Here is a 72,089-nt window from a genome sequence, read left to right on the forward strand (position 1 = left end):
AATAAATAAAAGTCTTAAAAAAATAAGATAAAGCACTAAAATGTGATGAAATATTACATGTAGTGAACGTAAAAGATTTTTTCTTTTCATAGATGTTCTAATTAATATTAAATATTTAAAAGCAAAATGTAGTTTTTAGATAACTAGATGTTTTCCACTTTGCACCTCACTTATATAGTCCTTAGCTGTCTAGAGAGAAACCTGTTCAGATCCAATTCAGGAAGTAAAGTTAGCAACCAGAATTAGTAAAAGTAGTACATACTACTGCTTTTAAGCATCATCCAATAGACAAGATTTCAACCTATTTAACATGGAGATGTTTCTGAGTATACTGTGAATTAGATGGTGGAAAAGCAAGGATGTACAAACTGGCCCCAAATGAGCAGCACACTAGCATCAAAAACACTTGCCCCACAGTGAGGGTGGGCAGGAGACAACAGAACTCTGAATTCCGTGCTTGTGAATGACACTTCCCTTACCATTCTTGGATACAGATCATATAGTTATAGAAAATTAATGCGCTTTATCTAAGTTTTGAGAAATAAAAGGTCTCTCTTTTTTGGTTTATTGAGACAGGGTTTCTCTGTGTAATGGCCCTCCTAGCTGTCTGGAACTTGCTGTGTAGACCAGACTGGCCTCGAACTAGCAGAGATCCGCCTGTCTCTGCCTCTCAAGTAATAGGATTAAAGGTGTGTGCGCTACCACCCCGCCGAGAAATAAAAGGTACAATTCAGAGTTCAGAGGTAAAAATATTCTCAGGTTGGTAAAGATGCTAATGATTAATATGTGAGACAAATAGGCAACATTAAAGGTTCACTAACAGTAGTTAAATATTTTTTTAATTTTGCAGATACGTAGCATTTTTAAAGTAACCAGAAAGTGTAAAATAAATGTGCTTATCTGTATTCTGTTTTTAATCAACTTTTCCCCTTCCTGTCCAGCTGTAGTGACCCCGTGCAGCGGATTGAGCAGTGTACACGAGGCTCTCTCTTCATGTGTAGCATTGTTCAAGGTTGCAAGAGAACGTATCTGTCTCAGAGAGACTTACAAGCTCATATCAACCATCGCCATATGAGAGCTGGGAAGCCTGTTACCCGTGCTTCACTTGAGAATGTTCATCCTCCTATTGCCCCTCCTCCAGCCGAGATCCCCGATCGTTTCATAATGCCGCCGGACAAGCACCATATGAGCCATATTCCTCCCAAGCAGCACATCATGATGCCGCCACCTCCTCTGCAGCATGTGCCGCATGAGCACTACAGTCAGCCACACGAGGATATCCGTGCTCCTCCAGCGGAATTGTCCATGGCTCCACCTCCACCTCGTTCGGTCAGTCAGGAAACCTTTCGTATTTCAACAAGAAAACACAGCAATTTAATAACTGTCCCTATTCAGGATGACTCAAGTTCAGGTGCTAGAGAACCACCACCTCCTGCCCCAGCGCCTGCTCACCATCATCCTGAATATCAGGGCCAACCAGTGGTATCGCACCCTCATCATATTATGCCTCCACAGCAACATTATGCACCACCCCCACCTCCTCCACCACCAATAAGCCATCCAATGCCACATCCTCCCCAGGCTGCAGGTACTCCTCACTTGGTGTATAGCCAAGCTCCACCTCCACCAATGACCTCTGCTCCACCACCAATAACCCCTCCCCCTGGACATATTATTGCCCAGATGCCACCTTATATGAATCATCCTCCTCCAGGACCCCCCCCACCTCAGCATGGTGGTCCACCTGTAACTGCACCCCCTCCTCACCATTATAACCCTAACTCTTTACCCCAGTTTACTGAAGATCAAGGAACTCTGAGCCCTCCATTTACACAACCAGGAGGAATGAGTCCTGGTATATGGCCTGCACCAAGAGGTCCACCACCACCTCCACGAATGCAGGGCCCGCCTTCTCAAACCCCACTACCTGGACCACATCATCCAGATCAAACAAGATACAGACCATATTACCAGTGATAATAGTGTTTTGAACTGAAGATATGACAAGGAAAAAGATTAAATTAGTCAATCTTATAATTAAGCTTTGTTGGGGGAAGGAAAAATACCTCTTGAGGTGGCTATAAACACAAAGTCTTGTCCCATAAAATGGTTTTAAATCTTGACCTTAGGATTGCTTTCAGATACTATACTGTAGTGCAGAGCAGTGGCTTGTTGAGCACAACTGTATCTTAGCAACTGTTATTTTGGTGTGGTGAATTGACCCTGAAGTGACCATTTGTAAAAAAAATTGAAAAATTTTCACTGTTCCATTTTCAAAATACTGCTTTTATTAATAAACCCAGTGTTTAGTTTTTCTTGTGATGCATTTTGTTAACCTATATAAAGGATTAAATTTCAAGATGGTTGTAAAAATGCTGTTTTATGTGAATTTAAGTACAGCCATATAATTTTTCTTAAACCATATGTTCTACCACTAATTTTCCAAAGTTAAAATAAAGTTCTAAAAGTAAAACTCTACTAAATTATAACCAGGCAGACTGTTACATGATAGGGAATTACTTCACATTTTAGGCATTGAAACTTCAAGGGGTCTTAATTATGAAGTGCACTTGGATTTCCTTTTGTCTTTGGACTGCCCACGGAGCGCCAAGCTACATGAGAATTCCGATGACAGTGTAGTTGTGTGACATGTCCCAAGGCCTTCTGATCATTTGGAAAATGACTGGCTTTGCAGGCTCTAAGCTGCTGATGAGAAGCTGTTCTCATCGATGCTTAAGTTATATCACTTTATAGGATTGTTGGAATGGTGTTTTTTGGATGAAATGTGTTCTGTGTTCACCATCTTAACCTACGTTTTAGGGCTGATGAAGTTTTATTTAAATCTGCATTTCTTCCTAGTACTTTGATTCTGTGTTTTCGTGTGTTCTTGTTTATGGAACTATAAACTGCAGCTTGAGTGCTGTGGAGGAATTTGACTAATGTATTCGCAAAGGGTGTTTCTTGAAAAACCACAAACTAGCATTTACTCAGGTTTCATTGCTGTGGTTTTTCCTCCAGTTTGAAATTGTAAAACTATCATTTCTTTTGTTGTTGTTGTTTGTTTGTTTGTTATAAAGCATTCTAACATTGTAGTGTGGAATCAATAGTGAAGACAACCAGATAATTTTGAATTGGACAGAAAAAAAGTAATACTTAGATTGTGAAGTTCAGTGCCATGAAAGGTGCCTTTGGAGTCAGTGTTTGCATTATCAGGACTTGTTACAGTTCATTGAAGATGACCACTCAGTTTATACAGCTTTCTTACGTATAAGTCATCATTCTTAGGATATTATTATATATCCTTTGAATTGACTAAACCCTTGTGAAGCTTTTCTTCCCCCTTAAAATGGTGCATAATATAAACATGGTGTGTAGAATGCAGATATCTTTTATTAGGGAGTTTGTAGTATAAAAATGTAGGCATTTGTTTTTGACAAAGGGTATACTGATTGGTAATTCACCATTTTTTTCTGTCAGGTACAGGAACATTCTTGTGTTAGGTAATCAGATACAAAATCATTTCTGAACTTAGCACAGGAGTAAATATGAATGGCCATTTCATCCTTGGCTGGCCAAGAAAAACCAAAAAACGAATGCAGTTTTTCTTTCTTTTTTTTTTTTTTTTTTTGGTTTTTCGAAGCAGGGTTTCTCTGTAGCTTTGGTGCCTGTCCTGGAACTAGCTCTTGTAGACCAGGCTGGCCTCGAACTCCCAGAGATCCGCCTGCCTCTGCCTCCCGAGTGCTGGGATTAAAGGCGTGCGCCACCACCGCCCGCCCTGCAGTTTTTCTCCCCACATGTAGCAGTTTGAGAGTCAGGTTTGCTCACGCACTATTTCTAGTGAGAAGTTTTTGTTATTAGAAGTTTTTGTTATTAGAGAGTGAAATAGTGTGACGTGGTGAGTGTTCCATCATATTACTGTAGGTATGTGGATTGGTGCAAACTTGATTCCTTCTCATACCCCTGTTTAGGAGCTTTTTACATATTACTGTTAAAAATCCAAATAACTTTTTGTTTCATGTAACTAGAAAATAGCCAGATTCATGTAAGAGCTTCTTAACTGTTTATGAGAAGCTCTTGTAATTGAGATTTACTAGGGTTGGGTGTGGTAAGAAATCACTTTGCCTATATTTTGGACCAAAAAATCAATATCATGAAAAAAAAATCCTGCATTATGAGAATTCTTGTAGGCATTTAACAACAATTTTCAGTTATGTTAATAAACATTATACTGGGAGGCAGGTCAGATGAATGTCTTGTAATAGACAAAATTTAAAATGTTAGGCTTGAATTTATCAGTTAATTGTTTGATGAGGGTGGGTGGGTAGACAGATAACAGGATTGCTGTGAAGTGTCTGTTCTTGAGGAAAAGGTTGTGAATCCCAGTGCATTTCAGGGAAGCCTTTGAATCTGTCTGTGGTGGACGTAAGTCTAAATGTATGTGTGTCTCATTAATTTCTCTTAAAACTACTGAGGTGGCAGTCAATTCTTAAAAACAATAAAATGGAAGCATAAATACTGTTTTGCTGAGATGAGTTTTTACCCAATGGTGACATGTTTGGGAGACCGCAGAGCTTTCCACAGCTTCATGGTAAAATTAGATTCACGTTTTAAATGCTTATAACCAAAAAGTTGGCTGGTGTTATTTCTTTGGGGTATTTGTTCAGAGTTTGTGAGTACTTTAGTATTTGGGAAAAGATCCATTTCTAAGATTTGTAAAGAGTTGTTCTCATTTTCCCTGTAAAAGCTACTTGTTTAAAATTGTGTGCATACTAGTCAGATACGTTGGAAATATAAATAGAAAAAATTGGAGCATTTCTATAATTCTTAAGTAGCGGCTGTGTGAGGCACGCAGAACTGCTCAAAGAGAGTCATATAGGTTTAGATATAGGCCTACATTTCTGTTTTAGATAATACCAAGAGTATGTAATAATTGTAAATCCCTAAAACAGAAACAATTGGCCGTCAAATTATCCGATTGATATTAAAGGAAGTTTGACACAGTCATACTCAATCATACTCTATTCTGATTGAAGTGAATTTATTTTTATTCACTGGTTTATAATGTTATAAACCTAGAAACCAAGCAGAGTGTGCTTATTAGGGTAGTTGTACAATCTAATAAAGCAATGCAGGCTGTACTAAGCCTAGAGAGGAGGGGCTAGATAAGCCTGCAGGTAACTATTCTGAAGCACTTCTAGTAAAAACTGACTAGACTTTTAACACCCCTTCAATTTCCCCTCAGTGAAGAGAGCACTTTTTGGAGAACCTTAAAGTACATACTAATTCTCAAGTTTCACTGTCATTCCCTTCGTTTTCAGGCATCAGAATGACAGGATTGTAACAAACATGTCGGGTTGAGTTCTCACATGTGGGCAGAACCTTTTGGAGAAGGTCAAGGTCCCGTGTCATCCTGCTGTCCCCCACTCCCCACAGCAACCATTGTTGTCACACCCCTGATGAGTTGTTAACTTGGACCTGCATCTAATTTTATTTACAAATCTGACAACTAAGTAGGCTCTATGGCCTAGTCAACATCCTAATCCTCGCCTAATGTATTTCATAAACTATATTCACTAATTTTATACTGAGCTATTGTGGGATAGAGCCATTCATTGAAATACTAGACAGTATTCAGCACTTAGGATGCAGTCTTTAGAGACTGCCAATCACAAGTATAAATTATGTACCATATTAGATGTTTGTCAGAATCCTATGGGGAAACCAGTTAGCATAATTGGGTAGTTTTGTAGCTTTAGTGGGAATGGCATTGAAAAGATGGCATCTAAGTTAAGGTGAAAGTCACATTGAGTGGGAGTAGAGCTTTACAAACTGCAGTTAAGTGAAAGACTTGCCTAACATTTTAGTAGTAGATGAGTAGAATAAATTGTCTCAGGTAGAACACGGCTAGCATTCACAAATCCATAGGTTTTGCCCCCAAGATTTGACATATTCAAGACAAAGTTATTAGCAATAAGGACCTAATTCTGATTACACGAAAAGCCTTTGTGGCATCCCAAATGGGGTGTCAAAAGTGGAACAACCCGGCTCTTTGTAAAAGGATTGATTATTCTGTCTGTATGTTAGGGAAAGACCAGTGAGGCAAAGGTGGAAGCAGAGACCCGTCAGAGTGTTTTAATTATACTAGGGATGATGGTAGCCTTGCAGTTATTACTTGGGTAACTTGAGGACTGGGTGTTTGTGTGTGTGTACAGTACATGCATACAGGAAAGCAAACACCTGTAACATTAGAGGAGGCTGCATAAAGAATTTACAAAGTAGATATGGTCCCTGCTCTTCAGCAGCTTAGATCCTTTTTTTCTTTTTTAACTTTAATGTACATTTGTGTTTTGCCTGCATGTATGTCTGTTGTGAGGGTGTTGGGTCCCTTGAAACTGGAGTTACAGTTGCGACCTGCCATGTGGGTGCTGGGAATTGAACCTGGATCCTTTGGAAGGGCAGCCAGTGCTCTTAACTACTGAACCATGTCTCCAGTCCACAGTAACTTACATTCTAATTCAAAAGATTTTGTAAGTATTTGCTTTCAAGGTATAGTGGTCAGAAAAAAAAATTTCACCCTTAAAAATTAATTACCAAGACTGAAGAAACTGCTCAGTTAAAGATCACTGGCTGCTCTTCCAGAGGACTCAGGTTTGATTCCATAATTCTAGTCCCAAAGAATCTGATACCTTCTCATGGCACAGATGTACATGCAGCCAAAACACCCCTACATAAAAATGTTTTTTAAAGTTGAATTACTAGATTAAAAAGACAAAAATTATAAATAACCTAAAATTATAAAAAACAGTACAATTCATAATCGCTGTGTAAGTTGTACTTAACTTTACAATGTTAAATTAGTAACTTTGGGAGAAACAGCATGTACCTATACTATTTCTGAGTTAAGCCCTACCTGTAATCAGTTTTTAGGCATTTTAATTTCTTTTGGGAGTAAATGTTTCTTAGAACCTAAACTAAAAACTGCATGGTGTAGACTACACAGAATTCCTGACAATTCCTGCAGCTATATCACCTGTCCTCTTTGGATCTTGTTTTAATTTGCTTTCCTAAAATGAGAAGCTGAGCTGGAGTGAGGGAAAGGAAGTGTGCTCCTTTAGTCCCAGCGCTTGGGAGATTTAAGAGAATCAGGAGATGGAGGTTACCCCCGGCCACACAGTTCCAGACTAGCCTAGAATTCATGCATCCTCATCTCAAAAACCGGGAAGTAAACAAACCCTAACAATAACAGCAGCAGCGTGTGTGAGGCCATGAACTCATCTGACACCAAGAATCTTCACTATGTAAGGGCTATTTTGAGAATTAATTATTTTATGTGGGTTCTAATCAGGATTTCCTGACAGATTTTTTCCCCCTTTCGAGCTTGAATAGAGGCATCATTCACAGAGGAGAAAAGATGAACAATGGAATCTTGAGGGCAGTTTCAACATGATGAAATTCATGGAGATGCTACAAAAAAGAATTCTCCCCTTTTCTGTTCATGCATTGTAGCGAGTCAGGCATTTGTAAGTGATGTACAACTGTCAGGCAACAACATTTATCAAAGCTAAATCTTTAGATAATTTTGGCAGGTATTAGCTTCAGTTAATTTCTTAATTTGAGTAGTGCATCTGTCGCTAGCTCTTTATTTTCCTTTTCAACGTTACTCTGCTTTCTTGAAGTTTGATTTTCATCTCTGCCAGCACAATACTTTATGCTCTCTGACCAGGGGTTGGATTTCTGTACTAGTTTCAGTATTGGCTATGAAGCAGACAAGATGAGGCAGAGGACCACAAATTTCCATTCCTCCAAACCACTCTGAAGAGAAAAACAATTGAGAATGAAGTCATTGAGCCTGTTAAGATGTTAAGGTTAACTGTGTTGTGATAAGGGCACCAAAGACACCAGGACTGCCGGGAGTGTCATTGCCTGGGATAATACAACTACAATATGAATTTGAATCTTTTGCCCATCTCCACTTAAATCAGCTCCTGGGAAGGAACGCTCTTATCCTGAGATTTACAGAGGTTTTTTGTTGTTGTTGTTGTTTTGTGTGTGTGTGTGTGTGTGTGTGTTCATCCTAGAACTGCACAAAGTCCAGTTAGATAGTCATGATTCAGGAAGCTGAAAGAACACGGAAAGAACACTGAAAGTGCCATTTCTCTTGTTTTTAGCTAAGGTCACTATTTAAATAACTTTATGCTGCTTTTCTGTACTTTAAGTCTAATAGACGAGCCTTTCTGGGTGGTCTCAGGTAAGGATGAGCTTGAATTTGACAATAGGTGTTGAAAACAATGGGACCAGCTTTCCCTTTCATAGGGCAGTTTGGTGTTTGGTTGGGGGCACTGAGTTGTGTGCTGCTGCTGCTGCTGTTTAATTTCCAAGTGTCATGTGAGTAAGTGCACATTTGCCACAAGAACAAGGCCACAAGGGCACTGAATCTCACCAGCAAAAAGCTCAACAACTCCTCCCCTGCCCTTGAGTTACAAACAAAACTTTTCCTATTGGCTTCTTTCCCAGTGAGGCCAGGAAGCAATGACTCTGCTCACTTCTCTTTACTCTACCTTCTTGCTTTGTCATTTTATAGCCCCCGTTATCTTATATGGTTTTCATACCAGGAAGGGAAGTAAGGAATTGCCTTGAAAGACATTTACATAATACTTTCTTCTATAGTATGAGAATGAGTGTGTCTGTATCTAGATAGGTTAGAAGCCTTAAAAACTGGGGTGATAATAAAAATCTGGTCAAAAAAAGTCCTTTTACCAAGTTCTGTTGAAAGGTTCTCGCAGCAGTGTTGCCACAGCACTCAAGAAGGGACCCACAGCAAACATGCTTCAGAAGGCCAACAAATTTAGTAAAATAGCACACACCTGTACAGTTTAATTGTTTAAAATAGAGATATATTAGTATGACCTGTATAAATTAGAGTCAAAGCAGTGGTGTAAATACACCATAAAACATTGTGCATGAAGATAATGACTGGGATAGGAATCTGTTAATGCTACAAAAATACATATAAACAAAATATTTTTCTACCTTTGTTAAATCTACAAGGCAGAAAATTAGGAATATATACATAATTTCTTACTAGATATGTGAAAAATATACCATGCTAGAACAATCTCGTTCCAAAGTTTGAAACATAATTCTGTCAAATAAAAATATCCTTCATACAATGTATGAACTTAGCAATAACTTTCTAGGTATAAAGTTGTTAATATGACAGATGAGAATCCTTCTGAGTTGTATCTTGATTAGAATCTCGTTTCAACTGGTACCTGGAAGAAAGCATAGTTTTTGTTTTAAATATTTGTTAAGTTCCCTTTTCAGCAATTCTTACTTTGGATCTAGAACCTAACAGTTGCCAATATTTTTTTTATCTTTTAAAATAATTTATTTTATGTATTGGGTGTTTTGCCTGAACGTATGTGTATAAATCATATGCATGCCCGATGCCTGCAGAAGCCAGAGGAGAACATTGAGTCCTCTTGGACTTGGGATACAGATGACTGTGGGCTTCCATGTCACTGTTGGAAATTGAACCCGTCCTGGAAGAGCTGCCAGTGTTCTTACTGAGTCATCTTCAATGACCTTCTGTTGCTGCTTGGTTAGCATGGATCCATTGCATTGATTGACATGCTTAATTTGCGTCTGTTTCAAAGACCTATATGTAGCTTAAGCAAAATAACAATACAATATGTTGCAACAGTGTATGTCCTTATATTTGTTTTGGGTCACCCAAGCTCCAAGAAGACTTGGATACCAGTCAGTCATCTTGCTTTAAAGTTCTTTTTCATTTATTTATTCATTCACTTATTTAATTGATGAGGAGAGAGGCATGCCATCGTGTATATGTGGAGGTCAGAGGACAAGTTGACAGGGTTGGTTCTCCCACCATGTGGGTTCTGGGAATCGAACTTAGGTCATCAGGCTTGACAGCAAGTGCCTTTTGTCTCTCTGCCTTCACATTCTGCTTTTACCCCACAGCTGGTGGCCTATCCACAGCTGTTGTTTTATTTTCCTCTAAGCAAATCCAGGAGCTGGTGTTAAATTTTATTTTATTTTTCAGTATGGGAAGCCAAGGTACGTATCATGTGCTGACTCTGTTCTGATTTAAGTACTATTTTTAGACTTTATCCCTTAGTGCTTGATGACAGTTCTGAAGCTAACCTGGGTGTGGCCTGCTCTGTTCTGCTCTCAGGTCTCTCTAACGCCCTTCCTCTTCACCTTTGCTATTTGCTATCACTCGTTGGTCAGGGGTTATCGGACCCTATACCCTGATTTGTGTCTAATCTGCATTCCTGCTTGCTGTTCTTAGGAAATAGCACCAGCTCCCTCCTGTACTTGATGACAGTCATTAGATTCTTCTTCAGAGACCTCGGTCAGCCTCTAACTGAAGTGTAGGAGTGGTCTGCTGTGGTGGCGCAGGACTCAGGACTTGCCAGCATCAGTTCTTAGGTCAAGTTCCGTTGCTGCATTCAGTGTGTGACCATACACAATGTAGCAAGTTCTCTGAGTCCGTTTACCAACACTCTCCTTTGTATGCTGCCCTAAGGATTTAAAATAATGTAGTAACCTACCATGTCCTGGGCCTACAATAGAAATCACTTTGCCTATACTATAGACATTGCCTTAACAGACTGAATTTATTAGAAATGAATGTTCTAGAATAATTGGTGCTATCCAGTTAAATAATTGGCAACTCATTCTAGTAAGAAAGGAAAGGAACTTAGCTTTTATGTTGCGCTAACCACTGTTCTAGGGACTTCCATGTTCCTGTATGTCTGAGGGTGCTCTACTATTTCCCGGCTTTGATGGACAGACAGAGCAGTGGCTCTCCTGCCTGATGGGACCAGAAGGATAGAATAAGACCCGGTTTGAGAATTCTATTTCATCTTTGAAACCTGAAGGAGATGTGCTCAAGGCGACAGCAACTCGTTATTTCCCTCTCTTTTTTTCTTTTTCTCTCCCTTCTTTCTTTCCTTCCTTCCTTTCTTCTCATCTGAGTTTGTATTTCATCAAACTTCCCCATGAAATTAGGCAGCATTGCTTCAGTTTCCAAGGTTGATATACAGAGGCTTAAGTAGGTATTAGATTTTCCACAGATGGTGGGAGAAATACTGCTACTTAAAACTGTATGTGTGTGCATGCAAAACGTGTGCATGCAAAACGTGTGCATGCAAGGTCTGGTCAGTGAAAGTTGGTTCTTTCCTTCCATCACGAGGAGATTTGGGTTGTCAGGTTTGGCAACAAGCACCTTACATGATGAACTATTCACAAACCCATATAAACATATATACATACACATGTATATATGTGTGTGTATATATTTGCTCTGAAGTTTGGATGAAGATAAAGCTGTTGAAGAACCATACCTGACATTCTCGATTACGTAATCCTCCATTTGTATTTACGGTAAAGTCATATTTTATTTCTTTCTCCTAAGAAAAAGAGTGAAAATGGGGATCAGGGATCAATGTTTGTATTTAGAGGGCACACTTGAGTATTGGTGATTATCTACAACTGTGAATGTCATCAAAGCACCTGTACCTGGCTGGGATTAAACTTTGAAGTGCTGTAGTCCTTCTTCATCAAAATATGTAAAACAGCGTCATGGATTGTTAAGAAAAATATTGAATCTGTGACTTCATCATCAAAAAATGCACACCGAACAAGTTTGTCAATGAAATCATCTGAAGAAAAAAAAAGACACTGTATTACTTAAAAAAGAGACATGTTTCCTCATGAAACTGCCAATTTAAAAGTCCATTTGAAAGTGTATATTTCATTGACCCAGGTTGACAAGTTCCATGGCTGTAACTTGTGTATCTTCCACACATTTGATGCCCTCATGTGGAAGGGATGAGGAAAGGGTTCGGCAAGAAACCTCAAGTGGCTCCCAGAAGAAATGGCTGCACTTTTAATTCTGCAGGGGCTTACTGAGTTAGTTTCCTTCCTTAGTGTTTGCAGCACGTGTGGCTGTTACCAAAAACTTGCGTTCAAATTAGAAAAAAAAAAAACGAAATAGACTTGTGTGTTGTGCTGAGGTTTTGCCCGTCAGATCGATTATCTACCAGTGACTTAACTCTAGCCCGTTTTCTCAAGCTGCTGGGTTTTCTAAAAATATCTTCCTTAGCTTCTCACATTACTTTCCTTATTTTCTTTGAGAAATCCCACACTGATAGGCACTAGCCAACATTTGTTTGCACAGATCACTAAAGCAAATATGACCTTATATCTATTATGTGCAAAGTTCCTGATAAGCAATAAAAAGGTAAATTGGACTTGAATCTCACAAAGAATATTTATACATAACTGTACTACTGACAGGAAAGGTAAGACGGGGGGGGGGCAAGGAACAGTCTAGTTTCCCCCGTTTTGAAATTTTCTTAGTTTTAAATACAGCAACCAGCACACAGTAGGTCCTCACATTGTTCTGGTAAGTTAACAACAATATAGAATATGGACTATAGAATTTCTGGTAGCAGGAGAAGGCTATTTCCTCTTGGCGAGCACCACGGTAAACTGTGCAGAGCTACGGTGTGTTATAGTGCTTAGGATTTAGACAGAGGTGGAGAAAAAGAAAGAAAAAGGATGGGTGATGGTGTGGAAGTTCATAGAAAGCTTTTAACAGACAGGGTTCCTGAAAGAGCAAGGGAAAAGAGGAAGGAAGGTGATGTCAGCATCACCAGGCAGCAGAGGCCAATGGGAATAAAGTCCTCCAGTAAATTAACAGGTTACTGAGATTGCAATGATTCAATAATGCTACAATGGAGATTGGAAAGGGCAGGGAGAGATCATATATACCGAACATGTATATCAGGTGGCTGAGACATCCAGACAGTCTATATATTGGTCTCGGCTATGATTTGGGCTGGAGATACAGTGTGGGGATTCCTTAACACATGGATACTTTTGACGTGAGTATGGAGGAGATTAGTTAGCAGTGGTAGAAGCATGGGGAAAGACATACTACACCTCAGAGAGTCGCTGTAAGAGGAAACTGTGTTGTTATGAGAAAGGAGAGAGACATTAAAAGAATGGGCTCAGAAGTCAAGTAGGAAGGTTTTAAGGTCACATACTCAAGTAGGCTTTAGAACAGGCATTAGTCTTGGTAAATTGAATATCAACCTTGGATACCTTTGGCAAGAATGGTCTTACCAGCAAAGGGAAGCCAAAGCCAGGTTGTTTTAGCTGAAGAATGCAAGGGAGAGAGGAGACAGCGATGTTTCCAGCAAGTTCAGAGTGAAAAGTAGTTCACACACTCGCTCATTTGCTACACCCATGAAATGAGGACCCAAATCATAAAATTCATTTAATTACACATTGACAGCAAAACATAAGCCTGTGATTTCTATGGGGATTTTTATTGACTTAACTGGAAATTCAGTTTACTTCTTCTTCTTCTTTTTTTTTTTCCGAGACAGGGTTTCTCTGTAGCTTTGGAGCCTGTACTGGAACTAGCTCTTGTAGACCAGGCTGGCCTCAAATTTACAGAGATCCTCCTGCCTCTGCCTACCGAGTGCTGGGATTAAAGGCATGCACCACCACCGCCCGGCTCCAGTTTCCTTCTTTGTGGATCACATGTCATACCTGTTCTTTAGATGGCCTGCCTACATTGTCTGTGAGCCTTAGGTGACTGATCATTAAATACAGTCAAAAGAATCTGAGCTGGGGCTGTTGTATGAGGCCCTAGTTCCATTTCCAGCACTGACAGAAAAGAAAACATTGCTATGTCTTTTACCAGGCACTTGGGAGGCTGAGGCCAACCTGAACTACATAGCAAGATATTGTCTTCAAATAATAAATAAATAGACTTACCGTCTGTTCCCACAATGTATACATCTACCTTGATCCTAATAAATTCTTGCAAAATCTGTTAAAACAGAAGATATAACTATTTTGGGGAAAAGTTTTCACTTGTTACAAACAAACTATTACAGTAGCTTATGAGTGATTATTTTCAAAACCATTTATAGTTTGGAAATAGACAATAAGGACACACTAAAGTTAAAAACAAGGCTGCATGATAAAAAATAAACAAAACCACAAAGGGAAAAATCATTCTCAGGAATAAGTTAAACATTCTTCAGAAAAGGATAAGGAAATGTTCTCTCTCAAACTCCCAAGATCATCTCTGATTCAATTTCAACAGAGTATGTTCTATGGAAACAACTAGAACTTTCCAATTTTCTTCTTTTTTCTTTTTCATTGGCTTTTCAAGACAGGGTTTCTCTGTGTAGTTCTGGCTGTCCTGGAACTCAGTCTGTAGACCAGGCTGGCCTCAAACTCACATAGATCCACCTTCCTCTACCTCTTGAGTGCTTAGACTAAAGGCATGCCCCACTTGGACAGGCTAGAACTTTCTACTCATATAAAAACAACACACAAAATGGTCCATGTGTCATTCATTGTTCCCATGCCATAGATAGCAGCTGGATGTGTCTAGTGCCAAGGAGCAAAGAACAAATGCCAGTGTGTGCAGTGTGTGTGTGTGTGTGTGTGTGTGTGTGTGTTGTCTGTGATTATATATATATATGTATGTATATATATATATATATGCTTATATGTGTACATACCTGTGGTGTGTGTGTATGTGTGCTATACATGCATGTATGGTGTGCATTTTGTGTGTGTGATGTATGTGTGTGTTTTCTTTCATACATACAACTTTAATCATTAGTAAATGTTTCATTGATTCCATCAAGAAAACACAAATTACCGTTTTGAGACCCCTCATTGAGGAGATGTCAAGGAAAGACACTGCTGAAAAATCGAGGATGAGGCTGTGGAGGCTGATTTTAGGGACGGTGATGTTGAGAGGGAGATCGGCATTCCAGTCTATCTCGAAGGGCAGGTCTGTGGTGTTGATTGGCTGATCCAGCTCTTCTATCTGGTTGTTGTCCAATTCTTCATCAGAGTCTTTAAAGCCATCGGAGGTGCATATGAACCCTTTCTGCAGGAGAGGGGTTATAACATGTAACGGTTCTGACTGAAAAGCTGTAGATGTCATGGAGAAGCAGGAGTGCCTGGAACTTGGATTCAAGTTGGGTCAGCAACAGGATTTGTAGATACTTCGTACTTTTTGCTTTGGATACTCTTCCCAGGAAAAACGAAAATTCTTTTAAGGAAGTTCTCAAAGACGCCATTCAAAAAAAGGGCATTAAGACTGGCTCAGAGGTAAGTGAGCTGGCCATGAGGCCTTTGGACCCAAATTCAATCCCTGGGGCTTGCATGGTGAAAGGAAGGAGAAGACCAACTCCTACACTAATCAACACATGGAATGTGTTTATCTAGAATTTCATTTAAAGCGGAACCAAGACTTTGAATTGTGCTTTACTAAAAGTTTTTACCCCAAATACATGGAAATGTGGTCAGAACTTACAGGTGTCGCTTGTATCAGGCCTCGTTTCTGCAGTTTTCGGATTTTCTTCAAAGCTTTATTGCGTTTGCGTAGAACTCGAAGTGGGCTAAAGCCAACCTGAAAATCCAGTTACTGTGTTACAGGTGAATTGAGCATCCTGCTACTTTCAGAACATCTTGCTACTTAATGATAATAAGGGTTAGCTGGAAGGTACTGGAGGTTCGGGACACAGGAATTATTGAGATAAAATTGATATAACATTTTAGAAACAATACTAGCAACAATACTGAATCAGGAATATGGTTTGCTTAGTCTGCATGCAATTACCAAATTTCATAAATGTTCATAATTTACCCACAAATGATCAGTAAAAGTTTTAAACTTTATTTGAATATGATGTGTGTGTGTGTGTGTGTGTGTGTGTGTGTGTGTTGGGGAGCAACCAAACTCCTAGGTCACTTAATTTTCCTAATTTTCTTTTTGTCAGGTGTAGATGGCACTCAAAAAGACTTCTATTAAAGCTTTTATGATTACATTATATATATATATATATATATATATATATATATATATATATATATATAGTTTTTTAGAGACAGAGTTTCTTTGTGTAATGGCCCTGGCTGTCCTGGAACTTGCTCTGTTGACCAGGCTGGCCTTGAACACATAGAGTTCTGTCTGCCTCTGCCTCCTGAGTTCTGGGATTAAAGGTGTGCCTGAAGTGTGATTAAATTTTTTAAAGGTGTATTCCAGTACAATTTTATAGTTTTGATATTCAATTTGGGGCTACTTAAATTAATCATTATAATTGGGCACAAAGTAGGTTAAAGGTGTGTTTGAAGAATAGATAAATGTGTTTGTGTTTAGTCTTTGGAGTCTCACTATGTGGCTCTGTCTGTACTGGAACTCATTCTGTTGACTAGTTGACCAGGCTGGCTTTGAACTCATTGAGATCTGCCTGCCTTTGTTTCCTGAGTGCTGGGATTAAAGGGGAGCTTTTGTCTCTTAACTTTAAAAGGTTGACCCTTGGCTTCCTTACCTGAACGCTAAATGCTGACTGTCGGTTATCCATGTACAACCACTATCCTGAATCTCCTTGGTGATGCAGTCAAATGTTAAATGTTTCCCTGTCATTTCTGGCTTGCTATCCCAAGACAATGTATTAAAAACCAGCTACCTAGTGCCATGAGTAAATATTTTTACTTCAAAGCAAATTTAAAAACTAGGATTCTATCTTGAGACTCATAGAAAGAAACTTACTTCCCAACATATGAATAGATCCCTTTAAAATAGTTTTACCTACTCTGAGGCATGCAGACTAAACATTGACACAGCTCAGCATCAACATACAAGAAGTCAATGACCTTGTTAAGGAAGAAACACATTTCACTCCCAGATAGTAAGACTTTTTTTTGAACCTTACAGCATCAATAAGTTTCTGCTTAAAGAAACGAATGTTTGCAAAGTAGATTGGAGATGGACATCTGAAAATTTTCACTCCTTCTGGCTCATACACCTACAAGACAGAGGGATAAGATGGTTAGGTGAGTCCTACTGCCTTCATTTGACAATATTTTAAAACATCAAAGACAACTATGTGGTCTTTCTTACATCCGCATAAGTTTTCCTGTTCTTGTAGATGTTGCTCCTTCCAACATTAGCCAGTGTGCTGCATTTTGGGCTGTAAGAAAAAAAATACCATCCAGTAAATCATTCTTTCATATCTTAAGCCCAACACTGATGTGTTTCTAGCTTTTTAATACAGGCTTCCTTTTCAAAGTTGAAAGGTAGAAGAATCTTCATTTCATTAGGGACCCAGGGACTCAAACACCTTATCTTCTTGTCCCAGGGCTTTGTAAACAGTGACTCTTCTCTACTACGGCACAATCTATAAGCAACCCCATAAGACCATGGCAGGTAGGGTCCTACTCAATTGTACAAATAAGGATGACCTGTACAAAAAAATGACTTGCCCATGTGAACATTCAGTTTGTCTCTGTATTTTATGGAACTCCAATATGGAATCCAATTCGATAAGAATACAAGGTATGAAAGAGGGAAAGAACAACAGGATGAATTTCCATGCTGGTATATTCCACTGCTCAAGAAATAACTCTAACTATAGTAGCAACTTCTGTTTTAGAACCCCCAATTCCCATTTTTCTTGCAATTACACCATGTATTCCAGCTAGGCTGAGTGACCACATGGTGGTGATATTACCTGACAAAGACTTAAAAATCACAAAAACACTTTAACTGGATGGCTTTAAGAAAGAAGAATTACAATTTTTTTGTAGAATTTTGGTACTTGGGGTCTTTTAGAAGTTCTCAGTCTCAGCTGAAAAGGAAGAGGGAGACCCCTCCCCCAACTACCTTAGAACTCAGGCTTCTAGCTGTCTCATTTTTGTGCTTAGCAAGTCTAAGGCAGCAACACTAAACCTGTTTAGGACAGAAACCCATCCTGTTCACAGGTGAGCAACATAGACTCAGGGGTGTTTGCTAGTTCTTTGAGCCTGTATCAAAGCAGAAAGCAGGCCAGCAGCAGGTATCCTCCTTCAGTTCTGGACCATTCTACTGTTCTTCAAGACTTTCGGTGGGGTGGCTTGGGGGAGGTTATATTGGCCAGTCTTTTAACAATAACTTTTTTTTTCGAGACAAGGTTTCTCTGTGTAACAGTCCTAGCTGTCCTGGAACTAGCTCTTGTAGACCAGGCTGGCCTCAAACTCATGGAGATCCACCTGCCTCTGCCTCCCAAGTACTGGGGTTTAAGGTGTGTGCCACCACCGCCCAGCTAACAATAATTTTTTTAGATTTACTTATTTTAATGTATGTGTATGAATGTTTCACTTATATGAATGCATATGTACTACTTGTATGCCTGCTGTTCAAGGAGGCAGACGGTGCCATTGGTTCCCCTGGAACTAAAGTTGTTGTGGGTGCTGGGAATCGAACCCAGGTCCATGGCTAGAGCAATAAGTATTCTTAACCACTGAGCCATCCCTCTGCCTCATGGTCAATCTTATAGATATGCATGCCTATCAAACACATTACTTTTCTCGTAGCCACTGATAATTGTTTTTGCTCTTCTAATACGGCAGGTCAAAGCTTGTGAGGTTGTGCAGAGCTCAGGGAAAACTTACAATTGGGTCCTGAACACAATAGTCAGGAGCTGGAAGGCCACACTAGCTGCCAGGCCTAACCCAAGTCCCAGGACAATGGCGAAGATGAAGGTCATGATCCAAATCAGCTGTAAGAAGAGAAGGCAACAGGCACACTGGAGTGTAAGGAAGTACAATGTTGTAGGTCTAGAGCTAGAGAAAACACAGGTGTCTAGGGCCAAAGGCGCTGCTTGGAAGTTGTTATCTGGGTCCAGAGAACAAAGTGCATAGAAAGGCATGTCTCAAAAGGTCATTTTATTTCTGCTGGCTCAGAGCCGGACCACAGAAACTCAACCAAATAAACAGAAAATCTCTACAGACTGCTTATTTCTATTCCGTCCAAGCACAGGTTGAAGAAAGGGGATTGAGTTGCCATACCAAAAATTCCAGAATAGTTCACCTTTATAACTTAGCAAATTAGGGTTGGCATAAAGCAATGGTAGAGCACCAGCCTAGCATGTGGTAGGCCCTTGGTTTGATCCCCAGCACTGAAAACACAAAACAAAACAAAAAAACAAGCAAAGCCCAGCAGATCGACTGGTACAGCTTGTACTAATCTCAGGCTTGTCCTATTGATTTAATTAACAACTATTATCTTTACAAAAACTCAAGCATGCTAAAAGTGGGTAAAAGTAACACACAGTGATCTATCAGGAACACAAGCTAACTGAATGCAGCTTATTACTTTATGTTCTTGTAGTACCATAGGATATGTCAACAAGAATTCTTATACTTAGACTTTGACCCTGATTAAATTATAAAGTCTGCATTTCAGGCAAGTTGAGAGCAAGTACAAATTTCCCTAAAAGAATGGGTGTTCCAGAGGGAATGTTCAGAATTTACACCCTCCTCTGGTTCTCTGGAAACTAACAGATCATTTTAAAAAAGAACAGAAGCAACATGTGCTGTAAAATTGAGAGCACTTCTGTGGTGTTCGACATAACCTATAAGGACTGTGATGATACATCGGGGAAAGCTCCATACTAGTGTTTTAGGAAGCACGTTATACTTCCAAGAACCATTTATTTATTTATTTATGTTTAGTTTTTTTGGTTGTGTGCATATGAACACGTGTGTGCTTGTCTGTCTGATTGCCCACAGACCCAGAGAGCCTAATCCCCTAAAACTGAGTTACAAGTGGGCTGGCCTCAGGCTCATGCCCTCCCTGCCCCAGTCTCCAAGTGCTGAGGTTATAGGCATTGTCTCAGCATATAATGCCACTGTCATTTTAAGTTAAAAATCCCAGGTAATGAGCAGTAGAGTGCGCTCAAGACAGGAAATAAACTAAGGTTATTGCAAATAAACAACTAGACACAAACGTTCACAACACTTACCATATATACATTTTGCATCAGCATTAAACTACCATTGTGTGTTCTCATTTTCTCAAATACTATTGTAGCTACTTACACAATCGTATTTATCCTTCTTCCACAATCTGCCTATCTCGGCAAACTGCATCAGCATTCCCTTTAAGTTTCCAAGTGCTAAAGCTGCCAGGACGGACTGTGGAAGACATAAACAACAGATGTACTTTTAAGTTAATCAAATAAACCAAACAGAAGCAAAGGTGAAGGCTACAGATAAGTGTCTTAGCAGGCCTCAAAGTATATCAAAGGACACACCCTTCTCTGGTGTGTAGGGCCCAATGGACCAGGGTGTGGCTCTGACTTGTTTCCCTACATGAGGTTGTCCCCATTCCAGTGACAAGAGCTGAGGAAATTGTTTGACTGTGCCATAGTTGAGCTCTCAGCAGTTACAGCAGTCTATATCCTGGATGGAGAGAGGTATATCTTAAGGCCTACATGTGAACCCTTGAATAACATGTTCCCAAGCAAAGCTGGTTGAACCTGTCACAAAGACACAGGGGTTGCCTTTGGTAATGGCAACACTCAAGCTGTTTTATAAAAGGAAGCTAACAATCAAAGAATGGTTCACAAAGGCCTGAGGCAGGCTCTGAGACCACACAGACCACAGCATCTCTGTTCCCAGAGCATACTGTGGTATATGTGTATAGAAGAGGCTTAATAATTAGTCATAACATGAGCGGATGAGCCAATGGATTTATATTTCCCAGTCTAGGACTGACAACCCACAACATAACCTTTTAAAAGTTCCAGCACTAACACCGTTGGGCGGAGGATTCACTAAGAAGATCTTGGATTGTTAACTCAGCCTGCCACATACCATAGCTCATCATTTTTGGTGTTTCACGTACTGTACTTAGTCTTGTGGGAGCTGTTCCAGCTAACAACAACAACAAAGCTAAATAGTAACGTATACCCACGATCATCTGAGTCCAGCTCAATGGCCAGACACTTCCCTACCTACACTTCAACTGATTTAATCTGAGTGGAGTGTGCGATTTGTGTGCTGAAGATTTTCACACCACGAAAGCACAGCAACCAAAGGAAACCAAACAGGGCTTTCATTTTCATGTCTTGAAGATGGTTTAATTGGCCCAGGTATTTTTAATCTTCCCAATTAAGTTTTTTTATTTTAACATCTCGGTTTATTTGATTCACTGTGAGAGTAGAAGTCACCATTTAAAAGAAGTCACATTAAAGGGGGGGGGGGCTAGAGAGATGCTTCCGTGGTTAAAAGCACTGGCTGCTCTTCCAGAGGACCTGGGTTCGATTCCCAACACCTACAGAGAGCCTTACCACCATCTGTAATTTCAGTTCCAGGAGGATCTGATGCCCTCTCCTGGCCTCCACGGGAATTGTATGCATGTGGTACACAGTTACACATGCAGGCAAAACTGATAAAACACATAAAAGATAAAGTCTAAAAAATGTATGTACAAATGAACACCATCTAAAAATGGAGAAAATAGAATAAAATTGGTAATTTACCTAATAATATTTTTCTAGTGTCAGTATCCTGGTTTTGTTATTGTACTACAGATATGAGTTGTCATCTCCAGGGTGAATGGTATACAGGGTTATATTGTACAGTAGGCTTCCTTGTTTTGTAGGAGTTTAGAAAATATTCAAATGTCTGGCTAGAGACACTGTACTTTTCATTAGGCATTTCCCCCAGCATTGTTCCATGGAAAAACAATTTGAAATAACTTACGGTGAAACATACATGCTGCAGAATACTTTGTAAGGAATACACTAAGCGCACAGAGAAACCATAGGTGAGATGGGGGCAATTTTAGAGTTTGTGCACACTTGGGTTCAGTGCAGCTATTGCTCCTTGCGGTTCTGACTTTGTAGGAGGAAAAGAAGCAGAGTCATGACCCCGGCAGCCTGAAGATGCTCCAGACAGGGTTGTACAGAATCAACCCCTGGGTTCTCTACAGAGGTCGCTTTAATTAACATTCTAGACAAGGTCCTTGAGTACAAGTTATTCAAAAGGGAGAGAGAATTTTAAGTAGTGCTGTTCCTTCAGTGTCTCCACAGTGATGTGGCCAATAGAACCCACAATTTACATGTGGAAGAAGCCCATGGGGGCCTCTTCTCTATAGAGAGGAACGTGTGAATTTGTTTTTATTGAGGCATACTTTTTTTTTTTTTGATTTTTTGAGACAGGGTTTCTCCGTAGCTTTTGGTTCCTGTCCTGGAACTAGCTCTTGTAGACCAGGCTGGCCTCGAACTTACAGAGATCCGCCTGCCTCTGCCTCCCGAGTGCTGGGATTAAAGGTGTGCGCCACCACCGCCCAACTTGAGGCATACATTTTTTTAAAAAAATTCTTTACTGGTGATGTCTTGACCTCTGTCATGACATTTGTTTTGAAACTAAGGATTTTGGTGTGTGGAAGACACGATTTGGCAAATAGTGCTTTATATTGTTTGGACCCAGATAGCAAACAATAGATATTGGGGAGCTGATTCATATCTCTATTTCCTTTGCAGCCAGAACTATAATGGAATGTTTGGATAATAATATTAGTTTCTTAGTGACCTGGGCTAAGTCTCCATGAGTGTTACATCACTCATTGTCACAACTACTCAGTCTAGCAGGTACTACTTCATCCCATTTACATCTGGAGGACTTGAGGTTCAGACAGGTGAAGGCATTGACCTCAGATCACACATTTAGTAAGTGGCAGAGCTAAGATTAGAAGACAGACACAGGGCTTCTGACCCACTAGTGTACTCCTTTAAATCCTATTAATACCCCAGAGGGCAATGCACTTGTATTTATCATAATCTGTGGTTTCCAGGACACTGGGACAACTTAGAAGTATTAAATGAAACCCAAACAGTTATAGACAGGGAGCTTGAGGGCAAGAGGTTAAGTTCTGTGTCTGACTGTTTACTCCCATCCTACAAGCTGACAGTGTTGGTTTTGGAGCCAAACCAAACTCCTTGGAGCTGCAGGGCGTGTTCCCAAGAACAGGTGCGGAGCTGGTAGCACCACTCTCTACGTTAGATAGAGGGATTGATGACCTCACCCTTTAAGAAAATCTTCACTTTAGTTAATTTAGGTTGAAACTGCAACGCCAGAGTGCCTCCCTGCTTAAACATTAATTATGTTCTGCTCTATGCACCCGCAGAGTGTAGAGGAGATAAAGCAGTTTGGGTATCTGCATTCCTGACATTCATAAAAGGCTGCCAGGAGAAAGGAAATCTTGGTCCATACAGTGTTGACTAAGGAGTATAGCTAAGAGTTTGTCATTAACTCATTTTCCCTAGCACAGTTTGTGTTTTTAGAATTTGAGAGTTAGATTTAACATGTCAAAGGAGAGAAGAGAATTACCTTTTGTAGTGGCTGCAGAAGAAATCCAATCGCAACAATGACAATAAGGACAATGACAGCAGAGAGAAGCCCTGCAACCTGTGAAGATGAAATAGTTCTCATGACAGCTGCTGCTTTCTGTCGGGCTTGGGCTTCCTAGTCATCTGCACCATGCTGGCCTTGCATGAGGGGTGCGAATACCTGTGTTTTGCCTCCTGTGCTCTCCTGAACCCCTGATCTGGAAAGGGCTGTGCTCCCTGCAAATCCTCTGAATGCGCCAGTGAATATGTTGCTTATTCCCAAGGCGATCAGCTCCTGTGGAAGGCAAAGGAAGAAGCTTTTCCTAAAATGGTCACTTTCAGAAAAATATTAGGTGCATGAAATGCTATATACAGAGTTAGACCCAGCTAGGCTTACCTGATTGCCATCAATTGGATAATCGTATTTGAGAGAATAGACGCTAGCAACTGAAAAGGCCACTGCAAAGCCAACAATCGCAATCCCAAAACTGTCTCCTATGGTGTCTTGAAAAACTTCCACACTGGGTGTAAGAGGTGGCTGAAATCTGAAATTGAAAATGAGCGAAACTATATGCCATCAACTTATTCAGAAACTCAAGAGATTATTGTCAAATAAATGGATGAAGCAATCTATGCTGAATTGTGTCTTTTTTTTTTTTTTGAAATATGGCCTAAAGAACTTGGTTGCATCAAAAAGTTTGGAATTTCCCTTTTTACTATTATTAAGCAATGGTGTTTGGATTGACAAAAGTTATAAATCCAGTCTGGCAAAAATGGTAAGATGGATATGATTTTGCCAGTGTAATCAAAATATCACATGTACTCATATTCAGGCAAATGTCTTAGATTCCACCTGTGGTCATGATGGGTTTCAGAGCATTAATCCCAGTGTCCTCAGTAGTTATCCAGGACTGAAGGTTCTTTGAGCAAACACAGTTCTGGGAAAGGAAAGCAAAACTCTTCTTTCCGTTAGTAACAGTAGCTTTTCATTGAAAACCGTGAGAGGTGGCCTTAGGCTTTGCCCTGTGCTGTGGGGAACTGCTAGGGTTCACCACACCCGGAGAGAGCAAGTTTCAGTTTAAGGTGGCAGGTGTTTCAGAGACAAGTGTGCCTCACAGGGGATACTTCTATGTTATGCTCATTTACTCAGGCAGTTCAATATATTTGTCAGTTGTATTATAAAAGCTCCGTGTCTCAGACAACAAGGTCCTAAAACGCTCAGATCCTGTCAGCATCTGCTTCAGACCTGAGACTTTTTGGAAGTACATAAGTGGACCCAGTCAACTGTGTCTGAATTATTGTTTCATCTTTTATGTCTCTGATAATAAACACTGGGTTGTAGTCTTGATAAAGCATTAGTATTCCATGAAAGTTAGAAAGGTGGACTGGAACTTTTGCTTTTTCCTTTTTTAAAAATGAACCTGATAGCAGAGATACCTGCATACCATGAAACAGGCTATGCCTGGAAGACGACACAGCCTCTGTGTCGTTCCTTTACCCTTTCAAGCCACTTCCCTTGGGTCATGTTGTTTGCACACATTCAGTGTGTGCAAAAAAGAATGTGACTCCACAAAAATAATTTCTAAAGTAGCATATCCATTAGAAGTAAACTAGCAAGAGTTAATAGCCATTATCTTCAGTAGTAGTCTACTTGCAGTCAACAGAAATTTAAAATGTTTGCTTGGTCATTTAGAAAAGCATTGGAATGTATTGAGACACATCAGGGACCTGTAGCCAGCAAGTAGTAAAGTTAGCTTGAAGCAGAAGGTTGTGCTCCTAACACAGCACATGCATAAATCCATTTCATGCTTCCAGAATAGTTACTATTTTTAGCACCTTTTCATAACCAAGTGCATGGAGGTACCAGTTTAGTGAATTTGCCCCAGGACAGGAGGTATATCTGAAGTCAACTTCAGGGGCTCTGGAGCTGGAGGACTTGGTCACCCTGCCTCCCTGGAGAATTCATGGTTAATAAACATGAGGTGCATTTTCCTGCCCCACACACCTGGTAGGATAAGTGCATGCATATTTAATATATTTACTAAATAAGAATTATCATTCAGTGATCTCGTTTAATCATTTATTTTGAAAACATTCTACTTCTGCCAAGCTCCCCTTTGATTTTTGCATTTGTTTATTTTCTGATGGGGTTTATGTCTCTAAGACATTTAAGTGAAGTTCAATCACTAGAAAATTGCAGAGTAGGAAGAAGCCCAGAGACAAACTTTTCCAGCCTCATTTCTCACAACTTCTTAAAACTAAAAATAAATGAGTTTTTAATTAAGTGGAACATATGAAGATATGCCAACAAATATATGTAAGTATATTTGTATAAATATATGTTGTTTTAAAAGCCACATATATTTCTACTTTTAAAAGAACTCAGCTAAGCTTGGTTGTGATGGCTCATGCCTTTAAAACCAGCAGGTGTATCTCTGTGAGCTTGAGGCCAACCTGGTCTACAGAGTGAGTTTCAGGACAGCCAGAGCTGTACAAAGAAATCCTATCTTGAAAAACAAAAACAAAACAAAACAATTCAACTATGTTAAGGTAGATATAGTGACTATATATATAATTTCTGTAAATATCAAATACTTATTAAGCCTAGAAAAAGGAAAATCATCTTTGTTTTTTCTTTTTTTAAACTGGAGAACAGCTTTCCTTGGTAAGTCAAAAGTCACCAATACTATCTGTGGCTAGAGGTTAGAGAAAGAAAATAGCATAAACCCACGCTCCCTCTCAGTCTACTAAATGTATAGGAATATACTCTCAGATCTTCTTGTTGAGTTATCTCTCTAGCTTTGCTCTGAGTGTGATCTAAAAGAAGGGCAGAGTGTGCTGCCTGGATTACTCAGCTGTTGTGCCTTATGTGTGTCTCTTGGGAGTTGACTCGGGTGACCTCAAACAAGACACTGAATATTGTTTACAGGAAAACTGCTTTCAGTTGATGCTTCTTTATATGATTTATCTTTTTGATCTTTTTATAATTTTCACTTTTTTATTTTATAAAGATGTGTGTATGCACATGTGTATACCAAATGAATACAGATGTTCACTGAGGTCATACAAGGAGGTCACGCACCCTGGAAGTAGAATTCTAATAGGTGGATGTGGGCTGCTATGTTCTCTGCAAGAGCAGTGAGTGATCTAACTGTTTTCAGTGAGCCAACAGTTTTCACTCTTTTGAGTCCTTGACTGTCTGGTTTGTGAGTTTTTCTACAAGGAGACCCTAAGTCTCATGAACCTTGGCATTCTTTTTGCTATTTGCTCAAGAGAGAGAGTGTGTGTGCCAGGATTTCTCAAGGGGGTTGTATGATTCTTCTAACTATTGTTGCTTCCTTCACTGAGTACTGAAAGATGCCAGCATTGACGATACACTTACCCTAGAGTCATGTTCCCAATCACAGCCACGCCAAAATTTTTTTCAAAGTTACAGCCGTAGGATACTCCTGTTGCAATTACAGTCTGCAAAGTTCCAAATTGCCCAAATGTGAGGTGCTATTCAGATTCATACTTTGAAAACACCACCATTGCCCCAAGCCTGCTTGCTGCCAAACCTGACTATCTGAACCTGATTTCTGATGTCCTCTTCGTAGAACTCCTCCCTGCAAGCTTTTCTCTGACCTCCTCATATACCTGACCCTAAATAAATAGATAAAAGTAATAAAATGGTCAAAAAAAAAACTAATAACCTCTAGCCTAGACCTGGGTACCTCTTAAGAAGCCTCAAGGCAATTCTAATTTGCATGGGCATCACAGCTCAAGCTTGAAGGTCTTTTTATAGCCTGTCTATGGAGCTGTTGCTGCTTCTGCCTTGGAAAGAAAAAACACAGACAATGGGAAGGAACTGGTAAATTCTGATGAAGAGAAATCCATACTATATGCTAAACCTAGAAATGGGAGATAGTGCCTGTCTCATGGCAACCTGGTGTACAGAAGGCTTTCTTTCCTTAAAACTAGATTATGAATGAAAATTTTCTGATGACAGTCAATACCATGATGAGTTCGATGGGGATGGGCACTGGAAGCTTGCTTCTGAAGCGCTGATTGATCTCTTTAACAATAAATACAATCACGAGAATGATCACAGATGTCACGAGGTCTGCAATGTTAGTCTTCTCAATTTGCGTGAAGACTGACTCCAGGACCTACCATTAGAAGCACAGATGCACTGAAGTCCTGTGTGAATTCATAATGCAAACACATTTCTCTCCAAACAGATTAAAGCAGATATGAAGACAAAAGACTGGCACATAGCCACAGCCTTTCTGTGTTCAGCGGCTGTGAACCATGAGCCCTCAACCTGCAGGGGCTCTCATGGAGACACAATGAGGGTGAATTAGCATAGCAGAAAACATTGCTTTGGGGATGTGTCTAAAAGAGCTTTAGCTAGTATCAAATTCTATTGGGTATTTTCATGGTTTTACAATGGATCTCCTCTACCCCTAGGTCTCATTGGCTTTTTGTTTGTTTTGTTTGCAGAGCTGGAAGTTGAATCCAAATCTAAGGTCTCACTCACACTATGCAATAATATGTTTTTTTATTTCATAGAATTTGCTACTGTTCTGTCCAAGGAGTCATTTCTAGTTTCTGAACATTTTTGTTTGTTTTTTAAGTACATCCTTTCACAATACAGACCTTCTCTGTGTCACATGGAAAATGCCTGTACTATGCGGAATCTACTTCTTGAAGAAGTATATCCACATGTCCAAGACAGCTCAAGCATACCCAAGTTGGATTTCATGCACACCCTAGTTCTGGAACACTTCTGCATTGGAGTGAGGTGCTGCCTCAGAATCCCAAAGACTATGCTCCAATAAGGACTGAAGATACCACCTGCTGGAAACCTCATAGGGTGCCACTGTTTTGTGCAGCATTGCTTACTAGGTCCCAACAGGCTAGGCCAAAACAAAATGGAGTCATTTGTGCTAAATGCTACACAACCAAGCTGATATTTCAAGGGAGCAGATTGATTCCAAACAATAGTTTTTCACCCCCAACAAAAGGATTACCTTTTTGTTAATAGTTTAATAGGATAGTTGTTTGTCTCTGCTTTAATCTGTACTAGAATGGGGTTTGGGAAGGAGAGTAGCTAGAAGCAACCTGTCATGAATCAGTCAGGTTTCTGTTTTGTTCTTTCTAATTTCCACCTTATCAAACTCACAATTATGCTACTTCTCAGTGGAGTTTGAGACCAAAGAAGACCTTTTTGAGGATAACAGAGAGAGGTGTCAGTGTCTAAAGTTCTGGTTTATGTCTCAAAATTAAAAAAATAAAGTTGATTAAAAAGGAGAAATTGAATATGTCTAAAACCTGTCTCCATATACATTTTAATCCTTTTTTAATACATAATATCTTAACTTGATGTTTAACTGTACTGGATTGCAGACATAGAACTTCATATACTTCTCTCTCTCTCTCTCTCTCTCTCTCTCTCTCTCTCTCTCTCTGTGTGTGTGTGTGTGTGTGTGTGTGTGTGTGTGTCAGGGGAGGGGACTGGCCTTGAACTTACAGAGGTCCACCTGCCCCTGTCTCCCATGTGTTGGAACTAAGACCACCATGCCTCGCTACTTTGGTATTGTTGAAATGACAGGAATACTTACTTTGAAAAGAGAGAATGGGTCACTATGTGCTGGAACACTCAGCTGCAGCATGAATTTCAGTTGAGAAACCAAAACATGAATGGCAGCAGCTGTGGTGAAGCCACTGATTAGGGACTCGGATAGATATATCACCACAAACCCTATCTGCAGAACTCCCAAGAGCAGCTGGAGAGAGAGGGATGGAAATCTTTGTTAGTGTATTAGGGGTGCACATCAGCAAACCAAAGGCTCACACCTAAGTGCTTTAAAACATGAAGTGGGGCCCATAAAAACACTCCTTGGAGAAGTCAACGCCTCTGCCTCCTAACACACCTACCATTCAGGATTGTCCTTGACCTTCTCTTCCATTCCTCAGGTTGAACATTGCATGGTGTTCAGTAGTGCATAAGTCCCATGCCTCCAGAAGTATCAGACCCTTCAAGGACTTCCTTCTTTGCCTCCTCATTTTTAGGTGCAATATCTTTAGAAGACTCACCATGAGCCCTGAACAGCAAAATCTTACCTCCAACAGTCCTCACAATTTTTTTTAATTGGAGCATGCATGGGTGAGTGCAACAAGTTACTCAACTTGTTTAGGAAACATGTGACTAGGGCTAGCAAGATGGTTCAGAGGGTTAAAGTACTTCCTGCCAAGACAGGTGACCTGAGTTCAATCTCTGGGTTCATCATGGTGGAAGGAGATAACCAACTCCCAAAAGTTGTCCTATGAACCTAGCCCCCACATAAATACATAGATGTAGAAAATAAATACATCACTGTGTACTGCATGTTAAAAGCATAAGATTTTAGCCAGGGAGCAAAGGTGCTTACTGTCTCCAAAGCATCATTGCATACAGTGAGTGTATTAAGTGGGTTATACTTTCCCCAGACACTTGACCTGTCTTCTACATCCATGTCTCCAAAATACAGACAGAATCTACATTAGGTTCCACTTTTTTACATTCAGAAATGTGTGAGAAACAAATGACCACAAGGTTTGTCAACAAGCTACACACTTGTGTCTTTACAAAATGACTTTTCTTTCTTTTAGAAATGATTTTAAGGGGGTTGGGGATTTAACTCAGTGGCAGGGCGCTTGCCTATTAAGCACAAGTCCCTGTGTTCTGTCCTCAGCTCGAAAAATTAAAAAAAAAAAAGAAATAAGGGGAAAAAAAAGAAATGGTTTTAAGCAAAGATATCACTGGACTTTTAAGTAACATGTTGAGAAACCCGTGGCATTTGCACTGTCCGTGATGGTGTTGTCCCTGGAGATGGGAAATGAAGGTGCAGTCTCACCATCATCTTTCTCATGTTCCTTCCCAAGCCTTTTATATGGATAGTTTAAAAAGCAGAGCACCATTTTTTCCCAACTAAATTATAGTAATTAAGGCATTAGAAAGAAAAACTTCCAAAGCTACTAGTGTCATTATATAGTTACTTTTGGTGATGACACTGTTCCAATATATTTTTATTGAATTAAGCATTTCATTCCTTACCGTGCATGCCTTCATCCTGCCACTTTTTCTTCTATCTAGATTGTGTTTATCTGTTTGTGTCTAGATCATGTTTACCCTTTGGTTGTGGTTAATGACTTTTCATAAATATTTGGGGAGTCTGGGAGGATCTGGGAGGAGTTAGGGGAGGGGAGAGAATAAAATCATACTTTATATACAATTCCCAGAGAATAAGTAAGAACATTATTTAAAAATACTTCTAATGGTCCACACAATGGGGGCATGCAAACCAAAAGATGGGGAGGAGTCGCAGGAGGAGTAGATACAGAAAGGGACCAGTCAAGACAAACAGATTTTGGTAGAGAAATTATACTAGAATTGGGCTCACCTGAATGATTCCAGACAGAACAGTTACTGATGCAGCCACCATTATCTTCTCCTGTTCCTGTGCATCCAGGGAATCGTTTGAGGACAATTCTGGAGCTGTATTGCCTCCTGAGGCCACTCTTGTAACTACAACTCCCACCATCATACTCAGAACTGGAAACGGACCTAGTTAACCAATGGTCAATGACACTGTCAGCATTGTGCTTCCCTACCCCTGAGTTGCCTTTCAATCACAAGATTACATAATACAAGCTACCGTGTATAATCAGCCTTACCCATAATTCTTTCAGAAAACCGTGAGTCTTCTGAATTTTGCTCAATTTGGAATTTATGGTGAGTTTCTAATAGCATTTATGAAGAGTGACTAAAGCCAGCATAAACTGGTCCAGTAATTGACTTACCCACAGATATGTGTCTAGAAGTGCCCAAGAAAAAGTAAGTGATGACGGGGAAAAAGGCTGCATACAACCCGTAGGAGGGAGGGATGTTGACCAGCAGAGCAAATGCTAAACCTGGAAAGACAACAGCCGGGTCTTTAATTTTCATCAGGTTCTCCTGGTAGTTTAGATTGGGTGTTTGGCACATTAACTGAAAATGTACCAAAGATATAAATACAAGAACTAAAACTAACATCATTAAAAGAATATGAGTGTGAATCTTTGCAATCTTGGATCAGTCTCTCAGAAAGGCTACACACAACACAGGCAATCAAAGAATTGAAAGTAAAAATGCTTCAGTGGGAACACAGATCAATGAAAGAGTTCCTGCCTAACATGTGGAGAGCTCTGGGTTTAATCACAGCACTGGAGAAACAAAAGCAGACTCAAAGAATGCTCTCAGCAAAGTGAGAGCACTTGCCTAGCATGCAGATTGCCTTAGTTTGAATCCACAGTACTGCAAAATAAAAATGTTTAGGAAACTGGGCTGCAGCTCAATGTAGTGTATTTGTCCTGGGCTTAATATATTTACCCCTAATCACATTAAAGACACAGGAAATGGCTATAATGGGTCATGTTTTATGGCACATGCTTGTAATCTTAGCATTGGGGAGGTGGAGGCTGATTAGGAGTTTAAGGCCAGCCTCAGCTATTTGAGACCTGTCTCAACCTCCCTTCCTCTCTCCAGTTTTTAAAACAGAAAGTGAAATGATAATGCAGAGAGTGAAAATCAGCTGTTGGCAAATATATATCAGATGAATGTTTAGTGTCCGAATATACAAGTAACCCTTGCAGATCTACAATAAAAGACAGGGTCTCATAGCCTAAGGTGGCCTCAAACTACCTAAGGTAGAGGCCCACTGCCTCTACCTCCTCGGTGCTGGAATAGCAGGCATGGAACCCAGCGCTTTGGGCATAATGGGCAATCAGTCTATCAACTGAGCCACATCTCCTGCCTTGGCAACCCACACTTTTAAAACAACAAGGAGAACTAGGGGTCTAGTTCAGTCATATGGTTCTTGCTTGGTATGTGTCAGGCCGTAGTCTTGATCTCTCCAGCACCAACCAAAACAAAACAAAACAAAACAAAACAAAAGATGAAGGATTTGAAAACTTTTTTTCCCCAGAGACATGCAAAGGGGTAGTAAGCTAAAGAAAAGGACAGAGACTCAACAAACATCATTAGCTATTAGAGAAAAACAAATCAAAGCCATAGTGAGATGCTACTATTCACTTACTACAACAGCAAAGTAAAGAAAAGACAGCAAGCAGTAAGGTGTGGAGGCATCTGAAGCCCTGTGCACTGCTAGGAGGAGTGGGAAATATGCAACAGTACATCTATACAAGGGATTGAACACTGAGCTACCATGGGAACCAGCATTTATACTCCGAGGGAAATATCCAAGCAATTTAAACATATTTTCACACAAAGAGCTGTACACAAATGTTCATAAAAGCTCTATTGATCATTCCCTCTGAATAGAAATGACTCAAACATGCAATGAAATGTGGTATAACTCTATGAGTAGAATATTGTCCTTGTTACAATATGAATAAACTGGAAAGTATTATGCTAAGAGATAAGAGTCAGATGCAAGGTGCCACATACAATTCCATCTGCACGAAATATCCAGACTAGGAGAATCCACAGACACAGAAAGTGTTAAGGTGAGGAGTGGAAGAAGGAGTGTGAGTGTCTACCAAAAAAAAAAAAATTGGTGTGTGTGTGTGTGTGTGAATGTGTGTGTGTGTGTGTGTGTGTGTGTGTGTGTGAAGGGTAGGAAGAAGAGAAGCTAGTGAAAATATGCTAGAATTAGTGATGCTAGATGCACAACCTGATAAACATACTAAAACCATGGAATAATACATATCAAAGATGATGTAGCGTGTTGGTAGGATGCAAGCCTAGCATTTGTGAAGCCTTGCTCTAGCACACACACGTACACACATGAAAGAATTAAAAGGATGAATCTTGTGATATGTTAATTATTTATTTAATATAAAAGAAAAGGTAAAAGAAGAAAACAGAAAGCAATTACCTTGCAGTACAGCCACTAGCCCGGTGCTGATGCCAGAAACGATGTCACTCAAAAGCCATTCCTTTATTTTGTATGCTGGTAACCAAGATGCTATGGGGAACAAAGACAGGGCAATTTTCTTGGCCTTTTTTGAGGAGCAGCTGAAAACATTGAAAGCCACAGAGCAGTGAATTAATATCATATTTTAGGTTTGGTTCCTAAGAGTATGTAGAAAATTGGCAAAGATGACATCATTTTGAAGATGAAACTGGTGGTCTAACCCCCACGAACAATCGCCTTTTTTGCCCCTGCCAAAAGCTTTGGTCACTACCAAACAAAGTTTTTTAAAAGGAAAATGCCAGCTTTTCTTTGGCTGTAACAGAATTTATGTACCACCCTGAGCTGAACTGTGCAGCATTTCAATAGCTAATTTGCCTGCTTCCATCGCTGACTTGGAAGGGCTGTGTTTGTGCTGCTGCTGAGATGGTGTGTTCCTTTTCCCTTTTCACCTCAGCCAGGGAATAAGAGGTTTGGAAAGCCAAGACTGACAGATTCCTGGAGCTATGGACTAGAGCCAGAAAGGAAAGCATGAAAGCCAGAAAATTTAGGAGAAATTGCGCCCTTCTTTCTTCCTCATTCCAGTGCCGTAAGAGTCTCTTACCTACAACACCCTTTGAGATGATCCAGGAATGTCTTGTGGTGTCTGTCTGCCTTCTTGAACTCCTCTCCAAAAGTGTTTGAGGAATACACTGGTCTGGCCACTACATACTGGTTTCCTATGGCTTCGATCATTTTGCCTTCCCTGGTGACAGTGGGAAGACCTTTGAAACTATGTGGTGAACACTTCTCGCCGTTAGCAGGTTAAAATGCCTGAAACCAAACAGAGTTTGCTTCTTAAATAACTCAGAGATAATGTGATGCAATTTACAGATGAGTGAGCTCCGAACTGAATGTTACCACCTTTTGAGATCAAAAGAGGCAGGATTAAGGGACCTAGGTCACGTTTTGCCATGTGATACCACTTTTTCCTTCAAAAAGCTGACACAGCTCCTTTGGGTAAGTAAGCAAGGATTTTCTGTTTTTATTTTTATTTGGAGATAGAGTCTCACTATGTAGCCCTGACTGGCTTGGAACTCGGTATGGAGACCAGGCTCACTTTAAACTCAAAGAGATCCACCTACTCTGCCTCCCAAATGCTGGGGTTCAAGGTGCACAGCCAAAAAGCAATAAATTAAGTTGATTTATTTACTAAACAGTTCTCGAGAGTCTGTCTTAACCTTTTTTTCCTAGAGGTATTCCCAAAGATATGGTACTAGAACAGCGTGACAGACCAGTCTATTCATTTCCCTTTAATTCTAATGAAGGTCGTTCTAATTTACACATCAGAGTCTTGTTTTTTTTAAATAAGACCTAAAAAATAGTTTTAATTTTTGAAAATCAGGTATATTGTTTAGTTGTATTCCTATGGTTCCTGGAAGTCAAAGGAAACTATGTACAACAAAGAATTGCTTTATTTACATAGTTCATGAAAGACAAGTTTCTTTCTAAGGAAAGACTGTGAGCAACTGACTTAGCCTGCTTGAACTGGTTATATATTGAGACAGTGATACCCATGTTTCAAAAGACTGAAGACTGAGAATGCTTAAAAGTTTCAAAAACTATAACGATGTGTCTGACATGCTCCAGTCATTCACCACATGGTGGTTATTATTCTAACAGCTAACACTTCTGGGACTGGGGATATAGCTCAGTGTGGGACACTTGCCAATATGAGGCCATGGGTTCAATCCCTAGCACCACAGAATAAACAGACAAGTGAATAAATCAATCAAAAATAAAACAACATTTTTTATATAAGTCAATGGTTCTCAACCTGTGGGTTGTGACTTCTTTGGCAAACCTCTATCTCCAAAAATATTTATGATTCATAACAGTAGCAAAATTACAGTTAGAAAGTAACAACTAAATCAGTTTGTGGTTGGGGATCACCACAACATGAGGAAGCATTAGGAAAGTTGAGAACCACTGATATAAGGTATCAAACTTTGTATTCATGTCTCTATTTTGTTTCTATAATTTAAGATAAATTTATAACAAGTTTTATGTAAATTTTCAGCTTGGTATTCACAGTTCTCTGAGGCATTTGGCTATTATTATTATCCTCCTCCTACAAATGAGAAAATAATTATGTGCACTCTCACCTACCACAATCTAAGCGTCTTTTCTTCATACAGCTAGCCACGTCAAAAATGGGACCTCCATTTTCAGACGTTTCTATTTCTTCTGCGACATTCAGTCTATTGTCCAATACAAACACGAGTGAAGGACATTCTGCTGGTTTTTCCCTCCTAATCTTGGTTCTGCGTACCTACCCAGGAGACCCAGTTTTGTTCTCAGACTTAAATCACAGTGATTAACAATTATCTCGTGCTAGATTGCATCTTGTTACATTGTGCTCCCTTCTACCAGAGTCTTTCCGGTGTTTGTGGCTTCACATTCTAACCAGAGACTGACTTCAATTCTTGGTCTCAATTTACCTCTCTTTGGTCACCCACTTTTCTTTCCCAGGACAGTTTCCTGACATCCTTAACTTTCCCTGTGAACTGGCCTCTGCTAGGGTGTGCTTCTTTCTCTAGCCAACTGCATCTTGGATTTTACTGTGACTTTTAGTCTTCTTTCTGAGTCTCCCCTCTCAGCCTGTTGTCGCTGGTCTTTAACCCCTCTTTCATCTTTTCCACGTCACTTCCAAGCTTCCTACCCTCCTGGCTGTATAGTACTCCACATAGGAACTTGCTCACGAAATGGATTTCACTTGCTCTTTGCCCTAAAAAGCATGGGTTTTGTTTGGTCTTTTGGCCAGTTGCCAACACTGTGCCTGGGACATTAGCTCTTAAAATCAGTCCGTGGTCAGTGACTTCTGATGCCAGTGATTGTCTGACAAAGGCTACCTAGAGTGAGGGTTCCAGGGTAGTCAGCCTTGAGAGGAGGGAGACTTGAGATGGCACTTCTGCTGTACATGGCTATGAATGCATGGGGGTGGGAGAATATCTCACTGTTTGGTTGCTCTACTCACATTTCCTACTGAGGCATTCACAGAAACTTACTAGTTTTCTTCCCTATAGAAAACCCTGACAGTGTGTCTTTTCTCCTTTGGGCTATTATATTTTCTTTCTGTTAAACCAAGATTTTATTTATCCATTCATTCATTCACTCATTCATTCATATATTTCTGTCAGTGACAGCAATGGCAGGTATAACTTCTTATCTAGCCCCTTCCTGAGATTACCACAACTGGCTCTTTAACACCCCTTCTTGCAGATAAATCAAGATCCTGAACTCTGGCCCTCTCGCCGCTCTGCGCAGTGGAGACAGCTTCCTCCTCACAGAGTGAGTGGTGGCAAGAGTGTGCTCAAGTTGCAAGAATCAGAGAGGCTTAAGGAATCTGCCCAGACCTATGAGATCTTGAGAAACAGACCCTTTCCCTGCTGCTCTGACAGAACGCTGCTGCCTCACACCCAGGTAACAAACGCCATGAACCCGGAGTCAATCATCCGGACGCACCTCAGCTGAACGGGCTCCCGACAGTCAGGAGTACACGTCACTCATCATGTCTGCGCTTCTTGGGAGCAGATTGCTTTAGTTAAGAATTCAAGTGATTTTATTAACTTGTTTTTTACTCACATGGTTCACTTTTCTTTCCAGAAATTCTTGGGGAGAAATTATGTTCCGTTTCTGGAATCTGGAATTCCAGTTTCAAATATCACACTAACACTAATGGATTTTCAGACTTTGTTTTACCTTTGTGGTTCGATTCTCTTTGAACTCCTTAAAGAGTCAATGACTTTAGGTACCTAGAATTCATTCTTGGGGTACTTGGCTCCCAGTAATCTTGAAACTTTGAGCTTTATTTGTAAACGTTCCCATTTTTATTTACTTTCCCAAGCTGTATACTTTAAAATTCTATTTGGCCTTTATGTAATTATTAATCTATTATCTATTAATGAACATAGATAAACATATACATATATGCATATTTATATCTGGTGCCAAATAACTCACATTTATCATTCTCTGCTTTAAAAAAAAACATTTTTAGCAAAAATTTAATTCTAGAGTTCACCTCTGAGGTCCAGTTTCTCAATTGAGCTATCCTAGTGTATTAATAACATTTTGATAACTCCAGGAATTTTCATGTACATATATTCCTTCCCCATCCCTCTGAGTTTTATCTGATTATGACCAGTTTTCTCTCTAGTCACCTGGGAGCCTCCACTGTGCCTGCCCATCTCTGCAGAGGGTGCCCTATTGCTCTGATTTCTCCAGCTCAACATTTTTCTAGTATTCTGGCCCCAGAGCTCTATCCTTCCTGCTGGGAAGCAATGCATCTGAACCGGTGATTCTTCCAGCAGTGCTAGCAGCTTTATTTAACTGAACCTCGGGACATGTGCTTTTCCTCTTACACAAAGGAACTCTGAAGAGCTTCTCAAGCTAAAGATGGTGTTTGAGGAGACATCGCCCAAAGGGCACACTCTGCCTGGAATGAATGGAAACACTGTTCCTCTCATGGCTCTTGAGACACCCCTACGCCATTAGGGGAAACCCAGAGGTGAGGCAGTTTTATTCTGTGGATTAGTCTCTCCAGAAGAGGATTACACAGTGTTTGGAAACCTGCAACTATGGAGTGTAAAAGGGAAGGGAGAGCAAACAGAACACTCGCTTCAGTGAGCACCATAACCAAGGAGAATCCCAGTTAGCCGCTAGACAGTGTTCATTATTAAGGGCACAAAAAGGCTCTTATTCCTGTCAGTGTGAGGCTGGATGGGATCAGGGAATGATAATGACAGTGTCAAAGAGGTCAAGTGCTAGTCACAAGTAGCTGAGAGGAGATAGAGGAAAGCAAAGCAGAGATGTTAGGTGGGCAATTCTTTCCCATTAAAAGCCATGATCCTCTTGGCTCTCATAAATTGTTGAAGCTCAGAAGGTCACTAATCTATGCCACTGACACACACACGAGCTATTTCTTTGGGAGACATAAATACACAGCCACTATTATGAAAACATTTTTCCCTGCCCTGCCGGGATGGGTGTTTCAAGGCCATTTTAGCATCCCACAAACACTTCCAAGCGTGTTTAGAAGTCAGAATCATTCCATGGAAACAGGGTAGCATGACTAGCATGAGGAACGTGAGGGTGTGGAGGCAGTTTCTCCGTGTGCCTAAGAAAAGCAGCTAAGGGACATACATGTTTGTTTAAGTGGATAATTCACATAGCACAGGTCAGTGTCCATAGTGAGTGTAAGAATGCACAACACAGGCTTCGCATGGCTAGTTTAAGAGGTTTGTTTATACATTGTGGTCTTCATCTCTGCGGAGCTCAGGTCAAGTTTAGCTTGATTTTAGTTTAGACGACAAACTGTTTTCCATCAATTCCATCATTATATTGTCCATCATGCGGGGGCTAAGGGGGGAGGGACCAAGCCTAATTTAGGAAGCACACAGAAAGAGTGAAATGTGTCAGCCATGGTGGTACATGCCAGTAATTCCATCACTAGGGAGGTTCAGGCAAGGGAATCAGGGGTCTGAAGCCAGCTTGCCTCAAACAAAACAGTGAGAATTTGGCAGGCAAGTGTGCCTGGCTTCAGGTCTTTGCTGTTGATGAACTGGGTTTCCAACCTTGGTTTTCTTAATTTTAGAATGAAGAAGCTATTTATCTTTCTGGTAGACTGTTCTGTAAGGTCAGCTAAAGCACAGAAAATTCTTGGCCTTGACTTTCTAGGTTACACCTTCCATCTGAGTTTTATATGGACAGTGCAGATCCAATTTGCAACTGTGTTTATGCAACAAAGCCAACCAAGACCTGTTGGAAACATAGTGTGGTGGTTTGAAAGAAAATGGCCCCAAGGGCTCATAGGGAGTGGCATATTAAGAGGTGTGGCCTTGTTGGAGGAAGTGTGTCACTGGGGGTGGTGGGCTTTGAGGTCTCAGATGTTCCAGTCAGTCTCAGCATGTTACTGTTTTTTCCATCTGCCTGCTGATCTGGATGTAGAACTCTCAGGTCCTTCTCCAGCACCATGTCTGCCTGCATGCTGTCATAATGATAATGGACTAAACCTCTGAACTGTAAGCCAGCCCAATTAAATATTTTCTTTATAAGAGTTGCTGTGGTCATGGTAACTCTTCACAGCACTAGAAACCCTAACTAAGACACATAGTGATGCTGCCAACTTTTCTATGGCTTTCACGTTCACTGTGAATTTATTTCCATAAAAGTAGCAGTTTCTCACTCTCACCAAAGTTTAAAACCATTTTTAAAGAATCTATCTAAACTTCTTAGGTCTGGGAGACCTTTTATATTCGGGCTTTTACTTATCATACAAACTGTCTTCTCCTCCTTTGTCACAAGTACAGTAGGAAGTTCCTAAAACACCATGAAATTCAGCATGCTATATCTTTGCCCACGTTGTTTCCTTTATCTGTGATGTTTTCCAACACCTGCCAAGTCATCCTTAAAATTTTGAACTGTCCCTGCCATAAATTCCTTTCTTCATCCCTTCAACAGGCATTGATTGACCTGTAGCCTGTCAGGAACTCGGCAATACATGATAAAAGGGAGCAGCAAAGCTTCCTGAGATCTCTCAGCTGAAGTTATCCATTTCCTTCCTGAAAGTACCCTGGACATTTTTCTATTCCTATCATACAATACTATCATGACTTTTTATGGTTTTCTCCCCTAAAAGACTGAGCTTCCTAAGAGAAAATCTCAAATCTTAGTTTTTTGTTTTGTTTCATTTTACTTTTGTAAAGTCCTTTAATGTAGTAAAAATGTAAGAAGATTTTCTGAAGTGAAGTAAAATACGAGCAAAATGTTTTACACATACTTGATGTAGCCTTAACACTCGAGTTTACATACATAAAATGATTGAGACAGTTGATAATGAAAGAATGATTTTGAATATGAGTTAGAACTGAGGAACATTTAACTTATATGTGCTTCCTGAGTTATACCTTAGGTATATCACCCCATTCCTTGTAAGGGATGATGAGAAAGAAATATGGACTTATCAGAGATAGTGAGGAATAGGATGGGGGAGGCACTTTCACAATGTTTCTGAAAATGTAAATTAGTGCAGCGATTGTGGAAGCAGTATTGAGGCTCTGAAAACAATTAAGCATGTATCTAGCACATTATGTACATGACCACTCCTGGGTTTATACATTAATGAATCTCAGCCAACACACAACAGAAATACCTGTATCCCTATGTTTATTACTGCACTATTCCAGTAACTGAGTTAGCAATGAATCTAGGTATCTGACAGCAGATGAATAGACAATGCATACATACAAGTTTTATTCAACCATAAAGAAGAACAAAATTATGCAGTTTTCAGGAAACTGAGTGACCCCAGAGGTCATCACTTTAACTAAAAATGCCAGACTCAGAAAGATGGCTCATTTTTATTTATGCTGTCTTAGATGAAAGTAGGAGGGGACTCTTTGGGAAGAAGGAGGGAGCCAGTGGGAGGTGGGCAACAGAGTGGTGCAGAAGAATATGACAGAAATATTTGGTACAAATGTATTAAAATGCCATAATGAAGTCCACTGTGCCATACAATGAATATGAGCCTTAGAACAGGTGGACAGTGAGAGACCAAAAATCCTCAGAGAAGACTTTGTTGACCCAAAGGAAAAATCATTAGAGACACACTGGAAGATATGATGACAAGTTTTAAACTAGTAGGTTCAGAGGACAGTAAAGAGAACCCCTAGCCATTCCCATAAAGACTGTGGTTTTCTGAGCACTTTCAATTCCTACATGCAGACAAGGTAGGTATTGTTATTGCCAATTCACATGCAGAAACTGAGCTGAGAGAAAGAAAACGGCTTTTCTGACTTTTGCTAGCAAGTGACAGAGCCAGGAACAAAAAGCCAGGTTTTGTGATGACAGACTCACTGCCCTGCGTATTGTTCCCTGTGTGTTAATGTGGGAGCATGCCAACCCTGTCCTGGAAATAGAAGACACGAGCCAGGAGCATAGATCTCCAGGAGAGCACTCCTGTCCTTGAATACAGAGCTCTTGCTCTCATTGTCACGTACACAAAATTGAGTCAAGGTAGCCTGAGACTCCATCTTGAAGTCACTTGGTTTGTCTCAATCTTTGGACCTTAGCAAAATGAAACCAAGGCCAGGGGAAGCTTTTCTTTTTCTCTCTATTTGGAGAAACAAAATCTTTGCTGTAGACAAATGTTAGACTATGACATTGCAAATTTATTCTAGCAACTTAAAAATGTCCATTATATCCATAGTGGTGCATGCCTTTAATCCCAGCACTTGGGAGGCAGAGGCAGGTGGATCTTTGTGAGTTCAAGGCTAGCCTGGACTTCATAGTGAATTTGAGATCAGCTAGGGTTGCATGGTGAGACCCTATCTCAAAAAACCAATCAGCCAACAAGAATATTGTAAATAAAATTTCTGACACTTAATGAATAGAATCTAGTTAGCATTGATCATTGATAGAATAGGCACCCTGTATGAGCTTATAATAGTCATGGCATCGAATACTCAACTTCTGTCAATGGCATTCTCTCTCACCCCCACCCATCTCCTTTTACTCTGTCCTTGTTGCTGTTCCCTTTCCTCTTTCTCTCCTTTGCTCTAGTGTTGGACTTTGTCGGGTGTCTGGAAGATAAAGCTCTCATGTCTGGGACAAGTTGCCTGTCGAAATCTCTTCTCACAGCTGATTCTACCTCCTGTTGACAACTTTTCCTAGAAGGTTGCTGTGTTTGCCAGCCTTTCAGAGCAGATAGCCTACCTATAAAACCCAGTTTAGGTGAATAATTAGAATTATCTGAACAAATAAAGACAAAACCCACATCTATCTTTGAAAAGTCTATTTAAGTTGTAACAATGCACACAAACATTTACTTGGTAACTTAGGACTCTTGAAATATTGAATTCACATTGCTAGTTCTCTGAACACATTTTCAATCTATTAGTGAAATCACTCAAAATATTCACAATTAGAAACTCAAGATTATAACAGTAACTTTTAAATAAAATAAGGCATGTTAAGCAAAAATATTTTTGAAGCAAATCTGTTTGAATACAATGGTCATTAAGTTTAGTTCCTACCTGGATATACTCAGTGAGGAGCTTCAGCAACAGTGGAAGCCGTCATGCTCTAGGAGACAGTGTGCATCTAGTTGGGTCTATAGGCTTTGAATGCATCCATGTGTACTAAGATGTCTATATATAGGTTATATAAAGCGGTGGGCAAATTACCTTTCTGTCGGCTTTAATAATTAACTTTCATTAACTTTTACAACAATGGAAAGACTCCAATATGGTCTTGACCTTTGAGACGCTGATCAGCAGAAGTGATGATGACAACAGCTTCCTCGAGTTCCTGGTGAGATTAAACCACCCACTGCACTTGTGTGTGTGTGGCAGAGAGGTTTCATTGGTTTGCAGAGATTTGCACAACCATGTTTTTAAAAAAAACTTCACGGTGTTATCTCCCTGACATTTCACCTACCAGTTGAGATGGGAGTTCAGGGGTGTTGTTTCTTGGCTGGGTGACTCCACAAAACTTAGTAGCTGCAGAAGACGTGTGTACAAGTTAACTCCTGGTGCCATAAAGGCCCCCGCTAGGAAGGCTCTGTTGACTCCAGGCAACCGTCCTGTGGTTTGTAGTTTGATTTCTGATCCTGTCACTGCTCTTGCTAAAAGCACTAATCCCTCTGTTTTTAAGTCAATAAGTATTTTCAGCGCTCTTCTTGTTTAACCTTTTAGCCTTTGACCTTCACAATCTCCTCTTTAAAAGGTTCACTTGTGTTTCTATCTGACTTCATTTTCCACCTTACTTTTCGTAGCCAACTACTTGCGTGCCCCGTTTCTCCTCCAGCATTCCCAGCTTCTATTCTGAACTCTGTTATCTTTCTCTCCTTTTTTTCCACAAAGAAAAGTTCCATGTCCCCAGTGGCCCTCAGATTTCTAAGTCCATCCAGACTTGCTCAGGATCTCTGCAGGACTACCTGATGGCGTCTAGATCTGGTTCACCCAAGTCTGAGCCCTTGATTTTCCCTCTCAAATCTGCTCCAACTCTGTTTTCCATTTTAGAAAGAACACGGCCTTATGCTCATGTCAGAAATCCGGGACCATTTTCTTTTGTAGTCTGTCCATCTCCAGCCACATCACCTGCTTAGTCGTCCCTCTGCCAATACAAAGCCACCATTTTACTTCATCATCTCCCAAGCTGTCAACACCTTCTGCAAGAGCCCCTTGCTGACTTTTTAGCCCCCGCTTTCCCTACCCACTGGTCAGAATGAAATTTTCATGCTAGCCTCTTCATGGAGCTTATGATTATACTTGGAGTTAAAGACCAAAGTCTCTCACAGTGTCCTCCTGCCCAGATCCCCACCTCACCTGACACTCTAGTGTCTCCTCTAAACCTGCCATAGTGGCCTCTGCTGGTCCCCTGAGTTTGCAAGTTCCTTTCTGATATCACACACTCTTTCATTTTCTGTCTGTCTTGTTATCTGACTTCTCCCTTCTTCAGAGAGAGCCTGTTTCCCTTCCTGATTTCAACAAACCCCTCATGGCTTTCTCTCCTAGTATCTTAAAAGAATAGCATTATAATTTAAATATACACACTTATATACTTCGATGATCTTTGACTCTTTTGTCAGAATGACAACTTCAAGCATAGATGGGTTCTTTCTGGGTACCACTGCATCTCTAGCACCCATGATGAATCTCTTTCAGAATAACTACAGTTACTGAATGAGTTATATTGGATACATTCAGGTCTAAAAGAATAGGAAGGCTGCTGAAGTTTATTGTAAGATAATCTAACCCATGTTTAAAATCTGGCTCATACAATGTACTTACTAATAAACTGAATTAGCTAAAGTACTATTTATCTCTTTATTTTATTTCATTTTATTTTTTAAGATAGTGTCTTGCTGTGTGTCTGTGACTTGTCTGGACCTGGCTATGTAGACTGGTCTAACTTTAACTTCACAGAGGTCTGCCTACATCTGCCTCCTGGGATTAAAGGTTTTTACCTCCTTGTCCAGCTAGCTTGTGATTTTATTAATAATAACTAACATTCATTGAGTTTCTACTATGAGCCCTAAACAGTGTAATTGTATTTTGGGTTTGCAATTGGGTTTGTCTCATTTACTTAGAAGAATCAACCACAACACAGTATTTTAATTCATATTCCAGTAATAAATGAGTATATTAAGATTTGATGTAAGTGGTGGAGCCCGGTGACGTATCCCTGTCACTTCTGTAATAATTATATAATTGCTTTTGATTACTTTAACAAATGTATGCCTCATTTGCTCAGAGTACTGTGCCCTGATCAAATTGTATGTTTAGGTTTGGGTGCTGAAAGAATTGGAAATGTTGTACTTAAAAATAGAATCTTAGAACTATTGATCAGAACTAAAATAGTTCATCTTTACAACAAATGAGAGAGTTTGTGATGGGTGAATGCAAACTGAGCTAAGATAAATGAATGGCATGTCTATTTACTCACATAACCAACTAAAGATTTTAATAGAAACATTCCATTGAGACTTGTAACAAAAGCTTCAAAGATTAATGGTGCTTAACCATATGTATAGACACAAGAAATCTAGAGAGGAAATTGCAGACTGTCTTTAATGATAAACAAATTTGATGAAAAATATAGTATAAACTATATCTTCATAGATGTGAAGGCTCAATATCATAGAGTCTTATTTAAATTAGATGCTATAATAAGATAATAATAATTTAATAATTTTTTTAAAACCTACAAACTGGATAAACTTGCCCCAAAACTTGTATGGTAACACAAAAGACTAAGGAAGGATAAGGCAAGCTTGAAGTAGAAAAAAATTTGAGAGACTTAATTTGCATGATATACATATTTTGTTATTAATTGATAAAGGGAGCTTTGCTTACCGTGGGTACTGTTGTCACTGGGCAGGTGGTCCTGGGTTATATCGAAAAAGTAGCTGAACTTGAGGCCAGAGGCACCAGTAAGCGTTTTGTTTTAGTTTTGACCTCCAGGTTCCGGCCCTAACTTTCTTCAGTGATAGATTGGATTCTAAGTTGAAATATGCTCCTTCCAAGTCAAAAGTAAAATAAAGTGCATTTTAAAAATAATTTTTAAAAATATGTAGTAATTATCAGAATGCTTATTTGTATAAATGTTTGTATAAATATGAGGATATTTATTTGTGACATGGGAGATATTTAAACCAGTGGGAGCTTACCAGAAGTCTTAGAAGCACACATGGGAACTACTTATGATAAAGGTTACATGATGGTAACAAAGGAACCCACTTAGAAAAGTCCAGTTCGGATCTCCTAGTATTCAAGAGTTAGAGGCAGGAGGATGGTGGGTTTGAAGACTGTCAGAGCTATATAGCATGACCCTGTGTCAAAACTGTTTTTCTTTTTAGATCTCATTTTGGCATCATACTTAACAAAAATTAAGTTAACTAAAATTCAAAATACAAAAAGTAGGAAAATTAACTTTTAAATGGGTAAATAATATACCATTATAATCTTAAGCACCTAGTAAAAGTATACATAGCACTCTCTTTTCTTTTTTGAGACAGCGTTTATTTCTCTCTCTTTCTCTCTCTCTTGGTTTTTGAGATCGGGTTTCTCTGTGTAGCCCTAATTATCTGGAACTCACTCTATAGACCAGGATGACCTCGAATTCAGAGATCCATCTGCCTTTGTCTCCCAAGTGCTTGGATTAAAGGTGTGAACCACCACTGTCCATCTAAAATATGCATAATTTAAAGGAAAAGGTGGTTAAATACAACATCATTAAGATTAAATCATGAAAGACAATATAGTAAAAGTGAAGAGAGGTTCCAGACTGGAGATGCAATTGGCTCCATTTCAATCTCTAAAAAAAGATTTATTATTATTATTATTTGTAGAGGGGTATTTTGGCTTCATATGTCTATGCACTACACATGTGTCTGGTGCCCAGTAAGCCCAGAAGAGGGTGGCAGGACTCCTGGAACTGGAGTTGCAGATGGTTGTGAGCTACCACAGGGGCTCTAGAAATCAAATCCAGGTCTTCTGCAAGTGCTTTTAACCACCGAGCCATTTCTTTAGCCCCTCCAATTAAATCTTAAAAAGAATTAGTACCAATAGAAAAGAACTCTTAAAACTCAATAAGACAATAACCAGACTTCACAGAATATGTGAAATGCTAGTTAACATATAAGAACAACCTCAATTACACTGAAAATCAAGGAAATGTAAATTAAAACCACAATGAAAAAATTTTACACATAGTGGCAATAGCAGCAGGGCTTTATCTGTATTTAAGTAGGGCATGAGGAAAAATAAAAGCACAGTTTCTAGTACAAAATTAGCTAGAGGGCCTTTAAAGAGAGCCTTGGAAATCATTGAAGAGTTCTTAAACTTAATCTTTATTTGTTTTGTGATAAGTTTGCTTTACTTCTCAGACACTATGAGCAAAATGCTTGTCTAGGGTGTATCTTGGTAATAGGACACTTGCTTAGAGGCCTGCTTTCAAGTCCTCAAGACCAAATAAACAAAATGAACAAAATCAAAACTCAAATGGCCGATAATGTCATTAGGGCTATAGAGTTATAACAGCTCTCAGGCTACTTCATGGGAGTAAACACGGCCATCATTTCCATAATAGCTTCAAACTATCTCATCAAATTGAAGCTACTCTTGTCTAAGACTTAGGAAATTCCACGTTTAAGTGTATGTATATCCTTCTGCTTACATATGTTCCAGAATGTTCAGAGCTGTAATAGCAAAAAGATAACAAAAGAAATAGCCTAGACAACATAAATTATACAATGAATAAAGAAATCATGCTTTTAAGAAACAACAAAGCAAAATGCTTTGTTCCCAAGTTGACATTCCATACAGCCATAAAAGTAACATATTGCAGTGTTTCACAAACTTAGTTCACAAACATAAATCATGTGAAAAGTGATTAAAGAATTAATGCAACAAACTGTTTATAGAAGGCTAAAAACATACAAAATTGGAATAGGTGGGGGTTCTATTTTTAGCTTTAAGGAATCTCTGTGCTCTTTTCCAGAGAAACAGAGTGGAGATTAAAAAGAAAAAATGCTTATGATCCATAGATATGCATATATATGCAATGAGAATATAAAAAACAAGATTGTGATTGTCTTTGGGAGGATGAGGCTGAATAGGACTAAGAAGTAGGTTTAACTTTTTTTTCTCCTTCAGATTTGCTTAAATGTATTGAAGTGTACGTTAATTTTCTAAGGCTAACAGTACAAAGTTCCACTGATATGAGAGTCCCCTCTGTATGCTGTGATTAATAATGAACTGCTTTGAGCCCATGGCAGGGCAGAACAGAAGTAGGCAGGGAAAACTGAACTGAATGCTAGGAGAAAGAAGGCGGAGTCAGAGAGACACCATGTAGCCCCACCGAAGACAGAAGCTGGAACTTTTCCTGGTAAGCCACAGTCTCAAGGCAAAATACAGATTAATCAAGATGAGTTAGTTTAAGATATGAGTTAGCTAGAAATATGTTTAAGCTATTGGCCAAGCAGTATTTCAAATAATATGGTTTCTGTGTGATTATTTTGGGAGTCCGGACAGCCAGAAAACAAACAAGCAGCCCCCCACAACATACCATGAAACATTAACACCCGTAACACTAACAAAAAAGGTATTTTCTATCATTTCTGAGAGCCAGAGAGTCAAAACCAAGGTGTTAGCAGGGTCGTGTTGCCGTAGACACACTGGCCAGGTACCTCTCTGCCTCCTCCTACCTTCCAGTGAAGGTCTTCTGTCTCTTTTCCCCATCTGGCAGCATCATTCCAGTCTCTGCCTGTCTTCACATGTTGTTTCCATTGTGTGTCTCCATCTTTTCCCCTTATAAAAAAGATATTAGTTACTTTGGATCAAGAGCCCATTCTACTCTGGTAGGAATTTATCTTGATTACATCTGCAAGGGCCCCTTTTCCAAACAAGGTCTACCTTGAAGTTCTGTGAAGTTCTCAGCATCTTTTTCAAAGATGTGTATCAGTCCATAGCAAGATGTAATTAACAAGCAGTGAAACATGCCAATTTTGAATGTAAATTTTAATGGTCTTTCACTGATCACATGGCAAATGCTGCCCACTTGATTTGAAATAACACATATTTATAGTCTTATACTTCTGTAGGTTGGAAGTCTTTCATGAGTCCTACTAGACGAAAATCAGTGTCCCACAAGGCTGTGTTCCTTGCTGGCAGCTCTGCAGGAGACTCTATTACCTTGTTTACCTTGTTTTTTCTCATCTAAAGACTACCTGCATTTCTTGGCTACGACTCTCATTTTCAAAGCTGGCAGCATTATATCTCTCTGCTCTTTCTTCTGATGTCAATCTCCATTGCCTCTCTCTCTCTCTCTCTCTCTCTCTCTCTCTCTCGTCTCTCTCTCCCTCCCTCTCTCCCTCTCTCTCCTTTTCACTCAGATAACTTTGCCGTCTCAAGTCTTTACCCTTAATCACATTCATAAAGCTTTTTTTCTGCTATATAAAAATGACATATTCACAGGTTTGGCATATTAGGATATGATTAGCTTTAGAAACTGTTATTCAGACTAGCAACTCAGGGAACATCCACCCAATCACAGTGGAGAACATCTCCATCCTACCTGTAAATGAGATCATACCCTTTCTCAGCCAATCCAAGTCAACTCCCAGAGGCAATCTCCATTCTGATTTTATCGTAAATTTGATAAGTTGACTCACTCTAGATCTTTATATAAGCGGGGGATACAGAGTGTTCTCTTGTGTTATCTTGTTAGTGTCTCATAGTTTAATATTTTGCAGTTCTCTTATATTGTTGTCCACTGTTTTTTATTGTTGTGTAATATTCCATTGTATAAATGTAGTAAAATTTGCTCATAATTCTCTTGTTGATGATTCTGTGGGTTGTTTCTAACTTGAGACTGTTATGAATATTTTCATACAATGTTTTGTGAATAAATGTTTAATATCTCTGTATTTCTGTGAGGCTATAAGACAGAAACATGTAACTGTAAAACTTTGGAGTAGTTTTAGAAAAGTAGTCTTATTTAACATGAATCTCATCATCGTCGCTGAAGAACCTCTTTTGTTCCTCATCTTGCCAATAGTTGGTATATCAATTTTCAATTTTGGACGTTATAATAGAAGTTAATTTCTTTTAAAAAAGGAGCAAAATTTTGGAGCCACCTTAAACTAATGACATTCACCCTTACTGGTGATTTCCCCAAATATCTTAGGAAATAAAGTCTTTTTTCTCCTGCCAAATATTGTCCTTGGAATAGTATGATGCCTTTAATAGTTCTCTTGGTCACTTGCTATTCTATTTCTTGAAGATGGTCAGTGTTCTTGTGTGCGTGTGCATTTGTATGTATGTATGTATATATGGTATGTGTGTATTGTGTGATGAGGCTACTTGCTCATGTCAAAGCTAAAAGTTAACATCAAGACATCTTCCTCAATCATTCCTTCACCTTACTTTTTAGATGGGTTTCTCAGTGAACTCAGAGCTCACCACTTAGGCTATGTTGGATGGCTAGTGAGCCCCTGGGGTCTGCCTATCTCCATCCACCTTTCTTTTCCCCATTAATTAGTAGTGTTGTGGCTACAGACATGCGCTTCAATGCTGGCTTTTAAATGAGTGCTGGCCAACCCCAGGTCCTCATGCTTGTGCAGTAAGTACTTTGACCACTAAATCACCTCCCTAGACCATGTTTTTATTTTTCTATCTCAAGTGCCTAGCACAATGCTGAGCATGTGGCCAGTGTTCAAAATTGATCTCTTTCTTTCAATAGAAAAGTCAAAAAAAAAAAAAGAAAAAGAAAAAGAAAAGTCACACTTTCATGGTTGTGCTGAAACCTCAATTCTAGACCATTTACAAATTTGGAGTGAGATAAAAGTCCATTTTTATTTTGTTCTTTGCTAATAGTAGAAAAGATTTGCTTAATTTAAGAAGACAACTAACTTGTTCTCACAAACCATCAAGTTTTCTATCCACAGGGTTGTTCAGAAGCCATATCCCAGGACTTGGAGCAAGGCTGAGAGGCAAGCTTTCATATTTAGTAACAGGCATTGTTATATTCATTGGCTCTTCCCAGAAGCAGGAACTTCTGGATAAAATTTCCAGGACTTGAGCTCCAGCCCTGAAGCCTAGAACCTCTTTGTGTGGGAGTCCCTGGATAAGTGCAGCTACTCCTCCTCAACAAAGAAGCCTCTCTTTTTGGCAAATGGAGACCATCACAGAAAACTACAACAGGACACAATGCAGGGATCAGTAGATCACAGTGATCCCAGTCCCAACAGATACACTTACATCACAGCTCCTGCATCCGTGGCTCAGGGAATATTGTGGAAAAGGGGGTGGGAAGATTGTAAGAGCCAGAACAACAGGAAGGCTGCCTTTCCTAGAAATGGCTGCATAAACAAGACAGGAATAATGACAATATCAATGACTATGATAATGTCTAAGGGAAATTTTCATGGGCTCCCTAAGCAAAGAACTGTAGACAACTAATGACTGTTGGGAGGAGAACTAGTCTCCCCCAGGATTGAGCCCCCTTATTGGTTGTCAAATGCAGCTTGGTAGTCTTGAAGCTGTAAAAATAAATACAATTTGCTGAGTCCTTTTATTCTGTTTATGCACATATATGCATATATGTATATAACAATAATAATCTGAGAAAAAGAGTCTATCAACTTGAAAGTAGGGATATAGGACATGGGAGCATTGGAGCCTGTCCTGGAACTCACTCTGTAGACCAGACCAGGTTGGTCTCAAACTCACAGAGAGATCCGCCAACCTCTGCCTTCTGAGATTAAAGTGTGGGATTAAAGATGTGTGTCACCACCACCTGGCTGAAAAATTGTTTTAAAAAGTGCATAAGATCCTGGGTTCAGAGATAAAGATGTTTTTCTCCCTGGCCCAGGTCTCAAATACAGGGTGTGTTTCTTTCTCTGACTCTGGATTCAGAGTGGTCACTGATTGGTTGGTTTCCTGCTCTAGTTGTCCCTTTTATCCTACACCCTGCACTACACCGTCCTCTCAATCCTCTTTGGGTTTGACATTGTGTGTCAGACTGACCCGAGCAGGGATGCCTTTCTTATCCTTCTTTGGTCCCCTTCCTTCCCCCTTTCTTCTGGTGCTATACTTCTTTAATATTCACATCATTTCTGGGAGTCCTACTAGTTTTCCCCCAAATGAAGAAAGTTTCCATTGGCTAGATTGTTGATGCCCTTTTGCTAATAATGGTTTCCTTTCAAAATTAAAAAAACAACTTGGGTAATAAAATATACACATATGATTCATCTGAGATGTTCATTGTATTACCACATACTTTAGAATCACACTTCGTGTTAAAATTGAGCTGACACTGTAGGATCGCGTATGTGACAGTATTTAACTTTACTATGTTGGTAGCTATTTTGTTGGCAAATTTTAGCATAAAAATTACCAAAACTACCTTATGCGTTGATTAATGAGAATCATATTGAATTATCTTACCAGTTTTAAAACTAAAACTTTTTCAGTGATGAGATATGTTTTGAGTTTGATCTCTTTAAGTTGTTTTGTTGAGACAGTGTCTTGCTATCTGGCTCTGGCTGGCCTGAAACTCACTTTGTAGCCCAGGATATCCTCCCATTTGCAACATCCTCTTACTTCAACCTCTAGGTGTTGAGATTACCAGCATAAAAGATTGCACCAGCCCCCTACCCCCTTTAACTTCTTCATGTGAGGGTTTAGTATCTTAATTTATTTTAAAAATTGATTTTAATTTTCCAACATGAAAATAATTATGTCCTTACTTTAATTGTCACAGACTAGTGAAAAAAGAACAAGGTCAATTTAATCACAAACGGTGCATTCATGCAAAGAGAAGGCTGTATAAATCATGGTGCCCAGCACAAATAAAATTTCATTGTAGTTCAAGTAGAAAAGCATGCTGAAGAAATAAAGTCATTAGGGGCTCATAGTATCTTAGGCTAAATTCAGAAGAAACCAAGTAAAGCTGTCCCTGTGTTCCGGATGTGAGCATGTGTGTTAGTATGGTTTTGTTTGTGTGACATTAAAACCTGCAAATACTCTCCACAATAAACTTTCTTTTAGATTTATTTTTTTTAAAAAAAGTGCATAAGAGTAGTTAAGCATGAGTATTTCAAAGGGAACATTTCATAGTTTTAGCAGATTCTCAATAATATAAAAGTGTGAAAAGTTACATAACAGTGTTACAAGTTTGATTTTGAGACACGATCAGTTATGAGAATTTTGTAAAAAAAAAAAAGATAGTACAGCCATTTAAAATAACTGACTTGATGGATCCCTACCCGCTCTGAATTGACTCAATTTCAGTGGTTTAGAGAATAGTTAAAAACATTTACTGACTTAATACAGGTTAATTTCCAGATATCATGTGAAACTGACAGAAACTGAACAAGGAAGCAAATTCTTGGTCCTAGAAATGAACAATAAGAGTTCAATCCCTTCACACTTCAAATTATAGTAAGTTTTCTTATAGGTCCCAGGTTGCCCTCTCTGTGCCCAGACAAATTACTTTTTCTTATTTGTCTTTAATGCTTTGAAATTAGACATTTTTTCTCATGGCCTTTCTAAGGACTAGCCCCCAAAGAACTGAAAACCATCAAAGAAAACAATTCCCCAACTGAACATAAATGTCTATTAACCCCTCTTAGTATCAAGAGACAACAAATGGTGACTAATATTTCTGAATGTCAAGGGAAAGGGTCAAGGTAGTCAGTAAGCAGTCAGAAACAAACTTTTTAGTGTTTCATTTTGGTCAGAATTGAGACTTGAGAATGTAAGAGGAAAACAAAAATCAATTCTATAGAATAAACTTTTAAGGAATGTCTTTCAGTTGGAAGAGTATGGATTTGGACAAGATGGTCATCCTCAGATATTTGTGTTGGCAGAGTGTGGCTGAGGAAGGACTGGGGTGATGCTGGAGCATTTGCAGGAAGTACTCATTGTACAGACTTGACAAGTCACCTGGGGCTCATGACTCTCATTGCACGCTTGTCATATTTTCTTTATTGCTTCTTATTTCAATTCGTTTTATTATGTGTAGGAGTATAAGACTTCTTATAGCAATATTGGAATGAAGGATTACATTTTATAAGCTTAAACACATTATAACCTTCTGTCCTCATTATGCTGGACCTCCCTCCCATTGCCAGAGTCTTCCTTTTAAAGGTAGTCAACCTGTAAAAGAATGGGTGTGTAGAGTGGGTGTGGGAGGCTGGATTTGTCATTTTAAAACGACCGTACACTTTATTGCAAACATCATTTAACATTTTGGAAGTGGGCCAGCTTCATCTTTGGAAAAAATAAAAGAGCTGGCAGGGTTTTACACCAGTCCTCTGTGGTGGGATTTTCAACTGAATGACCAAGGTTTTTAACATAGACATTGTCTATATGAGTTCCAAACTCCAAAGCTAATTAATCCTTTTCATTTCTCTGCCAAATCCAGTGACTCTCTGTGGCTATTTTCCTAAATCTTAATACCATTTACTGAATCCTCTTTTTCCTTCCTAATATTAAATTTTCTTTGATTTTCCTCTCCCATCATTCTCTCTTCAGCTGCTTGACATCTTAGTTTTCTCTCTTCTAATTCTACATTCATTCATTTACAGAATTTCCATTTTATGATCATGATTCTAAAATCAGGATTGAAGTCTTCCCCAGAAATTCAAATGATTGACCTCCTACAAGAATGCTAAGTGACCCTGAAGCAATTGAAAACAGTAGCATAACCTCATTTCTGTGCCAGTCTGGCAAGAAGTAAAGGTTTACTTCTGATTATGTACACGCTCATTTCTTAGTATATACTATGTATTTGGAACTATTTGTTGGTATTTTAAAAACATTTATTAAAAATTGAAAAATAAAATTTGACTAGAAATTATATTTCTAAGAAATTACCATGCCATATATGTTCATAAGTAAGTTATAGAAATTGACAGTTGTTAGCAGTGATTGTGGGAAAACAGTAGCCTTCTCCAAATTATCCTGAGTATAGTCACAATAGTTACCAGCATAGAATGGGTTAAAACACAAAGTGTATCCATAGAATGCCACACTCTACAAATTCATCTCCTGGTTCCCTGACATTCTCCTGATGCTGTGGCATGTGGGCCTGTAATCAGCTGTAATTCCCCTTTGTTTCTGGCTTTCTCTCAACCCCCTCCCTCTTTTCCAGTGTCTCCTGGCTTGACTTTCCCTCTCACCACAGCTTTCTAGTCTTGGCTCATTGCCAAGCACTGGCGGTAACAGACGGAGGACATTTACCACCCTTTGTTTCCTCACATGTAAGATGAGGACAACAATCCCAACCAGGAGCAATGGTACCTACTTTTTGAATTAGATTAAGTAGGAAATTTTAGTTTCCAGCATATAAAATGTGTTCAATAAACGCTATTTTCCACTTTCTCTATGGGTCTCCATCCTCTAATACATACTGTATGCTGATGCCGAGGTAATTTCTGAAAATATTTTTTCACCCTTGAACCCCTTTGTCAATTCTCTTCTGCCTTATGAACATACTTTGGAATCAGACTGGACAAATAACATCATGGCTGCTGGACAGCTGTTGATGCTCCAGGGTAAGTCTGGAAGGAATACTTTGAACTGCTCTCCCCCCAGAGCTAGACTGTTAGGAGCCATGCTAGTTCAAGTCCTTCACCCTATCCTTGAGACGCTCTGGAAATGACTTGTGCCCTCCTCAGAGCAGAAACCATGGGTAGGCAGAGAGAGCCCACTTCTCCATCTGTGCTCAAGATCTCCACTTTTTACTTCTATCATGACAGTTCCCTTTTCTTTTCTACATTTCATTTATTGACCCAAGCCAACTGTTGTCACCTGTCCTTTTCATGCTCATTCATTCTCATCATTTTTCGATGCAAAAAAAAAATCTCATTTGCTCCTTGTAAAGACAAATGTAATAGAAACATAGAGAGAACACAAAGGAAGGTCAATTTTCATAATGCCAATTTTACTCTTTAAACAAAGTTAATAAAGAATATGCCAAGAAAAACTTTGGTTGTGGCAGAACACTTAGATGAAGAAAGCTACAATCACCTTTTGTGTATCTTAAAAGCAGCTCTCTTTTACTTTTGAATAGTGAGGTGGGTTTGAGACCAAATTCTACCCTCTGGACATCATACTCAAAGCCTTGTAGGCATTTTCTATTTCTGAGCAGAGGAACGAGAGGCAAAAAGTAATTGGGCAAAGCAGACGAGTTCCCAGAGATGATCAGAACCAATCAGGGCTTGGAATAAGAGATGGTACCTGGGAGGCAGGCCTTTAGGCCCTTGGGCTCACCCATCACAGCCAACGGACCACTTTCCTGCACTCTCAATTCATGTATGAGGCTGAACTGTGGACTTCCCTTGTCTTCACAACCCTGACCTCTCAGAGTTTCTTCTTCTTCCATATATAGATCATTCCCTACAGAGTCGTGTATGAGGCTGAACTGCGGACTTCCCTTGTCTTCACAACCCTGACCTCTCAGAGTTTCTTCTTCTTCCATATATAGATCATTCCCTACAGAGTCACCTCTCAGAGTTTCTTCTTCTTCCATATATAGATCATTCCCTACAGAGTCACCTCTCAGGGTGACCAACTCTCTCTCCAGAGCCTCAGCGCTCATCTTGTCACCGTCTTCCACAACTTGTCTTACCAAAGTATGGTGCTCATATTCATATTCATTATTGGACTTGGCATTTGATCTATGTGTGCCAATGTATTGCTATCTGATAAATGGACAATGTACACTTATTAAGTGGAATAATGTGGTCATTTTTTAAAGTATGAAATGTGACATTTGGTTGGTTAGGAGTATAACCTTGCTATTTCAGTATTATCCCAATGAGAAATTCATATCTGATTTACGATCTTCTGACTTATCAGACCCTTTGTATAATACAACTCATGTTAGTTTAAGGGCAGCTTGCTAGGGTATTACTATTTATAATTGTTAGATGTTTTGTTAAATTCACTAGGAAGTAACTAAATACTCAAGTCATACCAACTTTAATGTATTCTTTATGATGAAGTTAAAACTTTAGAAACACAGGGAGGAACACATAAATTATGAGCAGGAGTGAAAAGTAGCTCCTTCTGTTGAAATGAGAGCTTTCTTCACAAAACTTAATACTGACCATTACCTGACCGTTTCCTTTCTTTCAGTGCTGAGTCCTCACTCATACTAGGCAAGCACTCCACCACTGAATCATACCTGCCTGTTCAGTAATTGGCATTTATATCCTTGATTCAGGATTGTATTGCTCTTTTTTTTAAAAAAAAAATAGCAAATGGTGTTCCCATGTAGGCAGAAGCTGCCTGTTTGTTTCCTGGCAGCCCAGACCTGTAATAATCACACAGAAACTATATTGCTTGCAATACTGTTTGGTCAATAGCTTAAGTGTATTTCTGGATAGCTCTTAAATCTTAAATTAACCCATTTCTATTATTTTATATTTTACCATGAGACTCATGGTTTATGGGTAAGGTTCTGGCATGTCTGTCTACATTGGTGGCTACACGGCTTCTCCTTGATTCCGTCTACTCTCTCCTACTCTGTCTGCTTGGAACTCCTGCCTTGCCCTATTCTGTGCTATAAAAGGCCCAAAGCAGCTTCTTTATTAACCAGTGGTATTCACAGCATACAGAGGGGAATCCCACATCATTCCCCTGAACTTTCTCTTTTCTCTTTTAAAGCATTTTACTGTAGAATCTTTCTGATTCAGGCTAATCCAGCACAGAAAGCTAGTCAACGTTTAGAAGAAAGACTATTGTGACCTTTATATTCTCTTTACACAAATAGCTTAGAAATTTATTTTCTAAATTCAAGACTAACCCCAAATTTGATCTTGTACCTCTATGCCTATTCATAGAAGTTTGAAAAGCCTCCAAAAATACTCAGTCCCATCAATATTTCCTTTCACTATCTGAAACAACATTGTCACAGAAATGGGTTCAAACATGTAGTCTTCCCCCAGAGAGTGGGGTATGAAGATTTCTTAATCCTTTCCTCTTGGCTAAAGTTATTTTTTCTTCCTATCTTTTCTTTGTTGTGGATTTGAAAAAAAAAAAACCTCATTCCTTTCTTTTTCTAGTTCTCAGAGATTTTTTTTTTATTTCAATAAGAGAACGGTCTGACAACAGGGAACACGAGTGAGGCCTATTCAAGCCCTTGGGAGTCTCATGATAATCCATTGAAAGATCTGGTTCATAACACAGAATCAGCACCAGTTAGACAAGTCTTTTTCTTCCTTTCTCTTTCTTCTTTTTTCCTCCTTTCTTTTTCTTTCTTCCTTCCTTCCCTCCTTCTTCCCTTCCTCTCTTGTTTCCATTCTTCTTTCCCTTCCTTCCTTCTTTTTCTTTCTTTCTTTCCTTCTCTTTTCTTTTGCATGTATGTGGCTCATGTGGGTATGCATGTTTGTATGTGTGTGGGAACACATGCATGGGTGCATATGAATGTGGAGGTCTGAGATTGGAATTTGCTAATTCTGGCTAATCTAGCTATTCAGCTTGCCATGGGAAATTTCCTGTCTACTTCCAGAGTACAGAGATTTCAGGTGCTTGTTACTCCTGGGCTTTATTCACTGAGCCACCCCCCCCCCCAGCTTCTTATTACACTACTCATCTTCCATCAACTCCTTTTCTGATCTGAAGTTAGTTTCCATATTCCTACAGTTATTTATTTTTTATTTATTTTATGGCTATAAGAAGAAAATATAATTTTAAGATTCAAATATATTAGGTAAATGATTACATTTAGCTACATTCTTATTTTTATAAAGAAAAATTAGTAATAAATAATTTCCTTCAACAAACACCATGCCTGGAGAAATGGCTCAGGATTGCTTGCCATTACATTTAGGTTTGATTTTTAGGACCTATATATTAGAAGAAGAGAAGTTGTCTTCTGACTACATGTTTCCATTCTGGGTCTTATGGTAGCCCATCATACATAAATGTAATAATTTTTAATTTTATTAGACATCAGGATGTAGTGGGAAAATATGGTAGTTATAGGTATGCAAATAAACACTGCTAAGTTAAGAACATGTGATAAAGGAGCCAGCATCCCTTAACCTGTTATAAAGACTCTGTGCCATCCCAATACAATATTCTAGACTCTGTTTTGAATCACAGTTAACAGCCAAATAAAGAAGTTAGGCTCATTAATCCACAATGCTCAAGGCATCTCAAAGAAACATGGTTGAATTTTCAGCAAGTAAATACCCCAAATCAGATTAAAACTAGTGAACATTTCCCCCAAGATTCTGAGTGGTTCCAGTGTCCAGTCACATGCCTTCCTGTCCTTTTGGTACATGTTGACTTGTAAGACTCGATGTTTCCTCCTTGTGATTGGGAAAGCCCTGCATGGCTACTGAGGCAGGTAACTTTGACTAAAAATAACTGAAACCAAGAGTCACGTAGAGTGGCTCAGGCAACTGAGAAGATCAAAGCAGGCTTCAGAGGAGTCTTGGTCATGGAAGTTCGTTTGAAGTCATGTCTTTGAGAATGTCTTGGCTGGGCTGTCCTCTTTAGTTTCAGTTATAGCTTGCATTTGTCTTATAAACATTGAGATAAGGACTAGTAATTGATTATAGTAGAAATCTTAGCTTGAGCCACAGTTGAACAGTAAAAAATTAACTATCCAGGGTCCCTTGATGTTGGGCATGACTACAAGTCCAGATGGCATACTAAAGAGATGGAGAAGGCCCTTCCTCCTATTAATTTTCTCCTTTTTATTAGATGGAATTGCAATATAATAATGAGTAACCTTGAGCCACATGGTGGTGAAAACTTTAAAAACAAAATCATCCAAATCCTAAAGACTAAGGCAGAACATGAAGAAAGCATTCTGGGTCCTGACTCCATAGAACTTCCATGGCAGTCTTGAATGTTTTATACTGAGATGAAATTTTTTTTTTACATTTTATGTAAACCACTATTATTTTAATTCTCTATATATCAGTAAATTAGGATCTCTGGAGTCCTGAAGATTCTTTCAAATGGGTCTTGGAGGCCGTTGTGTGTGTGTGGTGTGTGTGTGTTTATGTGAGTGTGCATACAGGTGTGTGTGGGCGTGTGTGTGTGTGTGTGTGTGTGTATGTGCGTGTGTAGGCCAAAGGTCAATGTCAATTGTCTTCCTCTAGTATTCTCCATCTTATTTTTTGAGACAGTCTCTCACTGAACTAACTCATCATTTCAGCTAAACAGGTGGGCTAATGAACTCTTGGGGATGACTATTTATGATCCCCCCGCTAACTTCACCATGCCTAGTTTTTACATGGGTTCTGGGGATTTGAACTCATGTCTCCATGCCTGTGTGGCAGGCACTGTAACAATATTGCTATGGTAATTTGATTATTGACCCCAGAAAATATCTGTATTCTACTTCCTGGAAGTAGAAAATATATCACTTTATATGGCAAAAAGGACTTTGCAAATGTCAGTAAGTTGAAATGGGCAGAGTGACTTATATGAGTTATTCCCATAAAACCCTAATGTCCTTATAAAACATAGACAGTGGAATAAGGGAAGAAGTTATGATAGTATTATATCATTGTCTTTGAGGGTGGAGGAGAGGCCACAGTCCAGCGAAGTGGGCAGCCTCCAGAAGCTGAGAGAGGCAAGGAGTTGGGGTTTGTCCTAGAGCCTCCAGAAGGAACTATCCCTTTGACGCCTTGATTTAGACCAAGAAGACTTTGAACTCCTGACCTCTGGTAGTATAAGATAATAAATTTATATTGTTTTAGGCCACCAAGTCTGTGCATCTTTGCTATAGCCCCAATTGGGACCAGTAAAAACAAGTGACTGTTTGTCCTGTAAACTCCCATTTTCTTCCCAGGCACATATCAAAGTTTTCCAAAGAGTTTGTGACGTACTGCCATTTTCTTCCCAGGCACACATCAAAGTTTTCCAAAGAGTATGTGACATACTGCCATTTTCTTCCCAGGCACACAGCAAAGTTTTCCAAAGAGTATGTGACGTACTGCCATTTTCTTCCCAGGCACACAGCAAAGTTTTCCAAAGAGTATGTGACGTACTGCCATTTTCTTCCCAGGCACACAGCAAAGTTTTCCAAAGAGTATGTGACGTACTGTGACGGTAGACTAACTGCATCAGGTATGAGGTTCCAGTCAGGAATTACAGGAACTTAGCAAAAAATACAAAATAACACCATTTTCATCACTTTTTAAAGTTTTATTTATTTTCATGTGCATGGGTGTTTTGCCTGCATGTATATCTGTGTGAGGGTGTCAGATCCCCCGGAACTGGAGTTACAGACAGTTGTGAGCTGCCTTGTGGGTTCTGAGAATTGAATCCAGGTCATCTGAGAGAGCAGTCAGCATCCCCAGTCTCTGAACCAACTCTCCAGCCTCGTTTTTATCCATTTTTTAAAATTTGGTTTTTAAAATTTAAAACTAGGTTGCTTATGTTACCCTATAAGAGATTTATTATTTTTACTTCAAATAAGAAACAATGTAAAAGATTTCCTTATTAACTTAGCAGATAGTGAACACTGTAACTCTGAAGCACAAAATGAAGATCTTTGTGGTCATCAATAATGTTTGAGGGAATTAAAATTATTTTCAGACAGAAAATTTGAGAATGGATGTTTCAGTTTAAATAACATAGTAGAAAAACTGGTAACAACAATTTTGAAACACAGTTTTATTTACCACATTATCTAAGAGAGGCTTTTATCAAAAACGTAAGTAGAAGTGCCAGCTTTCACTGAGGTTGGACCCCTTTAAGGTCTGTACTCAGTGTGTGCAGCCGATCCATACAGACTTGCACTGGAAAGTTAGTCATCATACCCATAACCCCCCATACTCTTAGACCAGAGTTTCCTGAATCCATGGTGGAGAAGAGAACTAACACAAGAAAGCCGTCCTTTGACCTCCACATGCACACAGCTTGTGCGTGTCTGCGCTCTCACACATATGGTACGCACCCACACACAACAATAGCGGCAAATCATCTGCGCTCTCACACATATGGTACGCACCCACACACAACAATAGTGGTAAATCATCTGCGCTCTCACACACAACAATAGCGGTAAATCATCTGCGCTCTCACACATATGGTACGCACCCACACACAACAATAGCGGTAAATCATCTGCGCTCTCACACATATGGTACGCACCCACACACAGCAATAGCGGTAGATCATCTGCGCTCTCACACATATGGTACGCACCCACACACAACAATAGCGGCAAATCATCTGCGCTCTCACACATATGGTACACACCCACACACAACAATAGCGGTAAATCATCTGCGCTCTCACACATATGGTACGCACCCACACACAGCAATAGCGGTAGATCATCTGCGCTCTCACACATATGGTACGCACCCACACACAACAATAGCGGTAAATCATCTGCGCTCTCACACATATGGTATGCACCCACACACAGCAATAGCGGTAGATCATCTGCGCTCTCACACATATGGTACGCACCCACACACAACAATAGCGGCAAATCATCTGCGCTCTCACACATATGGTACACACCCACACACAACAATAGCGGTAAATCATCTGCGCTCTCACACATATTATACACACCCGCATACAATAGCGGTAAATCAGAGCTCTGGTTCTAGGCTCAGATGATTTACTCCCACCACACGCTCACTGAGGATGAAGTTTTTCTCTTTAGCTTTATACTGTACTTTATAATCTCCCACGGCATTTGTTGGTGGGGGGAATATATTTCAGATTAATTAAATAATCTCTTTCAAGTCTATAAATTGCCTCTTTAGTTATAAACATTCTGCCTCTTTGGGGATTTTCAGGTTTGTCATATTTTTGGCTCCTTTTCTCCAGCTGTAAAGGACCGGTAGGCGGGGTGGGGGTATCATGTAAGTACTTGCAGTGGAGGATGTCCCCAAGAGCCACATTCTGGGCTGGCAACTGCCAAGAGTGTCAGGCTAGCCCACAGTGCTCTGCTACTGTCTGCAGCAGAAGGAGAGAGTGCTCTCCTCTCTCGGCTTGCTTGGGTCGGTCTTTTCTTCTAACCTTCAACTTTACCAGGCATTAATGGGCCAAAAGGACACTTTGCACGTGAGTGATTTTTCCAATTTTCCAAGCTATACTTCACTCTCTTCCTCAGTGCTCTCTGAACCATGTGGGACTGAAGTCCCTTAGGGGAACTAAAGAACACCTTTTCTCCTGCTCCACAGTGTTCCTTTCTGAGTACACTTCAACATGGCTGCCTCTGTCTTGGGATATGACTGTTCATACTATAGGTTCTTCTCAGAATCTTCAGCAGAAGCAGAGTAAAAGTTCCTCAGACAGCTTTTCAATCACCTTCTCCACTTTTCCCCTTTTCTCCTGGGCTTTGGCGGGAAGAGAAGGTTAGGTGTGATTCTCTCCTTTTCTACGGCAGACTTTTCTGTGTTATCTATGCCTCTATGAAAGTTCTCAAGCAAGCCATCCAGAAATAGTTCTTGAGGAATAAGAGGAACTTAGAAAACCCTATCTCTGGTAACAAACTTGGATTTCAAGCTTATTTTTTTCACTAATGAATTGAAAATATACTTTTAGATTTCAAAGCTGAATTTTAATTCTTCTCACCTGTTTTCACCATAACAGTCTTAAACTCTACCTCCTTCCCAGTTCATCCAAGTCCTCAGCACACCCCAGAAAACTTTGGATAAAAGACTGTATAAGTCGCAAAGAAAATGCCTACAACATGGAAACACATACATGCAAAAAAAAGTCACACTCATGAGTTTAATAAGGTTACCTATGACATGAACAAACCCAGACTTGAATCCTAGCAGTTGGAGGCCCCAGCAGACTAACTTATCTAAGCCTTAGTACCTTCATCTTTAGCACAGAGTATCTGTCTTATAGACTTGTTGTAAGGACATTAGAAGCTATATAATCATATAAGCAGAACACAGTTCTCAGTCAATGGTGGGTGATCCATAAATCCTAATTGGTATTTTATTAGCATGTGTTTTATCACATATGCCAGGCCCATTCATGTCTCACCTGTTTGTGGTTTGAACACACATGCTAATAATTCTACACATTATGTTCGTGGAAATTAGATATTTAGTCTAGGTTGAAGAATGATTTGAATCAAGTTGGGTTCTGTGAACAAAATCACACAATGATTTTCTGAATCTCTTCATCAGCATTTTACTTCCTAACAAATTTCTTCCAACTTTCACAGGCTGTGCAGAATAAGATGTTGAAATTGGCCAAGGTCTCCTTTATCAGGTTGAGATGATCATTCTTCTCTTTGAAGAACATGGATTGAAAAAGGAATGTAGAGAAGCAGGGAGCAGGATGGGGAAAGTAGGGCTGGGGAAGAGGGAGGAACCAAGGGATTGTTCATTATGAGCCCAGCTTGGTTGTCAAATATGAGGATGACTATAACTCTTTTGAAGAAATGCCCTTCTACATATAATAAAAGGCAGCTTTATTGTTGTGAGTCTTCTATGGAAATTAATGATTTTCACATGGTTTAGCTGATAGCTTTTTTCTGTAATCAATTTTATAATCTGTAACTAACATAGGCATGTGTTTTGGGTACCAAAATGTATATTCATAAGACAGTGACTAGATAAATAAGTGTTTTGTACGTTATGAGCCATACAGTCTCTCTTGTAGCTCCTTGGCCCTGCTATTATAGTCATGTGCCTACATAAGCAGGCTGGGGATTCAGTGAAACTGTTTATGAGCACTAACATTGGAATTTCACCTGCCCCCAAATTCCAGCGACCTTCGGACTCCTTTGATCATGATTTTAGCCAAAGCCAGAATCAGGAAAGAAATAGCCTCAAAGAAGGGTGGTTATTCTCTATGGAGAAAACTCAGAAATGTTCATGTAAGAGTCTTTGGGTCAGTCACAACATCAAATAACTTTTTCTTGTCACTGTGCCACAATGACCCGTTAAACAGGTCTAAATATCACAATAACCTGGGTAATATTTATCTACTTATATAGTTGCATTGATTAACTTTTGTTAGATACATGATAACCTATTTAAACCCTCTTTGGTTCCTTGGGAAGGGTACATTTTATATCTTTTAAAAAATTCAATTTTAATTTTGAAAGTGTTTGGCTTATAGAAAAATCAGGGTTTTTTCCCCAGAGACTTACCATATATATCCCCTGGTGGTAACATCTTAAATTAATCCATTTATTTCAAATAACAAACAATAGAGATGCATTATTGTTAGCCAGAGTTCATATTCTCTTTAGATTTTCTAGTTTTATTGAGTACCCTTTTTCTGTTCCAGGGTCTCATCCAGGATGCCACATTACATACAGATGTTATGTTTTTGTGGGATGTTCTTGCTTGTTATAATTTTTGAGACTTTTCTCTTTTTCGTGGCTACGTTAGTTAATGTTCTCTAGAGAAACAAAACCAAAACAAGTATCTATCTATCTATCTATCTATCTATCATCTATCTATCTATCTATCTATCTATCTATCATCTATCTATCTATCATCTATCTACCTACCTATCTATCTATCTATCTATCTATCTATCTATCTATCATCTATCTACCTATCTACCTATCTATCATCTATCTATCTATCTATCATCTATCTATCATCTATCTATCTATCTATCTATCTATCATCTATCTATCAATCTATCTATCTATCATCTATCTATCTATCATCTATCTATCTATCTATCTATCATCTATCTATCTATCTATCATCTATCTATCTATCTATCTATCTATCTATCTAGCCATCTAGCTATCTATCTCTATCATCTATCTACCTATCTTAATCTATCATCTATCTACCTACACATCTGTTATCTTTCTGTCTATTTTACTTACTGATGTGATTTGGGGCCAGGCTGGAACAGAGAGAGTGAGGAAGTAGAAGCTGCTGCTGACCTTATGTTTGCCTCATTCTGTGGGGAAGGCTGATGTAGTTGATGCTGTAACACTGAGGCAGACTTTTCTTTTTTCTGGAAAACCTCAGCTTCTGCTTCAACACTTTGAACTGATTACACGAAGCCCCACCCACACGTGTGAGTGGTTTCCTTTCGGAAACCTATCACAGATGTGAATTATATCTACAGAGCACCTTCGTAGAGCACCTTCGTAGCAACTCGGATGTTGGTTTTTGGTTAAACAGTTGGGCTTTGTAGCCTAATCAAGTTGAAACATAAAGGTAACTGTCTCCGTGACCTTTCAACCCTTTAGTTGATACTTTGCTTATGTTTCTCTCAAGATCAAACTGGGGTCATGTGCTTTGGGAGGTAAATTGTGTGTTTTTGTTAAGGTAATGAAAGATTGGGCTGGGAATAAGATCTATGAGATAAAAAAAAAAGATCTATGAGATAATAGAAACATTATCTTAGCCAGATCCCTGAAACAGCCAGGTGTTATTTGCTGTGGCTTATAATTTGTATTTTACTGGAATAATCAAATAACCTCATGATTACTACTTTCTAACTTTAAAAAGATAATATTAGCATTAAAAACCCTGCAAGTCAAACAAGAGTTTATATTTAATCTTTGTTTAGCTTCCCTTCTGGGTAACCCAATTAAAGTTACATTGACAAGCTCAGACTTTACCTGCTTTTCTAATGTTTTCCTTTTCTTGTCCCTGGATCCTTTCAGGATGAGACATGTTTAGTTCTCAGGTCTCCTTAGTCCCATTCAAACTGTGACAGTTTCTCCCACCCTGGTGTTTACAACCCTGTGACTTTTGAAGAGTTCTGCTTGGTTGTTTTTGTCTTATGGTTTTAGAGTCTTAGGCTGAGATAGTCCATTATGGGAGTGAATATTGCAGAGGTGAAGCTTCTTCTCAATGTAGTGTGTTGGCGTCCGTAGTGTAGATATGTCTATCGCTGGTGGTTTTATCCTCACTGTTGAGTTGGTAGTTGCCAGAGTTCTCCTTTAGATAAAACTGTGCTCTAATACTTAAGTACCGCCACCACCATAGAAGGTAATGTGAGACTGTGCAAATAGTTTGTTTCTTAAACTTTTACCAACTAAACCATCATTGGATCTTACCTGTAACAACTATTATTCTGGTGTTATATATGTGATATTCTCTTTCCTTCATTCCATCTACAACTATTAACTGGAATTCTATGTAAAGAAGAGTTAGTTCTCCATTTATTTATATTTTTTATTTATATCTTCACTGAATAATGTTTTCATTTTATTCTTTGGGTTATATATTGATAATGCTTAATATTTAAATTATAAATATTACTCACTGCCACTTCCTGCCAGACCCCTGCCTGCTGGTTTGGGATATTATATACTTATTCTTTTGTCCAATCAACAAATATTTATATGCACCCATTCCATATTTTATTCTTTATTCTCTTCTAAGGTCACTCATGTGTCATTTTGTGATGTCACTGTCTCTTTGTAGAACTGGAAATTTCAAAACCCAAAACAAAACATTTTGTAAAGATCCTTTTGTTTACTTTGAAACACAGCATTCCTTTGAGCCTCATAACTCATCTTAAAAGCCAGGAGAAGCCAGCTTATATTTTCTTTATACAACAAGGAAGAAGGGAGCTGGCAGCACTGTCTCTTTGATCTGACTCTACCCAAAACTCCACTTAATTGGCTTTTAAAACATTCAGATGATGGGAGGCAGGGGGACAGTAGGAGGGTCAGAAGTTAGGAGAGGACAGTGGGGACAGGAGGGGAACTGTAACAATAAAATTCGCTACTTCAGATGCTAACTTAGAATATTAGTAAAACCAAACATTCAGTTGAAATATAGACAGCAAGGTTTTAATCATTTCAGCTATAACTCAGGGACATCTAGTACATTCATAGCATTGCACATCCATTATTCCCATCTGATCCCCAAGCATTTTTATCACACTCAAAGGACATCCTATAGTCAATTACTCTCCATTTCTCCTGCACCCAGTTCCTAACAACCATTAATATGATTTCTGCCTCTATGAACTCATCTATTCTGAGATTTTCATTTTATTGAAACGATGTAATGTGACCCTTCTATCTGGCTTCTTTCATGTTTAGCATAGTTTTAAGATTCATTCATGTAGCATGTATCAAAAGTTCATTCCTTTTGCTATCTGAATAATATTGTATTGCATATATTTCATAATTGGTTAACTATTCATCAAACAATATCTATTTAGGTTGTTTATACTCGTTGATCATTGTGGGTAGTGATGTTATGAATATTCTCATGTCAGTATTTCTTTGCTAACTTATTTATCATTCTTGTGTGGTATATATGCCTATGCCTAGAATTGTTTTATTTTATAATTGTGTTTAACTTTTCTAGAAACTGCTAAACTATTTTACATAGTGACAAGACCATTTTTCAATTCTATGAACAATGCATAAATGTTCTAATTTCTCTATATCATGCCAACATTATTATTTTCTACTTCAGAAAAATGAATTACAATAATCCTAGTTTGTATGAAGTGGTCTGTCACTGAGATTCTGATCTGCATTTCCTTAAACTGATAATGTTGAGCAGTTTTTCTTTCCTTTACTAATTTTTCATGTAGCCCACACTGACCTCAAACTCATAACACTCCCTCCCCAGCTTCCCACTTGCTAGGATTACAGACATACATCACCATGCCAACCTTACTTTTTTTATTTATGTATGTTTGGAAAATACCTATTCAAGCCCTTTGCCCTTTGTAATTGAGTCATCTTCACTTTTCTTTCTAAATTAATTTTTGGTAGCCGGGCGGTGGTGGCGCACGTCTTTAATCCCAGCACTCGGGAGGCAGAGGCAGGCGGATCTCTGTGAGTTCGAGGCCAGCCTGGTCAACAAGAGCTAGTTCCAGGACAGGCTCCAAAACCACAGAGAAACCCTGTCTCGAAAAAAAAAAAATTTAATTTTTGGTATTCTAGGCCCTTGTTAGATATATATTTTATCTAAGTCTGTAGTTTGAAGATGTTCAGCTTATTTGTGTTTCTTTTGTTGCTTATCCCTTTGATTTCATACCAAAAACCTATCACCAAATCCAAGGCAATAAAGTGTTATCTCTATGCTTTATTCTAAGATTTTTAGTTTCGCTCTTCATCTCAAGTACATTTTTGTACATGGTCTAGAGACTTTGTTCTCTTTCCTGTAGTTTTCTAGATAGTCAAGCCATGTTTGTTTGAAAGATGGATCTTGCCTGAGCTGAAGCTCTGACACCCTTGCCAAATGTCAGATAACCATCTATATATATTCCTTTGACTTTTGTATTTTCTCTTTTCAAATTTGGTAACATGGACATGAGGATTTAGCCTTTAAAAAGCTTATCCATTTTACTGCTTCACACACCTTCTCAAGTTGTCATTGCTTTCCCTACCCAAGGACTGCCAGTCAGCCCAAGCCTCTATTAACTGTCTCCTGGGTTCCTGCTGTGGCCGTTCCTCAATGAGCAGCCAGTTACCTTCTAAAATTAACAATTTAATCCTATGAATGTCAGTTCCTGCCATTTGAACCATAAATTCAAAACCTTTAAAATGATCCCCAAATCTACATTCTGGGCTCCTACATACCCCCTTTAGATTCCTTACACTCAAGCCTCTCTAGACTTTGCTATTTCTTGACCGTACCAAGCTCTTTATTACCCTAAAGCTGATGAATGTACAGTCCCCTCTGCCTGGAATAATTACCTCTCCACTCTTCAGTTGGCTGCCATTCATCCTTCAGCTCCTGGATATACTGTTACTTCCACAGAGAAGCCTTCCTTGACCTGCTCTCTTTTATTCTCTCTCCGGGATCTTTGTATTTTTCTTCCTCAAATTTATCACGAGCTGTGATCATGTATTTGTGTATGTGTGTCCCTTTTAAATGTCACAATTGTTTTTGTGCTGTTGTTGTACTTCCTGTCCCCAGTGCATTATCTAGTACATAAAAATGATCCATAAATACTTCAAATGAGTAACAAACAATGAATAATGCTTGATGAATGTTTATTGTCTTGCCAGTATCCGCCAGACAAGAGAGTTCAGTTTGTTTATTTTTCAACTCTCCATTCAGCATTTGTTGACTGCCTATTACTGCAAATGCTTGGACTTAAAATGAATAGAACACTGAGGAGGTTCCGAATGAGGGAATATAGTGGACATAATGGTTGCTCCTAACATAACAGATTCTGACCTTCCTTAGGACCTGTAAATGTCACCTTTATTTGAAAAAAAGAGTCTTTACAGATGTGATTTCGGATCTTAAGATGGCGAGATTATGTTACTTTATCTAGGTGGGCCCTAAATCCCATTTCATGCATCCAAGAATGAGGCAGAGGGAGATTTTACATGAACTGGCACACCCCGCCCCCCACACACACATACACAAAATGATGAACATAGATTACAGGATGTGTCCACAAATGAAAGAATGCCAGCAATCTCTAGAAGCTGAGAGAGACAGAGAACTGCCTTCCAATATTTCTGGAGAGGATACGACCCTGTTGATATCTTGATGTTAGCCCAGTGAGATTGATTTTACAGTTGTTGCCTCCAGAATCACAAGAAAATGCTGTAAGCCACCCAGTGCATGATTAACTTATTACAGCAGTCACAGGAAACTAATCAGACAGTGGTTGGAATAAATCTTTGTAAAACACCATCCCTAGACAGAAGAACCACAGATGTGGACAATGGCAGAGGAAGCACTCTCTGAGAAGAGTCTGCCAAGATGTCTCAGAGCAGGGACACTGAGCTGAATTCTGAAACATAAACAATCATCTTTCAGGCAATCCTCGGAGCCACACACAAGGAGATCATTTCCACAAAGCAATGACACAGGCAAGGCCTAGACACAGTTATAGAAACGATCTGGGAACCACTGGAAAGTCAGGTGGATGGAGAAGAATAGTGGAAAATAAGGAAGTTGAGGACCAAATTCTGGCCAGATGGTGATGTGCTTTGCCTTTGTTTTTTAAGTAATAAGAAACTAATGAAAATAAAGGAATGACTGAAGAAAGTAAATTTATGAGCTTCAAGACTGATGCTCCGCTCTGCTTGTAACTGAGTCTCAAGATGATCAAGACTCAAGTAGTTCAGCGACAATATGGAATTGTGAACAGGAAAGCAGATATACCCTCTGTCTTGCGTACTTGTCATGAGGCTGTGGCAATCAGCAAGTCAGAGGTACCAAACTGAGCTTCCAATGGAAAGGACAGAAGAAGTGTACTAATTTGAAGACATTGCATTGGAACAAAAAGGCGTTTATAACTTCATCTCCTATGTAGGGTATAGGAAAGGAAGTTTAAACGTACATGATTGGGAGATAACATGAATAAAAATATGTGGAGGAGGGAGGTCAAATCATTTAGTTCTTGTTGGAGTAAAGATGTGACTGAAACAGACAACTTCAGGTTTCAGGAAGATAATTATAAATACCTGTCGAAAGTAGAAAACGTCAGAGAGAGATGGGAGTTGGAGAAATAAAGGGCAAGTGGGTGATGAATAGATAGAAAACAGGATGCAGATTAGACTCTGAGCACCACCCGATCCTGGAGAGAAGGCTTGCCGACAGTATAAGGTCTCCAGAGCATTATAGACCCAAGAACAGTCGGAAGTCTCATGTGTTGATGACTTTCATAACATTCTTATTGGAAACACTTTTGATCTCTTAGGAATCTGTATTGTCCCCAGACCAACAAATTGAGACTTTGTTGGCAGCCTACATTCCTATGCCCCATGGCTTCCTGGGGTCCCACCTAAGGATCCAGTTATATAATTAGATAATCTGAATAACCATGTAAATAACTAAACCCTTGATTAAATCATGAAACAATTAATCCAGTGAGCACTTAATGATCTGATCAATTGACTAACTATAATGAAAACAAAATGTTCCTTTATCTAGCCGTTGTACTAATTCATCATCATTTTCTGAGATAAGCATTTTCCAGTCATGATCTGGATCCCAGTCAGATTGGCAATTACTATGAAACTATAGAAGTCTGCTTAAATTAATGACTCATTAACCTCTTGAGCATTTGTTACGTTCTTCGTGTTACTGACCAACTCAAGGCATGAGCAAAGGAGGTGGGACAAAGGAAAGAAAACAAGCAAAAGGAACACACACACACATACACACACACACACACACACACACACACACACACAGAGAGAGAGAGAGAGAGAGAGAGAGAGAGAGAGAGAGAGAGAGAGAGAGAGAGACTGGTGAAGGAAAGGATGAAGATAAAATTAAAGAAAAGAGAAAAACGTCAGAAAAGGGAGATGTTTATCTGAAGTTGTTCCCAAAGGTGGAGTAAAATAGTTTGGCAATAACCAAGGGTATGGAGAGGTATAGTTTCAGGTAAGCCCGGGCTCCAAATTCTGGATGTGCCCATCCTACTCCCGTGACCTTGAAGAAGAAAATGTCTGCACTTCTTTGCCTCTTTCTGAGTGGTATGCAGAGGTGGCAATCTGCATTCCTGGGGCTGTGATAAATACTGATTCTGCTACATAACAGCTGCATGGCCTCTAACAAGTCATTACACCTCTCTCTGATCTGGTTTCTTCATGTTTTAAAATGAGGAAAATAATACAATGTCCTTTATCAAGTTGTCCTTGTAAATGAGCTGCTTCTTGAGAAGCACTTGGGTCATTGTGCTTAACAGCTTTATCTATTAGCTATAAAGTTGTAACAATTAACTCACAAAATATTTACAGAAGCTCCTATCACAATGCCTGGCTTACAAAAACACGCACATGCTGGTGTTGTTCCTCTCAGCTCCTCAGGTGGAGGTAATGGTGGAAGAATGACTGGCCTTTAACTATTTCCTCCTTGTGTTGGCACCTGGAAGCCCACTGGGGCCAATTCTGATTCTCTGATGTGGCCCCACTTCACTTGGCTCTTGGCCAAGCAGATGGGTTAGGATTCTTTTTCAAAGTATTTTGGAGAGTATTTGCAAATGATTCACTGAGTTTATAGTTAATT

General features: G+C 39.3%; 2 protein-coding genes across 6 annotated transcripts in view; one reads left to right on the plus strand and one right to left on the minus strand.

Annotated features, from left to right (window-relative positions):
- The window catches only part of Cbll1 (Cbl proto-oncogene like 1), a 15,839-nt gene extending 11,326 nt beyond the window's left edge, over positions 1-4,513 (plus strand). For all 4 annotated transcript variants that reach the window (XM_041658649.1, XM_041658650.1, XM_041658648.1 and 1 more), the window contains exon 6: positions 942-4,513. In XM_041658649.1, the coding sequence (XP_041514583.1) occupies positions 942-1,977 (1,036 nt within the window). In that variant the 3' untranslated portion in view covers positions 1,978-4,513. The remainder of the gene's footprint in view (positions 1-941) is intronic.
- A 4,331-nt stretch (positions 4,514-8,844) lies between these two features.
- Positions 8,845-42,335, minus strand: Slc26a3 (solute carrier family 26 member 3). 2 transcript variants are annotated; one of them, XM_041658646.1, is made up of 21 exons: positions 42,232-42,335; positions 33,762-33,970; positions 33,122-33,261; positions 31,047-31,157; positions 30,647-30,810; positions 28,826-28,990; positions 27,218-27,370; positions 26,605-26,687; positions 23,620-23,767; positions 23,404-23,517; positions 23,224-23,301; positions 19,927-20,022; positions 18,499-18,605; positions 16,970-17,039; positions 16,782-16,874; positions 15,380-15,475; positions 14,717-14,950; positions 13,816-13,870; positions 11,545-11,687; positions 11,370-11,435; positions 8,845-9,272 (listed from the first exon to the last, which is right to left on the minus strand). In XM_041658646.1, the coding sequence occupies exons 2-21, from the start codon at positions 33,890-33,892 to the stop codon at positions 9,249-9,251; spliced, it is 2,271 nt and encodes a 756-aa protein (XP_041514580.1). In that variant the 5' UTR covers positions 33,893-33,970; positions 42,232-42,335; the 3' UTR covers positions 8,845-9,248. The 2 variants fall into 2 exon arrangements, with proteins under 2 accessions (XP_041514580.1, XP_041514581.1); XM_041658647.1 differs by lacking the exon at positions 42,232-42,335 and having other exon boundaries at positions 33,122-33,211; positions 33,762-33,872.
- Positions 42,336-72,089: the final 29,754 nt, after the last annotated feature.

Source organism: Microtus oregoni, unplaced genomic scaffold, assembly GCF_018167655.1.
Source record: "Microtus oregoni isolate MIOR12 unplaced genomic scaffold, Mior012 000009F_ref0000495, whole genome shotgun sequence".
Classification (NCBI taxonomy): Eukaryota; Metazoa; Chordata; class Mammalia; order Rodentia; family Cricetidae; genus Microtus; species Microtus oregoni.

Excerpts from the sequence above, each read along its gene's own strand:
- Slc26a3 (XM_041658646.1), bottom strand. The coding sequence starts at position 33,892 with ATGATCGAAGCCATAGGAAACCAGTATGTAGTGGCCAGACCAGTGTAT. Across the intron at positions 23,768-26,604 it reads ATTGGGAACATGACTCTAGG|ATTTCAGCCACCTCTTACAC; the intron begins GTAAGTGTATCG and ends TTTCAATTTCAG. Across the intron at positions 17,040-18,498 it reads ATTGTGTTCAGGACCCAATT|CCCAAAATGCAGCACACTGG; the intron begins GTAAGTTTTCCC and ends TTTTTCTTACAG.